The sequence below is a fragment of the Thermobia domestica genome, chromosome 7 (genome assembly GCF_964235325.1).
Source record: "Thermobia domestica chromosome 7, izTheDome1.hap1.1, whole genome shotgun sequence".
Lineage (NCBI taxonomy): Eukaryota > Metazoa > Arthropoda > Insecta > Zygentoma > Lepismatidae > Thermobia > Thermobia domestica.
In genome coordinates this window covers 265,557,152-265,629,240 of record NC_137460.1, presented here as the reverse complement: position 1 = coordinate 265,629,240, position 72,089 = coordinate 265,557,152, and the positions used below count along the sequence as shown (strand labels likewise).

At 34.6% G+C, this 72,089-nt stretch overlaps 2 protein-coding genes and 1 non-coding gene across 3 annotated transcripts; 2 read left to right on the top strand and 1 right to left on the bottom strand.

Annotated features, from left to right (window-relative positions):
* Positions 1–6,588: 6,588 nt before the first annotated feature.
* On the bottom strand, positions 6,589–7,233 carry LOC145689705 (sentrin-specific protease 1-like). The gene has a single exon (XM_081763901.1). It carries the CDS (start codon positions 7,231–7,233, stop codon positions 6,589–6,591), a length of 645 nt encoding a protein of 214 aa, XP_081620027.1.
* An 8,519-nt stretch (positions 7,234–15,752) lies between these two features.
* On the top strand, positions 15,753–62,889 carry LOC145690892 (uncharacterized). Its single transcript, XM_081766302.1, has 2 exons — positions 15,753–16,269; positions 55,149–62,889. The coding sequence occupies exons 1-2, from the start codon at positions 15,911–15,913 to the stop codon at positions 56,332–56,334; spliced, it is 1,545 nt and encodes a 514-aa protein (XP_081622428.1). The 5' UTR covers positions 15,753–15,910; the 3' UTR covers positions 56,335–62,889.
* A 7,633-nt stretch (positions 62,890–70,522) lies between these two features.
* Positions 70,523–70,594, top strand: TRNAQ-CUG (transfer RNA glutamine (anticodon CUG)). Its single transcript has one exon. It is a non-coding gene; the product is annotated as a tRNA-Gln (tRNA).
* Positions 70,595–72,089: the final 1,495 nt, after the last annotated feature.

The following is a 72,089-nucleotide window of genomic DNA, read 5'->3' as shown; positions in this document are numbered from 1 at the left end:
GGAGTGAGGTATAATGAGCAGCGAAACATATACAATCTATATATCAATCGATTCAGCTTGACAAAACAAATCGATCGATACCAAATTTAACTACTTCCGGTTAACTACTTCCGAATTACTGAGCCCAATTTCGTTTTCGGAGGGGGGGAGGTATAATCAGCAAGGAAACGTATACAACCTAAATATTAATCGTTTCAGATTGAAAAAAACTAATCGATCGATACCAAATTTAACTACTTCTGGTTTACTACTTCCGGTTTACTGAGCCGGATTTAGTTTCCGGGGGTAGGGTATAATCAGCAACTAAACATATACAATCTATATGTCAATGGATTCAGCTTGACAAAACAAATCAATCGATACCAAATTTAGCTACTTCCGGTTAACCACTTCCGGTTTACTGAGCCTAATTTAGTTTCCGGGAGTGGGTTATAATCAGCAACGAAAGATATACAATCTATATATCAATCGATTCAGCTTGAAAAACAAATCGATCGATACCAAATTTAACTACTACCGGTTAACCACTTCCGGTTTACAGAGCTTAATTTAGTTTCCGGGAGTGGGTTATAATCAGCAACGAAACATTTACAATCTATATATCAATCGATTCAACTTGGCAGCCAAATCGATCGATCGCAAATTTAACTACTTCCGGTTAACCACTTCCGGTTTACTGAACCTAATTCAGTTTCCGAGAATGAGTTATAATCAGCAACGAAACATATACAATCTAAATATCAATCTATTCAGCTTGACAAAACGAATCGATCGGTACCAAAATTAACTATTTCGGGTTAACGACTTCCGGTTTACTGAACCTAATTTAGTTTCCAGGTGTGGGGTATAATCAGCAACGAAACATATACAATCTATATGTCAATCGATTCAGCTTGACAAAACAAATTGACCGAAACCAAATTTAACTACTTCCGGTTAACCACTTCCGTTTTACTGAGGCCAATTTACTTCCCGGGAGTGGGGTATAATCAGCAACGAAACATATACAATCTAAATATCAATCGATTCAGCTTGACAAAACAAATCGATCGGTACCAAATTTAACTACTTCCGGTTAACGACTTCCGGTTTACTGAACCTAATTTAGTTTCCGGGGGTGAGTTATAATCAGCAACGAAACATATACAATCTAAATGTTAATCGATTCAGCTTGACAAAACAAATCGATCGATTCTGAATTTAGCTACTTCCGGTTCACTGAGCCATACTTAGTTTCCGGAGGTGGGGTATAATGAGCAACGAAACATATACAATCTATATATCAATCGATTCAGCTTGACAAAACAAATCGATCGATACGAAATTTAACTAGTTCCGGTTAGCCAGTTCCGGTTTACTGAGCCTAATTTAGTTTCCGGGGTGGGTTATAATTATCAACGAAACATATACAATCTATATATCAATCGATTTCGCTTGACAAAGCAAATTGATCGATACAAAACTTAACTACTTCTTGTTAACCACTTCCGGTTCCTGTGTCTAATTTACTTCCCCGCTGTGTGTTATAACCAGCAACGAATGATATAAAAGCTATATTTTAATCGATTCAACATGACGAAACAAATCGATTTAATCTGATTTCTACTATTTCCGGTTAACTACTTCCGGTGTCCTGAGCCTAATTTACTTCCCGGGGTCGGGTTATGATCAGCAACGAATCATATACAAAATATATATCTATCGATTCAACCGGACGAAATAGATTGAATGATACCGATTTTAACTACTTCCGGTTACCTTTAGTTTCTCGCCCTTTTTGTTTTCCTATTTATCTTATTTTTACTTTTTGTCAAAATTCCTTTTAAATAAACATGAATGTGGCAAACAATTAACTAAGTCAAATGCCTTCAAAGAAACCTTATTTGTGTGACAAAGATTCATCAATAATATGAGCACGTTCTTGGCAACGTCAACATTTAAAAATTATTTTAGGTATATTTGTTGTTTTATTGAAATTAGAAATTTGAACGAGCAGTGTTAATTGGCCCACTCAATTTTATTTTGTAAATAATCTTTAATGTTTTTGAAATAAACTAATGTTTATGTTTTTTAACTATTTTTCTCTTCAAGACAATCAATAAGAAAGAAAAAATTCTTGCTTTTGAATCGAAATCTAAAAGTAGAGAAAGCAGTGTGAAGACCAGAGGAAGTTTACCATTAAATGTATCCTCAAAATATATCTTTTTGTATTTCGAAAAGTGACTTTTTTCAATTCAAACAATCAACAACAAACGAGAAGTAAACCACCTTCATCAACTTTCTTTCGTAAATGTATACTTATGTTTCTCGAAGCAAATTACTTTTTTCAAAAGAATCAACTAGGTACCCATATTAAACGATTGATTTTAGACTTGATGAGAAGGCCACCATGTAAATTTATTTTGTAAATCTCTCTTTCTATTTCTGAAAGAAAAAGAAAAAAGATTTTCTCTTCAAAATAACCAATAACAAACAATTAGCTTCTGTTTTGATTCGAAATTTGAAAGTGAGACCAATGTGAAGTTTCATCACCCATATCTTTTATAAACAATTTTTATGTGTTTCGAAAATAACTATTTTTCCTCAAAATAATCAACAATCGCATATCAAACGATTGATTTTAGTTTTCAATCGACACTTATTAGTAGGGGGATTTGGATAAATTTGGCCACATCCCAACTTTCTTTTGTAAATATATCTTTTTCATTTTCGAAACAAGCCATTTTACTTGAAACGAAAAGCAAATGATTGGCTTTACTTTAAAATCAAAATTTGAAATTGTAGGGGAGGACAGTGCGAAGTTGTTAGTTTCCTCCCAACCTTATTAGATAAATATCTCATTACTTATTTTGAAACAAACGAGTTTTACTTTAAAACAATCAATAATTAACCACTGATTTTGGTTTCGAATCGAAATTTGATAGTGGGAACCAACTTCACACAGGTGACCCTAGTGATCGCAGGTGTAACAACCTAACCGAAGAAAAAAACATCGAAATTCTTGCTGTTCTCTGTTCATGTAATTGCTTTTTCATCTAGTTTCTGTTTTGTTCTTTAAAAAAAAAAAGGCCTGCTCACTAACTAACTAACTATGTGGCCTATCGACGTTCAGTCCTGCGTTCACAAAAACTCTCCATTCACTTCTGTCCTTAGACAACAGGATCCACTTTCTACTTTATATTCCTATTTCTGCTAGAACCATCTGAATATTGTCCTCCCATCTGCCCCTTGGTCTTCCTCTGATTGGATTTCCCGTTAAAACTTTGAAAGCGATCCTACTTACTAGGGATGATACCATACCGGGACCAAATACCTGGGGAAAACCTATATATCGTCTGAAAGCCTTTGCCATGAGAAGTATGAAACCGTTTTCAAATCACGAGCAAACCCGGAAACTGACCTTATATGGGGCCAGTTTGTTGGTGTTTGTGACCCTATATATGGTATATTCGACAGAAATAAAAATGAATATTACAATGCATCACACCTAAGCCCCTGAGCGCATCATATTCCTGTTTGGCTCACTACTAGAACGTGACTCGGGTAAGGGTTTCATAATATCTCTTTGCACCCAAACGTACCCATTTCGTCAGTGTTGCCAACGAATTGTAAATACAACGTGGCAAATGGTTTCTTTACCACTCGATGTATATCCATGAAAACGCGGCATAAACATCATTCGTCACTAGATAAAATATACTTCGGACATATTCCTCTTTCAAGGACTTCAGTTTATCAGTGTTGCCAACTAAGTATAAAAATACAAAATTGTGAAATTTTCTGTACGTTGAGACGTTTATACACCAAGCTTTGCAGAAACATCACACGAACTATAGCAAAAATTTGTTGAGTGTGTCCGTCTCCCAACAATTCTAGGTTGTTAGTGTTGCCAACAAGTATAAACATCTCAATGTTGAAAATAGCGTGACTGCCATTGAAATAATATATGAGAAATGTGACAGAAGCAGCATTGGACAATTGAAAACAGTGTATGTCCCTGTTTCCCAAGCACCCCAGTGTGGCAGTGTTGCCAACCAATGCGAATATTCAAGATTTTCTTATGAAGTCTACCGCATTGGCAAACATGGCCACATGGGTGCTTGTGGGTTCAGCGATCAGTTTCGAAAACACGGCACAACAGGCATGATTATCGTTTTATATATTATTTAAACTTCAAATTCTACGACAGAATGCTCGACGATAAAAAAGATTTTGAACTGAATAATAACACGAAATCTCTGCTTTCAGTCGAGGTATTATTTCTTCGTAGATATGGATTTGGTCTGTTAATATTGATCCTAGATATTTGAAAGTATCCACTTTGTCGAAAGAACTCTTTGATTTTTGACATTTACATAATTTGCAGTATTACGATCTAGGCGGATTTCCATGTATCTTTTTTTCACTGCATTTACTTCTAAACTCACGTCCCTGCAAGCGTTTAACAAAATTACCTGTGCGTTTCTTTCTACTCTTCTTCAATCATCACCTTCCAGATTTACATAATCGTCATATGCCTTAATCTGATTAATACATTCAGTTCTAGACCCTGATTGCTCTCTTTCAGTTTCCATATAGTAGCATATTGCAAAACGAAGTTAAATAATTATGACAACACATCTCATTGTTTTAGGCTATTTTCAGCGTGAAAGCTCATGGGAAAGTATTTTCCATAGGAAACTTTGCTTTTGAATTCATTTAAACATATTTTTAATTTTTTTAGTGTGCCAAATTCATTAAGATCATCGTAGGCTTTTTCCCTTCTAACCGAGTCGTAGGACTTTCTAAAATCAGTAAATGATTGATGAACTGGATTATAGTAATCCCGTTTCTTTTCGAGTATTTGTGAAATGGTAAATATCATGTCGATAGTTAATCAATTTCGACTAAATCCGCACTCATAAGCTCAAATAACTGCATCTGCTTATTCGATCAATCTTGCAAGCAGAATATTTAAGAAGATTTATAGGATGTTGACAGAAGAGAGATGCCTTGATAGTTATTACAGTCAGTTTTGTCAATTTTCGTACAGATTGGAACAATGATTGATTGTGGCCAGTGCCGGATTTACATATAAGCTAAACAAGTTATAGCTTAGGACCCCACTCGCTTGGGGGCCCAAAACATTTAAAGAAAAAACTGATTGCAGTGAAATTTCCAAATACCAAGAAAAAGAAAATAACATAAAACGCACATTCAACAACGCTTTTTTTTTATTACTATGTACAAGGCTTTTATGAAGCAAGTAATAGGGCTCTATTTCTCAGCACCACTTGTAATGAAACCCTGATATCCATCCCCACTTATAATGGAGACCCTGTTTCCCAGCCCTGCTTGTAATGGGCCCTTGTTTCTATTTAGATATTCATTTGGTCCATAAATTAGAATAAAACATATACTCGTATTCAAGTCAAAAACCGGCGATATTTTGTCGCTGAAGAAGAAAGCTTGACGTATAAAGGGCTCATTTTACTAGCTTAGTTCCCCATCAAACCTAAATCCGGCACTGATTGTGGTAATTCCACCTTGTTCCAGATAAGGAGATGAATGTGTAACCCTGCGATATCTGGTTCTACTATGTGACTTTCCCTTCCTCCGCAATCATTAGTGGCAATTGTTCCGTCGGCTTTCTTTAATACAAAAGCGCGAGGCTGACAGTCTTTGTTAAATTCGTAGATGAGCTTATACCTGTGTCGAATGTTTTTGTCTATATTGCTTTAACTTCTGCACTACTTTAAAGTAAATATTTAACTGTAAATTTTGCACCTTTTTTTAAAAAAATAAAATAACGCACTTTTTGCACACTGTGCACCTAAAAGAAATCCGGTCTCTAGTAATTATCCATACATTGCGTGTTACGATGCTACGCTCGTAATTTAACATCTAGATAAAATATGTTAAATGTGTTCTCGCGATAAATGGGCTGTGTTTCCGTTTTGTTGCTGATTTCTTGACAATTCTTCTCTGAAAAATTTGAAGTATATCCCTTTCTCTTTGATATGTTTTATTTTGGCTACATTCCTGAGATCTCTAGCAAGCTTGTTCTTCCTGAACTTCGCTGTAGGTAAGTTATGGTTGATTTGGTGTCTGTTGTTTTCCATATAAAGATAGAAATCTGTTAGATTAGTATTTGATGACGATTTGTACAAATCATAGGCTAAGGTTAGTCGTTTCGTCTGGCACGGATAATGGCTGTCTTTGCGGAATTTCTGGCATGTGCCTGACAAAATCTTAGATTTCTCTTCAACTATCTGACTAAGGTCAATTTCGTGCTCATTCAAAATAAACAATAAAACTTGACACTTGGAAGAAAAATATAGTAGATGGATTGGATTTCAGAGGTTAAAATATAACGAATTTTAATATATATGAGACAATTAGTTATATTGAAATAAATACCGTATATCGGTATTAAATTAGCATATAATCAACTGTTTCAATTCTAATTCAATTTATTTTCTACTTACATATAGCTCAGAAACAACTTTATTATTTATTACTACGTTGAAATTAAAATTCTCCCTTGGCAATTTGTATTGTCAATACTGGTGATAAATTAATCTTCAATAAACACGAAAGCTAATGTTACTAAGAATCTAAAGCAATTAGTTCCATTTGAATCATTTTCCTGTACAAACGCATGTGTTGCTGGTCAAAAGTAAATTTAAAGTTTTTAATAATGCACTCGGCGTAAAGGAGCACAAACATCCCACAGTCGTATCCATTTGTTTGTCTAGGAATATTTCGAATACGTGAATTAATTATATAACTTGCCATATCAATTGTATTTCCCAATTTTTCAACAATGAACTGTAGATAGTTTCTAACTGCAATGCAATATTTACTGCCAAGTCCACCTAAAGAGTCGTAGTACGAAATTGTTCTTTCCTCACTGTTAACAACAACTAATGCCCAATGGTTTCTATTTACATTTACCGGAAAGAAGACAAAACGCCGTGAAAGAAGATCACGTTCTAGAGTGAAATTTGTCCATACTCTTTCGTAGTTGTTAGGTCCGTAAGTGCCAGTTATCATGTCGATCACAGGACAAGCTTCAGCATATGTATTATCATCCGTCTCTTCACGATAGGAAAGAATAGTTTCAATTACATTATCATTCAACCAACTTTTGTCTTCTAACAACTTTAGGTCTCTGACAAAACATTGCGATCTATTACCATTGTATATTAAATACTCGTCATCTTTTGACGTATATTGACTTATTTTTATCATGTCTTCTTTAGTTATTTCAGGAACTGGAAACGGCCTTACACTTGAGATATCACTTTGATCACTTTCTTCAGTATCGCTTCCTACTGTAATATCTTCACTCACATCTTCTTCGTCTACATCGGAATAAGGCCTTTCAAGACTTAATCCCTTTCTTCCGAAACCAGCATATCGTCCAGAAAAATTCGAAAGTTAGTACCAGCATCTAACTTATTATCTACAAAAATTTGTCTTCGGTAAAGATATTCAGCTATGTAGTTGTCAACCATCTTGATGTTCTTAAATGCTTGCTGGGGAATGCTTTGCTTCAGATATCGCCACATACTCTCGCAAGTATTAGTAAATACTTCTTTTCTAACCCATTCGCCTTTCGAATGGTTAACGGTGTCGTGTTTATATTCTTTTTCATACAAACGTTGACTAATTTTAGAATAGACTGTAGCTTTATCAGAGTAAATTGTTGACCTCGGAGCAATGTACTTTACAATCAAAGGATCTAAGGTTTCGGTTTTTCTGTTTCTGACCCTAATAATGAAAGCTCTACCTTTTTGCTTAGGATTCTTCCTACGCTGCACTCCACCAAAGAAACAAATCTTTTGTTTCTGACTTTTTGAAAGCCTACCTCGGTTCCCTCCTTTGTTTCTTTTTCGTCTATATATGAAAGTCTCATCAATTTCAACAACTTCTCCATCTCCACCTATGGGACCATGAACTTCATAACTATTAAAAATACAAGCACTGGCCACATCACGACAAAAGTTCAACCAATCACACACAGTCGAAGATGAAAGTCCGTTATACTTAATGATCTCTGAGTTGGTGGATTTTACTACAAAACAAAACACAACTTTCAAAAACTGCAGAAAAGTAACATGTGATCCTTCAAATATAGTGTTCATAAGTGGATTGAACTTACGCTTGCACAGTTTACAATGGTAACGGAAGCCAAGTAATTTCGCAGGCTCGGACCATTCTATCATGTGACTGCTTGTGTTGCAATTGGGACATTCAGGCACTGAAGACGATCCTCTCCTAGGAATGATTCCAATCTCTTCACATATTATTTTTGCAAAGTTTTCTGTTGGAATTTTCCTTTCAAAGTTCATTAGGTGCAACCCCTCAAATACAGATTCCCAATGCCACACACTTCTTTCATTGCTTGACAGTCCTTTCTGTTTCAGTATCATAATGAAAAGACTTATTTTAGTACAATCGATCAAAATTTCTTTAACGAATTCACCAAATAAAAACACAGAAATGTGTGTAAACTCTTCTAAATATATGAACAAACAAAAACTATTATGCTGACAACTAGACAATTTTCGATCTCAGTGTGTCTACTCAGAACGCCAAATTTCAAATGACTTCTGTTACACGAGACGAGAAAAATAAAAGAAAAGAATTTGTGTTCAAAGTTCTTTACAAGTATATTGTTGAGGTGTCATATTTCTTTCTATCTACAACGTAGCAAGTATTAAAAGGGCGACGCAGTTATCGGCTTTCCAGTTATTATTAAAGGAATGGAGAACAATCGTGCCCCTGCTGAACTTTCGCGTTTCATATATTGTAATACCGTAAGTGCTGTTTTACTTCCTTTTTGCCAATAAGAATGCCATATCATATTGCAAACCTATGGGAAATTGTTCATCTAAATATTTAATATTAATTTTAAAGAATAATGAAAATTTTCAAGGTTATTTCAGATGACGAATTATAACAGGAAATGTTATTTTCTTTAGAAATAAAAACAATCTGTATTATTTTAAATCTTCCAGAGTAATGAGTGAATACTGACAAGGAGACTTACGGAAGTGTCACTCACCGATTTGAATGAAACTTGCATACTTGTAGAACATCGAAAAATAATCGACATGTATTTTTTTTATTTGGGCAAAGGTGCTGGTTTAAGAGTAAGGATCACCCTTTGAACGGTAGGGGTTGTCTCAAGCATAGACAGAAAACAATCATTTAATGTAGAAGAAAACATACTACCAGGGGGATTTAGAACAGCTTATGCAGATTCTGACGTCAAAATTACAAAATTCAAAATCCCGGGTCCAATACGGTGGTTACAATTACAAAAGGTCATCTTGGTTTGAAATGCTCTGTAGTAAGAGAGGAACAATAATAGTTGGCAGGGTTTCCGCAAGAAGTTGCTGACCGATTTGAAACTCTTTTCTCTACGTACTTTAACGGGATGCTTGATTAAAATGCGTCTCTGCACCTCTCATTATTAGAGATGCTTATTTAAAGTGAGTCCCCTTGCCCAGTGGTGGATCTAGAAGGCAAGAACTGGGGGGCCTGCCAGACCCTAGACTATGTTAACTATATCATGAGTTTACTATAAACTATATCATGAGTTTACTATATACATAATAGCTTAAATTATTTTCGACACTCTGAAAACTGGGGGGCAGGCCCTGGGAAAATGGCTCTGGGATACATCCGCCTCTCACTACGCCAGAACTTCATATGTCCTCAATTGTTATAATTATGAATTTATCAAGAAAGCATTTTACAACAAGCATATTCCGCAAAAGAAATGTGTAATGTATAATCATCGTTTACATCACGTACGCTTATGACAGAAATAACTGTAAACAAATCGTAAAATGCTGCAGAATCTTTGAAACAAAATGTTACGGGATTTTCAAACGCAGATGAATTTTCTTCCAAATAACCGCTTTTGTGAAACGCATACCTAACAAGGTTGGCAAATCTGGAAAGAAAACTATTATGAATCGGTGGTAGGTTCTTAAAGATATTATCACGGAGATGTAAATTTCTGTTACAGTTGTAGAGAAGGACAATGTCAGAAAAATGTCCCATGAAGTTTTTCCACGGCCTAAAGAAGAACAAATCAAAAGGTTGAATCCTATGTATAGAGACTGCAATATTTATGTATTTACATATTACATTTTTGGTTAATTTACGTACATAATAATATATTCGTATTTTGCATATTAAAGGAAAGGATACAAATATAGAATACAATTTACTAATTAAGTAATTACTCGTCACCAAAACTGAAAATATCAGCAAAATATACTTCAGAACGTCAAGTTGAATATTTACTACAACACTAAGAAGTTACAATCGTCACATGAATTAGCCTAAGATAGATAGCAATGATTTACTGATAACATGTGATTTTTTATGTTTAAGTAAATGGGTCTAAATATAGAATACTTGTAATTATATATTTACAAAACTCACCAAGCTAACAACATCCTCGTTCATATCCAAAGCATTCGACGTGGCATCGTAATTCACACATGTAACACATCACTCATTGCTTTCTATGATTATCTTGTGGGAATTATCCACCGCCAAAAAAAAAAAAAAAAAATGCATCATGACTATTGGGATAACTTCATCGTATGGCTGAGAAAAGTCTAAAGATGAGTCTTCGAAATTGATATTACATTCTTTTGATCGATTGGAAGAACTCTCCCTGTGTCGTTTTAAAAGTGTGTTACCTTATTCACGATATGTTGAGGTAGCTGTGCGCTCATTTGTACTTTTTTCCTTGTCCTATACGTGTATTGTTTATTATTTGCATTTTATTTTTCTATTTGTTGTCTGTTGGGCTTCTTTCCTTCTGCTGAAGAGCATTTTTACATTTTAAAGATGTCAAAACTGCAACTGTTTCTGTTTCTCTTCCTCTGCTGCCGAACTGTTTCTAGGATTTCGAACTGGTATTACTTGCTCAGGACTTATCAGCCATTTAGTTTTAGACCTCTTCTACCATATTCTTAGCGTTAGTCTTCGTGAATATATAATATATTCTTTCCATTAGCAATAAATATTTCACTAATTTTAATTAGCGGATTTTCCAACTCTGTAGGTAATACAGTTTTGCTTCCAAGTTTTGTTTTTCCAGCTCCCTGAAGTATAACGTCCGGATTTTTATTTGAAGCCTAAATAGAGAAGATTTGGGAACAATAATATTTCGCCTATAATATCGCCTTTCGTTCTATATAATATTTCGCCTTTTTAGATTTGTCATTTTCTTAGGCCTACTTCTGACCTCTAAGATGGCTACTTGCCCATTGTTTCAGATGACAGTCTTTCTCTTTGGATGTAGGCATATCTGTATGATACAAAAGAAAACGGAAAAAATAGAAGAAAATCGTGAGAGATACAATTATGGATTACTATTCCATGTTTATCACCCCATTGGTATTCCATATATGTATTCGCGGCACCTTGGAATGTCACATGTTGTAGCAACATACAAAACACTTCAACTCTTTTCTGCTTTGTACGAAAATGATCATCGACATTTGCCAAAATTCAGAATGCAAAATGACAACAATTGAACTTCATTAAGAATAAAATTTACTCCACTGAAAACTTACTTACAGAAAACTCACAAACCAAAGAAACTATCAACAGCTGTATCACACTGGTTCTTTCATCTGACACTTTCTACTCAGATATGGCGTAATATTTGTAGCTCTATAACTCTAAACGGGAAGTGGTAAACCGGAAGTAGTTAAATTTGGTACCGATCGATTTGTTTTTCCAAGCTGAATCGATTAATATATAGATTGTATGTGCTTCGTTTCTGATTATACCCCACCCCTGGAAACTAAACTAGGCACAGTAAACCGGAAGTTATTAACAAGATGTAGTTAAATTTGGTATCGATCGATTTGTTTTCTCAAGCTGAATTGATTGATATATAGATTGTATATGTTTAGTTGCTGATTATACCTCATCCCGGAAACTAAATTAAACTCAGTAAACCGGAAGTAGTTAAATTTGGTACAAATCGATTTGCTTTATCAAGCTGAATCGATTGATATATAGATTGTATTAAATATATGTTTTGTTGCTGATTATATGCCATCCCTGGAAAATAAATACGCTCAGTAAACCGGAAGTGGTTAACCGGAAGTAGTTAAATTTAGTACCGATCGATTTGCTTTCTCAAGCTGAATCGATTGATATATAGATTGTATATGTTTAGTTGCTGATTATACCCACCCCGGAAACTAAATTAAACTCAGTAAACCGGATGTAGTTAAATTTGGTACAAATCGATTTGTTTTTTCAAGCTGAATCGATTGGTATATAGTTTGTATATGTTTTGTTGTTGATTATACCCCATCCCTGGAAACTAAATTAGGCTCAGTAAACCGGAAGTGGTTAACCGGAATTAGTTAAATTTGGTACCGATCGATTTGCTTTTTCAAGCGGAATCGATTGATATATAGATTCTATATATTTCGTTGCTGATTATACCCCACCCACGGAAACTAAATAAGGCTCAGTAAACCGGAAGTAGCAAACCGGAAATAGTCAAATTTGGTATCGATCGATTTGCTTTGTCAAACTGAATCGATTGATATAGAGATTGTATATGTTTAGTTGCTAATTATACCCCACCCCTGGAAACTAAATTTGGCTCAGTAAACCGGAAGTCGTAAACCCGATGCAGTTAAATGTAGAATCGATCGATTTGTTTTGTCAGCCTGAATCGATTGATGTATAGATTGTATATGTTTCGTTGCTGATTATACCCCACCCCCGGAAACTAAATTGGGCTCAGTAAACTGGAAGAGGTTAAGCGGAAGTAGTTAAATTTGGTACCGATCGATATGTTTTGTGAAGCTGAATCGATTGATATTTGGTTTATATATGTTTCCTTGCTGATTATACCCCACCCCGCGAAGTAAATTGGGCTCAGTAAACCGGAAGTGGTTAACCAGAAGTAGATAAATTTGGTATCGATCGATTTATTTTGTGAAGCTGAATCCATTGATATATATATTGCATATGTTCCGTTGCTGATTATACCCCACTCCCGGAAACTAAATTGGGCTCAGTAAACCGGAAGTGGTTAACTGGAAGTAGTTAAATTTGGTACCGGTCGATTTGTTTTGTCAAGCTGAATCGATTGATATATAGATTGTATATGTTTTGTTGCTGATTATACGCCATCCCTGGAAACTAAATTAGGCTCAGTAAACCGGAAGTCATTAAACGGAAATAGTTAAATTTAGTATCGATCGATTTTATTGGTCAAGCTGAATCGATTGATATATAGATTGTATATGTTTCGTTGCTGATTATATCCCACCCGCTGAAATGAAATAAGGCTCAGTCAGTGGCGGCGATTGGACGTTAAAAGTGGGGGGGCAAGACATGATCTGAATATTTGGATATCAATGTTAATATACAAATTTCCCTGGTTGAAACTATATACATTAATAGACCATTTCAGAAAAGTGGGGGGCAACTGCCCCCCTTTGCCCCCCCTAATCGCCGCCCATGGGCTCAGTAAACCGGAAGTAGTTAAATTTGGTACCGATCGATTTGTCTTCTCAAGCTGAATCGATTGATATATACTTTGTATATGTTTCGTTGTTGATTATACCCCACTCCCCGGAAACTTAAAAAGGATCAGTAAACCGGAAGCCGTTAACCGAAAGCAGTTATATTTGGTATCGATCGATTTGTTTTGTCAAGCTGAATCGATTGACGTATATATTGTATATGTTTCGTTGCTATTTATATTTCACCTCCGGAAACTAAATTAGGCTCAGTAAACCGGAAGTAGTTAAATTTGGTACCGATCGATTTGTCTTCTCAAGCTGAATCGATTGATATATACTTTGTATATGTTTCGTTGTTGATTATACCCCACTCCCCGGAAACTTAAAAAGGATCAGTAAACCGGAAGCCGTTAACCGAAAGCAGTTATATTTGGTATCGATCGATTTGTTTTTTCAAGCTGAATCGATTGATATATAGATTGTATATGTTTCGTTGCTGATTATTATACCCCACTCCCGGAAACTAAATTAAGCTCAGTAAACCGGAAGTGGTTAACCGGAAGTAGTTAAATTTTGTACCGATCGATTTGTTTTGTCAAGCTGAATCGATTGATATATAGATTCTATGGGCCTTTTTCAGAGTCGTTTTGACGTGTGATTAGTGTCATACTAAAAACCTTGACTACTGTAGCAAACATTACTAGTCGAACTCTTTAGTATGGCTCTAATCAGGCATCAGAACGACTCTGCATAAGGCCCTATATGTTTCGTTGCTTATTATACCCCACTCCCGGAAACTAAATTAATCTCAGTAAACCGGAAGTGGTTAACCGGAAGTAGTTAAATTTGGTATCGATGGATTTGGTTTGTCAAGCTGAATCGATTGATATATAGATTATATATGTTTCGTTGCTTATTATACCCCACTCCCGGAAACAAAATTAAATCAGTAAACCGGAAGTGGTTAACCGGAAGTAGCTAAATTTGGTACCGATCGATTTGTTTTGTCAAGCTGAATCGAATGATATATAGATTGTATATGATTCGTTGCTGATTATATCCCACCCCCGGAAACTAAATTATTCCCCGATAAAGATGGATGGATAGCTTCTGAAACACGAGAATAGCGGTACGTTCGAGTGAGCTACACTGGCGACAAGAGATCTCACTTGAACGAAATCTGAACTAAAACAGTATACATCCGGGTTCCATTTGACTTTCCTCTGGCTGCTATAAAAAAACAAACAATTGCCGAGAGAGCGATCGTGACTAACAGTGATGCCAATTGAAGGGAAATTTCCCTTGGCGCAGGGAAATTTTGAGTAAATTTTGGAGAAAAGGGAAAAAGGAAAATTGCTTGTAATCTCTCAATATTGCAGGGAAATTTGAACCTCTCTTCAGTCATTTATAAATTGAATGGGCCTTATGCCGAGTCGTTTTGTAACGTGATTAGTGCCATATTAAAGAGTTCGACTAACTTATGTTTCCTGCAGTAGTCAGACCTTTAGAATGACGCTAATAATGCGTATGTGTATGTGTATGTGTGTGTGTGTGTAAGTTTACAAATTTTCTGGTGACTGTGCGCACAGAATTATAAATTCTTAAGAATTCCGCATCTCTAAACTTTGATTTAGTTTGTATTGTGCTTACGAACATTCCTCGTGTACAGCCAAAGACAGTAGCAGCTAGAGTTTTCTTTGTAACTGTTCGTATTCGTTTCAGTAAATATGGGAATGCTGTTCTTAAGTAAGTACATACCAAACATATATTTAATATTTTCTATGTATCTTAGGTTACATTAATATTAAAATCTATAATGATATCTAGGATAAAAATTAAATTTACATTATTTATTTTCTATTTTTGATGATTTATTTAGGTTGTCCGTCCTGATCGAGGTATTTATAGGGTTTTTCCTCAGTCACATCAGGCAAATGCAGAGATTGCACCTTTAACATAGGTCCTGACCTACACCTTTCCATATCCTTTTCCCTCCTCCATCGCGACGCCTTAGATACCTAAACAACAAATCAAGTTCAAATTCTGTATAAGCTCAAAGGAAGGCTGTCAGGTATCTGCTTGTATGTGGTTATAATGTTGGGGTGAGAAGGTGGAAGCGAAAACGATTAAAAATACGTTTACTAAATACAGTACTTGAACAGTTTGGATGAAGGGAAATTTTGTCCGGAAAAGGGAAATTCTAAAGCTTGTGAAGGGAAAACGGCTCTGAAGGAATTGGCATCACTGGTGACTAAGGAAATAAGCAACTACAGAAGAAGATTGGAAATATAAAGTTGATTTTGTGAACGATCTTGTAAATCTTTTCATTAACACTGGCAACATAAAATATACGGGAAGTATAAGAATAGTGTTAAATTCTTATTTTTCAATTCACAATGCCTGGTGAGCCGTCTGTTAAGTTGGAATTCTCGTGCAAAGAAGAAATTGCTTTTGACTTACCTCAGGAAGATCCACTCGAAGGGAAAGGGTGGACATACGAACTGATGACTGACAGGAAAGAGTTAATATTATCTACAACGGAAGGAGAGGAAACAATGGACAAGGATACAGCTATATGTTCTTTGGATGTGGAACTAAACGTTGATAGAGTGAAATCAGAATTAGCAGTAGATCCTGAATTTGAAAGGGATATAGAAACGCCTAGAAAAATAGTGGTTCAGGAGACTTGCGCATCGTACTCTAATGACTCCCAACAATTAACAACAAAAAGTTTAAATTCATTTCGCCCAGAAAGGTAATGTTCAATTTTTCATATACTAATTTGCTCAGATTGATAATACGGTTACATGCGTTCGGAAAGTTTGTTAAAAGCAATACTTCAGGAGAAATATTTAGGTATGGGGGATATCTCGAACGTAAGTTGGTAATCTACAATTTGGAAATTGCATGGCACAGATAAACAAGCTGTATACCAAATAAAAATAAGATCGGTACGACTCATACAAATCTTATATAGTTCATATCTTGATGAACTAATTATTTCTTTATTATTGATTACACATTTCTCCCTAATTCTTGCACGTATTTAAAATATGCGTGCTCGACAATATTGTTTTATTTATATAGAGACTTATGTAAAATAAGAAATCGTGAGAATGGTATTTATCCTAATATTTTCCAAATTTAATCGTGGAATGTATTATATTGGAACAAAAACTATGGACGTTTGTGTATTTACTTAGAATTTAGCTCAAAGGTGTCTAGCCTCATTTTTCCGGAGGGATTCCAAAGACATTAGCAAAATACAAGATATAAAATATTTTAACCATCAATGGATGTTCATTAATTGTAGAGGTCCATACATCAAACCATTACATAGCTGCAATCATTTCTTTCAAGGAAGTCGACTTTTTAGATTCTCAGGAATTATTTCTAGAGTATGGACCTAAATTTCTCAATATATAATCACTTTAGAAGCTTAGTGAACGTACATAATATGTGAATTATTGTACAAAGAACGCTATCCAGCATGTGCTAGATGGCCGGTAAAAATAAGATTGATATGCAGATTAGGGCATTACGCAGATTGTTGGTAAACGAGGATAGCGCAAAATTCTGTAATTAGGATAAACTTACATGTCTTACGTGTTGATTGTGTTCCTGTACGTTCCTAAGTATTTTATAGGTAACATCCTGAAATGCTTTCTTTGCTTGTATATTTGTGTTTCAAAATAACACAATATAATAGGGACGTAATTCCCTAATTATATGGATTACTTCCTTCCCAAACGTTTTTCTAGTTTCGTGTCATGTTTGCCACATTCAGTTTTCGCTTACAGTGGTAACTAGCTACCATAACACGGGGTTACTTTGCACATCGGGCATTACTTCCCACAAAATATGAAAAGCGATTCAGTACTCTGTTAGAAAAACCATGAACTGTAAACAGATTGGTGGTAGTTCATATTTTTCTCATTGGGTGTCTGTGTACAATCATATGGTACTTTGTTACTGTGGCGTCACATATTCCGTCTGCTTGTATCTGTGTATTGCGGTGAGCGGGTAATTGAATTTTGGTTTCATGGCGACGATCGTGACAACTATTCTACAATCAACTTTACTGAATAAATAACTTACTTCTTTTCATTTTTAGTAGTTAAGTTTAACAAATTTGGATTTGTGCTTTTTACAATTTAGAAATTTATAAAAAAAATCCCTAGGTGGAGACTACAAAGAAAGTTTCAATTCGTTCTATTTCAAGCCCTTTTCACTTCAATTTTTTTTTTTTTTTTTTTTTTTATGGCGCTGCTCTGAGTTTATCCTAGAAGTATGTATTTGACATCCAGCTATTCCTAGTAGAAGAGGCAAGTAGCTCGCGAGTATTTTTTTCTTTTTAAATGAAGAAGAAAGTATTAATGTCCGTACTGACAAACAATGAAAGAAATTTTGATTCGTAGCATTAAACTTGTTTCAAACTTCGTGATGAGAACGGCTCCTACTCTGCGGATGGTATAATTTGAGACCGTTTCATTTCTTTTAGGCGAGTGAAATAAATTGAGATGTTATTTGAGAATATAAAGGAATACAAGAATATCCCAGGTACAAACCATAAAAAATTTCCCAACCATTCTATTTGAAACATGTTTCGAACTTTAACAGCTATCGCCAGTTATTTTGCTTCTAACTGCAGTAAATGTAATTTGAGATAACGTCTTTCTTATTAGGTGACCGAAATAAATTTTGTTACTCTGCTTTTAGATTTTAGATAGAAGTGAGAATGGCCATAGATACAAGTCCCGCAGGATTTTTTATTTATTTTTTTTTTTTATTTAAGAACAATTTTGGAATAGAAGATTAAGAATAGATTTATCAATACAAAATAACTATGCAAAGTATCTGTTTTGACAAAATAGAATCTTAATATATTTAAAAAATTTGCCCGACGTCGGTTTCTTCTTTTTGGGTTCCCTTTAAAGGGGGGTGGTCATTATAACTACAAATCGATTTCTAAGTAACGTTAGTTTCAATTTTTGTTATGGAGCAGCAGCATTTGATCAGATAATGTTCTCGTTGTACTGTTGAAAAGGGTATCTTATAAACGACTTTTCGTTCTTCTACATAGAACTGTAGAACTTCTATATAGATCATCATTATTATTTAAATTTATTTCAGAGCGATGTTAAATCAAATTTCATTGTGGGTTAATGAGATGTACACATAAAATGCCAGCGAAGCGTTATTTATTTATTGATAAATTAGCCCTGTACAGTCCAGATTAAGAATATCATAAATACGATATTATTAAGTACATCCCGCCTTTAGAACAAAATTTCTTATTATGATAGAAAACTACATCGTATAAGCTGCATTTCATTCTTGAATTTAGGTTTACATTAGTAAAGTACGATGATGGTTGAGTCCAAGTTTTTATGAGACAAAGATTTTAACTGCTTTAAGAAAGATTATTTTAAACTTTTATTATCTTTATTACACGGGAGAATATATTCTGTGATCCAATCGAAAGTGCAGGAACGTGTGAGTACAACGAACGAAGACAGACGAAAAGGTTATGGAGCTAATGGTTTATAGTTTACTTGTGTATCAGTTTTCTGATATATGTTTTGTTTCCACGTATTTTTGCCTTTCTTGAATTTACACTTTTCTCAATTTTTAAGATCTTTTCACACCATTTTAGATTGAATTCCACCAAGATATGAGTTTTCTATTATTAGTGTAACCTCTTTAGTCAATGGAGAGAAGGAGGTGGATCATGGGTCGGAGTTGATGACGATGGGCTTTGGTCGGTCGAAGTTGGTCGCAATGGTTCTGAGTAGTTCATAGTTGGTGGTAGGCCAGAGTGGATCACGATGGATGATGGGTCAGAGTGGGTCATTTGGGTGTTGGGTGATAGTAGGTCATGGTGAGTCGTGGATCAAATTTTCATTGACCCACACCGTCTCTGGTTAAAATTGCACTAAAAAGAAGAGGCACCGAAGATGTATGTCGGCTATTATGCTCAAATTTTGCACATAGATAGTACCCCACCAGAAAGCAATAAATCTGAAATGGTTCACGGTACCACCTCCTAGAACTCGAGATGTAGGGGTTTGTCTCATTGCCTAAATTAAGACCTCAATGATTTATCCTTCAACAAGCAACCTTTTTATTTTCGTTTCCGTGGGGAAGTCAGATGAACACGTGCCTAGTAATCGTAATATTGATAGTTCGCGTACACCCCGGGGTATTTGTTTAGTGTTTTTTTGACTCGCCTAAATATAAACAAATCACAGATATAGCCAATTTAACATATTTTGGGAGATTAATTTTGTGGTTCGTTGGCGTTCCATCGCGTCTCTGCCAATGGTAGTAAAGTTTTCAAAATGGAACTGGGGCCACAGCTGATCGTCACTGCGGGACCACCAATTTTTTTGGCGACAGGTCAATAGTTGAGCATCTGTAGTCCACCGACGCTTACAGCTTAGAGTAATGAAGGATGTATTTGCCTTGTAGACTTCATGACTACCGAGTTATTATTATTATTATTATTATTATTATTATTATTATTATTATTGTAGTAATAGTAGTATAATTGATAATAGAATAATTATATTGTCTATGTATTGTCTCGGTAGGACTACAGACAGGATTTTGCTCGTTTTGGTTCGACTCGACTCTAATCCGAGTTGAGTTGGAGGAAATTTTTCGCGCCGAGTCCTAGAGTAGACCTCAAAGATGTCTGTTTCGAGTCGAATCGAGTTTCAAAGAAAATTCGCTCGTGCCCATTCCAACTAATGAGAGCTAATCGGAGTTAAGCGAAATCGAAAGTCACAATATTTCTCTAAGCGACTCCGAAAACTATGAATTCGACACTAATATCGATCATTTTTTATCATTCTTTTATATGTATCCCCCTCCCATTCGCCATAGGTAACCCAACAACACTCTTTTTCAGACTATAAGAAATGTGGTTAAAATTACTCTAGGCCAGTGGTTCTCAATCTAATTCCTATCACGATCCCCTTTTATCGCATCCTCTTGCCAGCGACACTTTTATAATTTGTGTTTTATAATAAGCTTGTATGGGATTTTTAACATACCTATTTCTATAATAGTAGAATCCATTTCTTGTTTATGGTGAACAGAGCCGTGGCATGGAAAATCAGCCCCCGGGGCGAGAGTATGTGACGATGTCTCCGTACATATGAGTGAGGTCAACAGACTAACTGCGAAGCGCCACCATGGTTGGCACTAAGCTCAATACAATTTTCAAAAGTAAAACCTGCATTTCCTTGATTTTGAGCACATTTTATTACTTTTTCCTTCTATTTTATATATGTGCACGTGCACCTTCCTAACATGAGTAACACACTTCCTCCGAAATTTGTGCCCCCTTTTTTCGGCGCCCGGCATTGACAGTGGATTCAGTAACTGTAATATCTATATTCCCAACGTCGAAGGTGTTGGTTCAAGATGGACGTGAAACTCCTTCATTGAAGAGGTCATTGACGTATCTGATCTAAGCCCACAACTTCTTGACCAAATAATCGAGTGATCATGCGACAAGTCTTTGCAACTGATTTTCTGTAACGAAGACTTGGACAAGTTCTGCCTGATGAGGAGAAAAGAATATCCTGGTCTGGTATCTGCTGCTTTAAAAGTAATAATTCCATTTGCTATTTCGTACGTGTGGGAAAGTGGGTGTGTTTGTTTTATTTCATGGTAAACATTAAAACAAAGACAAGAGATCACTTATCAGTTTAAAATGGTTTGATAATGTTCGTCACGAAGATTGAACCGGGCATTGCTGTACTAGTGAAATTACAACATGCTTAGGTATCTCATTAGGTTTCAATTTTAATTGTATTTCAATGTGCAGGTTTTGTTCCTTGTGTGTTTTTCTAGCATTTCTATATACAATTCTCATTAGTTTCATATCATACCCCTTTAATTTAAATTCATTTTTAAACAACTCTGCACCCTTTGAAAATATTCAGTTGACTTATTTTTTATTGTGCTTTACAGTAGGCCTATGTATAAAAATAAAAGTATGCCTATCAGAACAAAATTCAAAATAATAATTAAAAATAATTTCCGGTATTAGATTCTAACTATATTTATCTCTTCCGCTTATCTTCGCGACACCCTAGGGGCCGCGACTCCCAGGTTGAGAAAGCCTGCTCTAGGCATACATGAGTTATGTTGGAACATACATACATACACTTTTATGTGTATAAATACAGATAAGAGAGGGTTGAGAGAGAGCGATTAAGGTATTACCGCTCTCAATCTCTTCACTTTACTTTTGCGATTCGTAAATTTCTTACGTAACAGTTTGGGGCTAGCTAGCTATTTTGTCTTGAACCACGATCCGATTTTCGATATGCTCTACCTAAATACTGTAATGCGAATATTGAGAAGTTACCTGCGTATGAAAATAGCTGCAAATAAATACATTATTATTTATTTATTGCTATTACACGATTTTCTTAATTTGTATTTAACATTCACATATAACATACCGACGCTCTGTCAATACCTCAGATGTTATATTTTAAAGATTAGAATTACTAATGTCGTGAAATGATATGAATATATATATTCAACTGGTATATATATACAACTGATGAATTGTAATGTAACTATTTTACATAATTTTCATGTATTGAGGAAAGTAGAATATCATAAAAGAATCTCACCTGAACGGGTATCGAACTCACGATTTAAACGCTCGGGGTGTACCACTGAGCTAACATTACCGCTTTTCGGAATCTGCTTCTGAAATATAACAGCTCATACGTAAATGCTCATTTCCGTATGGAAATCACAATGACGAAACAAGAGTGTGAATACATAGTTTCGAAATATTGTATCATTAAGTATTTCAATCAATGTTCTTTTTTTTTCTACACTTAATACCATTTCATCATGTCTTATTATATTTAACAGAAGGAAAAACATATCTCTACATTCTTTCCCGATTGCTAAGGTTGGCTTGGAGGTTCGACCCAGCAGCTTTAGTTTACTGTTTTCCGAAGATATTCGAAGTTGGACTTCGAAAGTGTTCGTCTCAAAACAGCTATCATCATATCGCTCAATCTGTTTGCTATATGGTATATGTTTTTATACGTATAAAGTCAGTATAACAATTTGTTCTTTAAACAGCTTTTCGTATGTATTAATATTCCTTTATAAAACTGTTTTTAATATTATTATTGCGGCGCACCATTTTCAGATTTCTTTTGCGAGTCGTTGACCAAGTCGTTCCCCACAATAGGCGTATCGTGCAAGTAACCAATCACACGTCAGGTACTAGCTTTTACCTATTGCTTCCTGCTCACAGCTCAGAACATTCGTAACTATGGATAGACGTACAGCAGTAATTGCTTTATGGGAGTTGGAAGGCTATTCTGCAACTGCAGCTAGCAGGCGAGTAGGTGTCCCGGCCTCTTCAGGAAGGCGATGGATTCGGAAATATCCTGCTACAGGTCAGACTTGTAATTTACGATCTCCTGGTCGTCCGCATGTATCAACCGAAGCCGAAGATGCGAGATTAGTAAACGAAGCCCGGTTAGACCCACTAAGGACGTCTAGACAACTAAGTGAAGCTTCTCTCTTTCCTGGTAGTAAGCATACAGCTGTGCGAAGGCTTCGTCATGCTGGGTTACGCGGCTGTATTGCTGCCGTGAAAGAAAAAACTCTCAGACTACCACAAAATTTACCGTCTCGCATTTGCACAGGCGAATGTGGGTCGCAATTGGGAAAACGTAGTTTTCTCAGATGAATCCATATTCACAACATCAAATGAGGGACGCCGTTTTATGTATCGTCCGAGAGGCACCCGATATGACCCTGGATATGTAGCTGCTTGGAATCGCAGTGGCCATGTATCTATTTCGTGTTGGGAATGGATTTCCAGTCGCGGAGCAGGACAGCTTCACAGAATTGAAGGACATCTGGACAGTGCTCAGTACTTAGACATTATGAGTAATATCATGGTGCCATCTGTTCGAGTATTTCAGCCTGATGGTGTAATTCAGTTCCAGCAAGACCAGCTGTCAATACATACCCGTGTGGTTCAGGAATGGTTCGCAGGGCAGCCTGAGATTGATTTAATTGACTGGCCGCCTCTTGGAGCAGACTTCAATCCCATAGAAAATATGTGGGCAGAAGTGAAGCGTACTCTATAGACAGTTGGTCTGAGGCAGATCCACCAAGAACTCAGGATGACCTGTGGCATCTTGTTTCCGGAGCATGGCTGGAGGTAGGGGAAGGAGATAGATTTGTCACCCATTTAATAGATTCCATGCCCAGAAGAATGGAGCGTGTAATAAATTCAGAAGGGTCTTGGACACAATATTAATGTCCCCGCCTTAACTCCCGAAAACAGCCCTTTTCAGGGCTACCTAAACGCTTCTGAAAATATTTCTAGAAGTAAACCACTGCTTGTATCCGATTTCAGTGCAATTGTACTAACAAAAAAAAAGAAACGATAAATCGCTGCAGGCTTTGAACTCAAGACCTCTTCATTACCAAGCCCGTACTCTACCAGTGAGCTAACATGAACAGGCAACCCAAACACGATTTTCAATTTCTGGTATTCGATGACAATGAAGCTCATATACTTTGCAAGTGGTGTATTCAACTTTGGATATTCCGCAACACACACACACACATAAACAAAGCGAGAGAGAGAGAGATCAATATACAAAAGCATATTCAACGTATTCGAATGAGACTCTAAGTAACGACATTCCGTTCTAAAGAGAATTTGTGTTTCTTCCCGTGACGTTAAGGGGATCGGGAAAAATTATGTGTCTTCAAGCAGGATCCGACTTTTAATACTTTGCTTATACACTTTCTATATGCGTAGGAATATACTGTATTTCACGAATGTAAAAACATGCTGTAATGAAAATATTGAGAAGTTACATCTGTATGACAAATAGCTGCAAATAAATACACTACATAATTTATTTATTGCTATTGAACGATTTTCATAACTTGTATTTAACATTCTCATATATAATACCGACCTACTGTGAACACCTACCTATCTCAGATGTTATATTTTAAACATAATAATTACTATGTTTTTCAATGATTATGTGATATATATATAACTCAGGTATTTTAATGTAATTATTTTATATAATTTTCTTGCATTGCGAAAATACAATTTCATAAAAAAATCACTGAGCCAGATGGGAATCGAACTCGTAACCTTAAGATTTGAAATCCGACAGCTTACCAGTGAGCTAACACAAGGATTTACGGAAACATGCTTCTAGCGAAACATGTATAACGATTCTCAAGATAATTATGACATTCATATCCATTACAAACGCTGTTTTTGTTCTACTTTGACTTTTATTTTAGTACTCAGGCGATAATTATGTTCTATGTCTTAAATTTGAGCATTCTTTTACATATGGAAAGATTCCTCCATCTAAATGTTCCATTACGTATGTAGAGCTAAATGTCAAACAAGAATGTGCTGACATTAAAACAAGGTTTCGAAATATTGTATCATTTTGTATTTCAATCATTGTTGCTTTTTTTCTACACTTGCTAACAAGTCTTATTATATTTAAAAGAAGAAAAACACGTCTGCAAACTTTTTCCCGATTGCAAAGGCTGGCTTGGAGGTTCGAGCCTGGTTTACTTTTTTCCAAAGATACCCGAAGCTGGACTTTGAAAATTTGTGCCTCTAAACACCAATAAATAATGCGCTCAACCTTTTTCAGACAAAGGTTGTATGCCTTATGTTATACATACCTCTTTAAAATGTACAAGTTCCTCCTTACTATCCCTCTTACACATGTAAAAAGAAAGTTGTACATAAGCTTTTCTTGAAACTCAATATTATAAGATAAGGATTAAGAGCGAAGCTCGGGCAAGGCAACTTTCAATCGTTTATGTTAATGCAGTATAAAAGGGATATACTAAATAAAGTGAATAAAGATGTCTTAAATAATAAATTCTGTCATGATAATGCAGAATTGAAAAGATTTCTGATATAAGATACGGATGTCCTTCCTTCTTGCCATGTAAACAGATCAATGTAATAAAAGTTAAATGCTATATATATATATATATGATGCACTGCCACTATATATATAGTGACAGTGCATCAATAGTAATTAAGTTGTCTGAAACCAAAGTGAACTATCATAACTCCATTTTCGAGCTGTCAACAAGTATGTGTAAAACTGGAAACCCAGGATGTCAAATACCACAAAAAAGGTTGATTGCCACATAGTCCAAGACCCATAATATACCCCCGTAAAAAAATCGAGGTCCAGAGAATTTGATTTTTGATTTATGTTCTCGGATCATTATTGAATTAATTTAGCTTGGGTAGCCATTTCTAATCCGGGCCAATTAGGTTCTGAACGTCATTTTAACCCTTTCGATACGGTGTGCTTTTTGATGTTTTCGTCGACGAAGTTATGCAGGTGCTGCAGCTTCCCTAATTATCCTATTGAAATTTTCTATAGTGCGTTGTGTCGGCTAAAGAAAAGGTTTTCAGATGATGGTATATTTGTTTCAATCTAGATAATAAGAGGGAAATTATAGAGGGAAAAATGGGATTTTTTCTAAAATGTTCACCTAAAGTCGGGAATTAAAATTTTTCATGGCTGGAAACACTGCCACTAGGTAGATGCAACTCATCTTAAAATAAACTTTGGTACACCACTAATATATCCTAGAAGTATGATGATATCTAACAAGCTAAGCATGTAATTTTTAAAAAAAATTATCATTCGGCAAAGAGTGTCTAAATTCATGAATAGAAATAATGAATACAATAAGATAAAATACATAGAAATAATGAATACAAGTAGATAAAATACATAAGTTTGCCTATGGGTACACAATTTTAAATTCAAATTATAAAGAATACTCATTATAAGTAATGAATACGTGTACATAAATTTCTTTCATTTACATTTGTATGAAATACGTCTGACATTTTTCTTAAGCTATATTAATTCAATAATGATGTAAAATTACAAATCCAAAATGAAATTTTGTGAAACACGATTCTTTTTACAGGTGTATATCATGGAGCCTGTATTTAATTATATCCATTTGCAATTACGCGTTTTACAGTCACTTGCATTACATTTGCAGCTTGATGAACATTTCAGAAGAGCGTATCGGCAGGAGCATCTTTTCGTAGCGCAAGTTTTGCAGTTGCATGTTCGTGTAAGTTCACTGGGTAGAGGCTTTAAAAATTTAATAGGTTTAAGAACACCATCAACGTTTTCCCATCCAAACTTACAGGGGTCTTTTGGAACATACGAACGATTCAAAACATTTACACATCTTCTGAGTAAATAAAATGCTCTTTTAATGTGTCCATGCACGGACGATGACGTTGGTGGAAGGTCACTTAGTGAAACTGATCTCTTAAACTCACTGTAGCGAAGTTTATCAAAAGTGTCAACATCACACTTTGTTTTCCACACTCGCACAAGATACTTTTCGACGTCTTTGAAGTCACATTCGTCGTCATTTTCAGCAAATTCTTTTAGAAACTTCACTGGTTCAGCTCTTAAAGCTCCACGCTTAGTTCCTATTTTGCTCATAATGTCATCACCTGTGAGAATATGGGCCTTGATGAGAACATTGCAAATCTCTGAGTTGAGTCTATGGTACAAAATATGAAGAGGGATAAAGCGTCTTTTTTCACCTGTTCCATAACGTATCCATAATTCTTCCAATCCTTGACTTATGAAAAGTGAAACAAATCGAAGTAACAGAATAATTACATCTGTGTCATTCGATAGAACAATTATTCGCTTCAAACCTTTTCGAACTGCCCACTCTACATGTGGAATGACACGAAGGTCAGCTTCCTCCAATTTGTGGTTCAGTTCTTCCACAATATGGCCTGCACCGTTTGAATATATTTGTGCCGGCATCAATTCCTCATTAACAATCATTCCACTAGCAATAATTGGGAATTCTGAGTTTGCTGAAGCATCAGCAATATTTCGCCGCATTAGCATCTCCAGATTAAGCTTGTTTGATGTAGATGACCATAATTTATCATGTTGCAAAGGTAGAGGTGTAGAATTTGTTATGCATGCAAGTTCGATCCACCCAGTTGTAGACATTCGCCTGATTCTCTCACATTCTTTGAGTGAAAGTTCAAGATAACTGTCAAATATGATATGCAGTTCTTGCAGAGTGCATACTGATTTTGATATTTGTAGAACTCTCTGAACAGCCTCTCCAAAGTTTTTCATGGATGACAGCTTGACCATTCGCAATTGGGACATAAAATTCATAATAACAGCAGTGTTTAGTGCAGAGACTGATTTGAAATAAAAATCGTCAGGTGAAAGATATTTTTCTAATTCTTTAACGAGTGTGTGTTTTACTGGTTTTGTCGCAGCATCTCCATCAAATAAGGCGTTTGTTGGAAGAAGGTCATGAGACAGAATGTTCTTGATAGATTCCTCCCTTTCTTTTGCCACATCTATCTCTCTGTGGGCTTGGGAAAGAATTTTATTTGAGATCACCAGTGGAGATTTTCTGGTTGCTGGTTCTGTTACACTGTTTCAATTAAAGCGTGGAAGGTTAGCTTTATTGATTACGTCAAACAACGATTTTACTTTCAATACAAACCTCTCCTGCTTCAGCTGTGTATATAATTCTGACCCATGTGAAAAGATATCTAATAGACGTGTTTTTACATCATTATTCAGATGTTGTTTTTTAACAAAGTTATGCAGCCGCACAGGCTCAATCATTTCAAACGGAATTCCTCGTTACTGCATAAAATGAACAAGGCTCTCAACATTTCTATTGAAACGTTCTCCTCTCTTTCCCATTAGCTCATGGTGAGGAACAATTTCACGGTGGTCCACTAATTTAGAATTGGTCACCTCTCTGAAAACGTTACAAATAGAAAGGACTTCGTGGTAAACTAGCTGCCATTGAGCAACATAGTCACTTTTACGTGTTTGACCGACAATTCCCTTGAAGCTTTTCTGTGATCTCTGAATGGTTTGTTCTAATATCAGGAGCTACAGCATTGAATCGTCCTTCTCTGTCTTTGATCACGAAGTGTTCTTGAACAAATTTGTTGTGAAGGTACTTGTTTTCTACTTCTAGTTTTTTTTATTTTTTCCAAATACCAGGACCCATATCTCATATAGTTTATACAATCGAATTCACGAAACACAGGAATGAGTGACTCCACAGTCTTCACGTGCAGCTCCCAGTCACCTTTTCTATCAGCATGTACTAAGTCCTTCACTAGACCGATTAAATTCACAACATTTCTCCAGTACTTGCAAAGCTCTGACTTAACCTCGCACTCTTTGATAAACTCTTCAAACTTGGCTCTTAAGGTTTGTGATATTGAACGAAGTGTAGTGAATGTTGCCTGGCTTTGCATTGTGTCCTTCAAATGAAGTGCGTCCTGTGCCTTGCCATCCAACGCAATGTTTCTAAAGCCTCAGAGATGGTGAGCATACCCTGTAAAGATCGAACATAATGAGTTCCGCTCAATACAGATTGCACAGTTTTGGTTCCAAAGATTTCAGTCTCAATGAGTGCATCTTCTATGCCACATCCACTTAGATAACTTCCTACACACCGCAGGGCAACCTTTGTCATGTAAAAAATGCCCATCATTGGATAAAGATCACTAAATTCTTCTGGATTGCTCATACAGATCTCAGCGACAATACGGAAGACACCTTCGTCACAGAATATTGGGAGGATTGGTTGATCTTCAAGCTGAGCACGCACATTTTGGAAATTTTTTAGAGCTGTATATACTGTTGAGTAGTTTGTAACAGGAGATGGTATTACTGGTAAAAAGCCAACCTTTTTCAATGAGACGGTACTCTGTGAGATTAGAGCATGAATTCCAGCCCATGGAGGAACAGGTTTGTGCTGATCTTTCAGTCCACACCGAATAAGAGTAATAACAAATTCAGTTTCCTTGGTTTTACAGACTGCAGTATCGGGCACTACATGATGCATATCCTCAGCTACTTTGAAACTTTCTGGTAAAGTGGGACGTGTTTTTGGCTTGTAGTAGTTTTGCACACACTGACAAGGCAATTGTGTTGTAAGTTTACAACTTCGTTTCTGTATATTTAATGCTGACACTGATTGCTTCCCTGCATCTAACTCATTTACACGGTCTTGAAAAAGCACCATTGCCGTGTCATGTGTGCCATATGTGCCAGACAAAGAAGAGCTGTCTTCAAAATCAACATTATCATAGGCCGCAATTGTAAATGCTTTGTTAGTAAAGTGACTGGGGAGTGGTGTGCTATTAATTTCACATGATTTCACAGCGTAAGCTGCTAACAAGTTCCTGCTCCGTATTATGTCGTTATAACTTGTTGATACACCTATCCTATTCATTGAAGTGATAAGCTCTTTACTTTTGCACTTGTCATAGATCGCGTGAGCGGTCATCATGTGTAGTGGAGTTTTCTTTTTTCCGTGATGTAGGTCATAAAACATAATTTGATAAATACAGTACATTTGTACAGCCAGTCGATTCATGGGATTGTTCTGCTCTTCTTCGCTTATATTTTCAAACCCATCATCAGTGTTGTTGTCATCTGTTCCTAAGTCAAGGGAATTTGCTTGTAATAGTTTTCCTTTACTGATATTAACCCTAGAAAGGTAAACTACGTAAATTTTACGTGTACGTGTTGGAAACACTGATGTGACGTAACAGAAACTGTGTGTAGAAATACAAACCTCAAGATATGCTATCGCTGGTTAGTTGGCTTGATGTTCAGACGATAATTACTTCTGTACATGTTATGTTCTCTGTACCAAACGATTGAGTGTAGAACCTTATACGTAAATTTGGCGTATGTTTACCTTTGAACGTAAAATCTTATACGTAAGTTTAGCGTGTGTTTACCTTTAGCGTTAGTTTTCTTGCACGCATTTTTTACGTATGTTTACCATCAATGGACTATTGTCATTCGTAAATATTTAATTATTATTACAAAAATGGACGAGTGTGGTGCAATAAATAGCGAGGAAGCTATTTTACGGATATTAGAGGAACCTTAGATTCAGAAATGGAGAAAGATAACGCTGAAATTGATGTGAGATCAGAAGAAGAAGCAGATGACTCCGACAAAGATCCAGATTACTACCCCAGTGAAATTGATATTGAACAACATTTCGTGTCAGGAATTCGAACTGTTGAATATGAAATCTCAAATCCAATCATAGAAGCGGAAAGTTTCCACATGTAGTAAAAACGAAAATAGCAGTCTCGCCACGCATTCAAGAGAGGAATCTGGATAAAATCAGACAGAGAGGGCAGTAAATTTTGAGATGAGAAGGTAAATGAACTTTCATTTGAAGAAAAGCAAGTGAAAATTAGTGGTGTTAGTGAATTGCTAGGAAAGAATGGTCCGTGGAGCACAAATCCAATGACAGATTCAAGTGGGAAGATCCCAAGAAACACTGCTATAACTGCAATAAGACAGTATGTGGTGAACATCAGATCAAAATGTGTTATAACTGTGTGAGATTTGCGAACCAATCTGACATATAATGTGAAAGAACTATTCAATATGAATTCAATATTTCCTAATAACAAAAATAATCAGTGATATATCTAGACTTTCTCAGAGTTGTTCTTAAGTGTTAATAATGTTTATTTTGCCTTTTTTCTATGTACTTCTAAAAGATTTAGGATAATAGCAGCGCCGTAACTTAGATTTTTTCTGGGGGGCAGGGGGCAAGCATTAATATGTGTATTTGGGCCCCCTAGAAAAAGTTGTTTTTCTAATTCTTGTGCCCCCTCTCTTTCCATTTTCTCTTACTCTTTATGGGCCCCCGGAACCTGTGTGCCCTCCCACACGGCAAGATCTGCGGTGCCGTTACTTACGCCCCTGGGCCCGTTCCATACATAAAAGTTAATTAAGGTGATAATATTGACAAATCTCAAAGCCATACGAATAAATATTATTTCTAGGGCCTCTAATAGTAAATATTTGTTTACTGAAATGGGCTCACGACTCATTTTTGTTTTATTTACCTTTTGTGTGTTGTTTTGTTTATGTAATGTAGCGAACCTGTTTGATGCTTCATTTATAATTTCATGTTCGTACCGTATATGAAGTTAAAAATATTTTTCTTAAAATGGGGCCTCTCAAACCGCGGGGAGCTTCCCTAGGTTGCAGTTGTCACCCCTGCCCCCACAAATTACGGCCCTGGATAATAGTAGTGCTGTAATACTATCTAAACAATAAAACTTCAATTTTGGAACCTTGAACAAATCAACAATAAGAGTTTCTATATGAATCGTATATTTATAGATCATTATTTAGTGTGTACGTAAATATTACGTATGTTTACCTTTAATGGGTTGATAGTGAAGTTTGCCTTTCTAGGGTTAAACAAAACGGAAAAAAAATGTCAAGAAAACGTCTGGCATTCTTGTTGACTCCCATGATTTGCGGAGCTCTGAGGCATCACAAAATTTGTCCGTAAGTCCAAAATCTATGTTTTGCAGGACTTCTCTTAAAATTCTTCCTGCTGATTTCACTGCATCCTGCGATCTTATTTTGGCTGCAAGATCTTCAGGAGTCAGATCTGCTGAGAATACCATAAGTGGTTCATTTTTTTTTTTTTTTTTGTCAGACGGACAGAAACGAATTTTGTCACCGTACACTCTCACTAGAAACAATTTAATCTCATTGTTAAAAACACATACTGTTTCATCAATGTTGGTCATTAATTCCCTGATATCACTGAGTGTGAATCCGTACCCAGCACTCAAGAGTGGTTCTAAAACCTCATTTGCTTTTTCAAAAACCGCGAACTTATCAGAACGCTGAAAGCGATGCTTCTGTTCCTGGGAGCTCACGGCACGTTCGTACCTCCGAACATATGCACGCATACAGTTTCCGTGGCCATACAAATCTGCAGCAAACACGTGAACCTCACTATTAAGATAAGCAACACGACTGAAAACTTCATCTTGGAAGAAACTAGCTGCAGATAGAAACGCGTTTGCTCTTTGAGACTCACACACCCTGTATTTTACTCTTTCATCATTCCCTTTCGCCCTTATTCTTGCTAAACCACAGATAATACACGGAAGGTCCTCTGGTTTGTGATGAGATGTTGGAGGTGGGCGAGGGGTTGCCATAGATCTTCTAAGTTGATGGACACTGGATTTGGCCGAAGCTGCCTTCTCGGAACACTCAGAATCTTGTTGTGGTACACTGGTTTCTGCTAGTTGTTGATGAATTCTTTCCAGGCTTTTCTTCATTGTGTATGACTTGTAGCACTTGTTGTTACAGTGATAAAATATTGGCTCCTGTTCACCAATCAATTTCAATCTTTTGTGGACTTCATCTTGTCTTATTTCAGCTGCGTCTCGAATTCGCTTCTGCCCAGCCGTGGTAGATGTCAGTCTTTCGTCTGTATCACTTTGGCATATAACACATTTGTCTTTGTGGAGTGGGTTCACAGAGTCTATAGCTAACAAAAGTTTATCAGGAGATCTCAATCCGCTGCTATCATCTTTATCACTCATGTTTATGTCACCAAGTCAATAGAATACCTGCAACACACAAAAGATAGAATATGAATATTTTTAAAAGATAGAATGATATATATTTTAAATTACATGTTTAGCTTGTTAGATATCAACATGATACTTCTAGGATATATTAGTGGTGTACCAAAGTTTATTTTAAGATGAATTGTATCTATCTAGTGGCAGTGTTTCCAGCCATGAAAAAATTTAATTCCCGACTTTAGGTGAACATTTTAGAAAAAAATCCCATTTTTCCCTCTATAATTTCCCTCTTATTATCTAGATTGAAACAAATATACCATCATCTGAAAACCTTTTCTTTAGCCGACACAACGCACTATAGAAAATTTCAATAGGATAATTAGGGAAGCTGCAGCATCTGCATAACTTCGTCGACGAAAACATCAAAAAGCACACCGTATCGAAAGGGTTAAAATGACGTTCAGAACCTAATTGGCCCGGATTAGAAATGTCTACCCAAGCTAAATTAGTTCAATAATGATCCGAGAACACAAATCAAAAATCAAATTCTCTGGACCTCGATTTTTTTACGGGGGTATACTATGGGTCCAGGACTAACATTGTTACATCACCTTTTCTTGTGAGTTTATCCACCACTGTTTCCAAAGTGATAATTTATCACAAATTATGAAAAATTACAAAGTTTAATTTGGTTTCTGATAGTTTGAAAATGCATTTTGTTCACTGTTCAGACAGCTGAATTGAGGTCTCCATAATAAAAGGGATCCAAGTTATACGTGACGTTTCCAATAAGTTTTATTTTATTCGGAAAACACTCTCCGGATCACAATATGCAAACTTCAAGAACCACATCGCATTCCACTCTACCAATGAGCGAATTGTGTCGTGGTTATCCTCCCAGCTATATACAGTATTTCACTATAGAGAGTCAAATTCCTAGGCATAAATTTACCTACTTCAAAAGTCACTTCCCCTGTCCTCCAAGGTTTTCACCTTATGTTTGATGTAGATGTATTATTGAGTGTTACGGAATAAAATTATGTGGTTTTGAAACTTACAATTTTGAGCGTTTAAACGGTCTGCGAGGATAGTTTGTAATAATACTCCACATACAACTGTGGATCAGCCAGTTAAATAAAAAATTCGCATATGCTATAACGTCCCTATTTTACATTCAGTGCCCCTTATTAATGGTTTTAAGTCCACGCCCCTCACAGCTTCTCATTATGATCCTGGTAGAAATAGGAACACTGTTGATATTAGAGAAATCCAGATGCCAGACTAATCCAGAGGCATGTGATAAAATAGAAAATTAATTTGAGAACTTAGCTCAATATATAGTAAAGAATATCGCGAAAAGAAAAAACAACGAAAACAAGAGAAAAAGCATACATTATTTTAGCACAAATTATAAATCTTTATAAACGAAGCCGAAAACTTGTTATAAGCAAAATTAACTTCTCTCGAAATAACCTGAAACAGGTGAACATCACTTCCGTTTTGTTAATGTTCGTTATAATACATGTTTGTAATTCCAGATATTGTTTGGCAATAGACCAAATAGAAAAGAGAAACAAACATAACAAAATGATATTCGGAAGAATGAAAAGAAAGCCAAGAACAAACTTTTAGATGATATCCCTGTTGATTGCCAGCAGTTTCTTCTTGTTTCACTTCCAGTTTACTCGCGCTTTATCCTATCGATTTTATGACAATACTGATGAGAATTAATCGCGAATGTTACACCCAAATAGTAACATCATATTTAACTGAAGACAAAGAAGAGAAAGCAGCTTTTTGATTCACTCCCAGCTCTTTTAGGATTTCCATTTTTGTAAGGTATATGCTATTAGAGTAGTTTTTAAATTCAGAAAATATTTTAGAAAACAGAAGGAAACGAAGGAGAAAGGGATTGAGTTTAAACATCAGAGACGATGCAATATTCAAAATGCATAATCGTAACCTACAGAGTTATAACTAACCAGAAAAGAGAGGCAACGAAAATAGACAATTACAAGGAAGAAAAAGGCATGAGGCAAGTGTCCTAGACAACATTGTAAGTTGTCTACAAAGAAACGGAGAATGCAGGCTATAATCTTAAAAGAAAACAATAGTACAAATTAAAGAAATCTAGGTTTGATAATGGTAATTGTTGTAAAGGGTGATTAATAAGCTTAGAAACGACACTCAAGCTTGTATTCTATAAGCTTTGGGTCATCAGCCAGTTCTAATCGAACAAACGTCAATTTCATTTGAAATGAAAATCTAACTTTAATTTTTAAGGCTTCACTCGTGAACTTCCTGATTTTGTATGGAATTACTCAGCGTTTACAGCTTCAAATGCAAAAAAAAAAAGAAAGAAAAAGAAAAAACATGGACCTGTCCAAAAAGGCAGTATGAAGTATGGGAAAATCTATCAATACACACAAGTACTGACAAAATAATAGAAAACTCATATCTTGGTGGAATTCAAACGAAAATAGTGTGAAAATAATCTTAAAAATTGAGAAAAGTGTAAATAAGAGAAAGGGAAAAATACGTGGAAACACAAAATATATCAGAAAACTGATACACAAGTAAACTATAAACCATTAGCTTCATAACATTTTCGTCTGTCTTCGTTCGTTGTACTCTCCTGTTTCTGCACTTTCGATTGGATCATAGAATATATTCCCCAGTGTAAGAAATATAATAAAAGTGGAAAATAATTTTTCTTAAAGCAGTTTAAATCTTTGTCTCATAAAAACTTGGACTCAACCATCATCGTGCTCTACTAATGTAAACCTACATTCAAGAATAAAATGCAGCTTATACGGTGCAGTTTTCTATCCTACTAAGAAATTTTGTTCGAAAATCGGGATGTACTTAATAAATTCGTATTTATGATATTCTTAATCTGGACTCTAAAAGGCTAATTTATAAATAAATAAATAACGCTTCGCTGGCATTTTATGAGTACATCTCAGTAACCCACAATAAAATTTGACTTAACATCGCTCTGAAATGAAGTTAATTAATAATGATGATGTCAGCCTACAGGAGTTGTATATAGAAGAACGAAAAGTCGTTTATAAAATACCCTTTCTAAAAGTACAACGAAAACATTATCTGATAAAATGCTGCTGCCCCATAACAGAAATTGAAACTAACGTTACTCAGAAATCAATTTACAGTTATAATGACCACCCCCTTTTAAAGGGAACCCAAAAAGAAGAAGCTGACGTCGGGCACATTTTTTAAATATAATAAGATTCTATTTTGTCAAAAAAAGATACTTTGCATATATATTTTGTATTGATAAATCTATTCTTAATCTTCTATCCTAAAGCTGTTCTTAAATTTAAAAAAATACAAAATCCTGCGAGACCTTTATCTATGCCCATTCTCACTTATGTCTAAAACCTAAAAGCAGAATAACAAAATTTACTTCACTCACCTAATAAGAAGGACGTGATCTCAAATTACGTTTCTCTCCAGCTAGAAGCAAAGTAACTGGCAATAGCTCTTAAAGTTCCAAACATGTTTCAGATAGAATGGTAGGGAAATTTTTCGTGGTTTTTACCTGGGATATTCTTACATTATTTTATATTCTCAAATAAGATCTCAATTCATTTCACTCGCCTAAAAGAAATGAAACGGTCTCAAATTATACCATCCGCAGAGTAGGAGGCGTTCTGATCACGAAGTTTGAAACAAGTTTAATACTACGATCAAAATTCTTTTGATTGTTTGTCAGCACAGACATTAATACTTCCTTCTTCATAAAAAAAATACTAACGAGTTACTTGCCTCTTCTACCAGGAATAGCAGGATGTCAAATATATACTTCTACGATAGGCTCAGAGCAGCGCTAACAAAAATTCGAATTGGAAACCGATTGAAATAGAACGAATTGGAACTTCCTTTGTAGTTTCAAGCTAAGGATATTCTTACAAATTTCTAAATTGTATAAAGCACAAACTCCTTATTTGTTAAACTTAACTACTAAAAATGAAAAGAAATAAGTTTTTTATTCCGTAACGTTGGTTGTAGAATAGTTGCAAGTAAAAGGTACAAATCCGATTCAAGTTAGGAAAATATTTCCAATCCTTATTCTTCAAATATAATCGAACTTTTGTTTGGGAATAACTGTTTTTCCGCTTCTGAACACAAAGGATATAATTTGAATTTGACTTACCCGTAATAAGTGAGGGAAACACATTTGTTACTATGTGATACAATATAAAATATACAATTATGTTCGTAGATAACAGAAACTAATATTATCCATCTCTTCTACTATTTACGTACTCTAAATTTTGGCCACTCATTTACGCGCTCTCAGGAACTAACGTGGAAGTGTTTCACTTCAGATCACGTTATCGCTATCCGATGAGTGAAATAATTAGTTATTTTCTACAACCTATTAAAGGATAAGAATATATGGTAAGGTAATATGGTCAACCACTTGCTCTTTCGTTACTTTTTGATTATTGCTACTGCTCCTATGTTTGTTCTCTCAACATCGAGCTTATCATAACCTGCTGTAATGCTATTCGCAAAAATCTAAATATGTAGCCTACTAGATTTGCAATTCTGCTTTTACGAAAGTTTTCAAACAAGGTCTCTCGTGTGTTACTAGCATCGTGAATCATTGTTCATTTTTGTTTTTTACGCTAAAAGTAAAAAGGGCATGCGAAGATAAATACTACACTCTGAGTACCGAAAAATTGAAAAAATATGTTATATATCACATTATAAAATACAGGGAGCTGAACTGTTTGAAATAAATATTTAATATGTTGAGCGTGTTCATTTAAGTGGCATTTTATTACGTTGTGTTCATTCAAATGGGTATCATAAAGACGGTAACAGGATTAAAATTGTACGTCAAATATTATAATCTGAGTGGTCTCTCTTGTTAGAGAAAGGACATTTGGCACACTAGCCCTTTTACTTTTAAATAAGTGTCGCGTGCAGCAGTGTTTTCGGAAAGAAACATTCAAGAAAGAGAAGACGAACAATCTGCATACTATACTTCAGTACAAAAAATTTGACATCAACCTAATCTGGTATTAGCTACAGAAATGGCTGAATCGATTGATATTCAATTGTACATGTCTGCAGTTAGCCAGACATGGAATTCATTTAGAAAACTTTTTTTTTCTTACGTTACTGTCACTAGAATGAAGATCCTACGAGTAAAAGAACAGATGTAAATTTTACGCTAAAAATGATGGGTGTGTTTTGCTTAGGAGGTTTCTTTACGCTATACAAGTGAGCAAGTGATCTACAACTTACGAGTTGAAAACGGGCGATTTCCGCAGATTCCGCCTTAATATGCATTTATGACTAACAGACAATGTTTTGTATATGGTACCAGATTATATCTGTGTTAATTTTATATAGAAGCACTTCGAAAAGTGTAATCTGAGTTGTGAATAAAACAAGGATTTTTTTGTTAATGGTCGTAATATCAAAATTATTAGTGTTTCATGTTTTAAGTGCATGTTTCTTATTTTCGTATTAAACTGAGACATTTATATTTTTGTACTTTGAAATAGTTGCTTTTAACTCATATCAATATGGAGGCTAGTGTTTTAGAACAATTTCAAGCAATGTTGACAGAGGAATTAGAGAAACAATTAGAAGCCATTGCTCAGAAAATGGAATTGAATATTGGACGTCCAGGACATAAAATAGATGAATCTTTAAGTGAATTCCAACAGTCTGTAACAGAATCGATTTGGGAGCGTAGGAAATAGCGAATTGAATGCCAAAGCTGACACTTTACGTAATAATATCAAAGAAAGCCAATAACTCATTAACTGAGGTAGGCTGTGAATTAGTTAACGCGGCCAATCATATTGATTCAATAACTGCCGAGTTTAAAAATAGTGTAGTGGAATGAAAGAAACGTCTCACTGAGAATTGTGAATACATGCGAACGGCACAGGTTGTGTGTTTTCAAGCCACTAAAATACAACAGTGCAAGGAAGTGCAAGGCGAAAAAGAAACCGCAAATATTCTTGAATTCGAGCCGGCCCACGTTGTGGAAGATATGTGCCAAATAAACCAGAAAGTTGATTTCAGTCAAGAAAAAAATATGCAGTGTAGAGATAGCGAAATAGGAAGAATCGTTATGTGTAACTGTAGACAATTATGTTTCTAATGTAATTGTTTAGCCGGCAAGTGATGCCTATGTTTCACACATGATGAACGGTGGAGCTGAGGTTGCGCGTACCCATCCTCTCGAAGAAGCCAGGGAAGGCTTGAGAATTTATTTATTTATTTATTATTTATTTATACAAGTAACAATACAGACATAGTGGACACACACACTGCACACACAAATAATATATCTATTTTTAGGCCGGAAATTCTCCGGTACTCCAGAGACTTAGTATCAGGCCTATACAAAAAACTTAGTTTACATACCAGCCTATATGGCCGGATGGCCTCCGGTATTCCACGAGGCCAAAAAAAAAATACATTAAAACATATACTATGAAATACACACACCACAACTATAAAATTATTTTATTTTTTCTTTTACATTTATTAGCACTAGACTGGTAATTCCGGACCTCCTTGAGGTTCCAGTCCTTGGCAGAGTTTCTTTAATATTTATCAGTATTATATTATAAATCATTTTTATAGCTGTTACTTTTTTTTACTACAATTTTAATTAACTATCATTTAATTTATTATTAATTTTACGTTATCTTTCAACAAGAAGACACATACATAATACAACCTGACATAATATGATTATGATAGATGGCTCTTCACAGAAGCTTTCGCTTGTGAGTGAGAAACCATCTTCATAAAGTATATATAAGTGAAATTTTATCATTTTTTCCTCTTTTTTCTCTTTTTCTTCCTTCTCTCCTCCATTTTTTCTTTTCCCTTCCCCTTCTCTATTTTCCTTTTTTTTAAAATAAATAAATAAATAAAAAATAAACCCCAGTAGTTGTAGATAAGCATATTTCAAGTGACTTTAGTCGATTATTTACTAATTTAATACATTAATTTAATACGTTAATTTAATACGTTAACGCTCTTAAGTCATCATTCTTTATTTCCTTTAACCAATTAGTTATTAGTATTTTTAATCTATGCATTTTTCCTTCTTCCGTAATTTCTTTTGGAGTATTATTATAAAGTTTCGGAGCCAAATAATATGTTTGATTTTGTGATATACCCTTATTTACTTTTATTGTTTCAAGATCTTTTTGAGTTACTTTTCTTGTTCCATACCCATGAGAAATTTTATTCCATTCATTTTCATGTTTTTTTACATAGAGTAGGACTGCTTTTATATATAATTTTTCAACAGTTAAGACTGAAAATTCTCTATACAGGTTTTCTAGACTGTCTTCTTTGTTTTTATTTAAACATATTCTTATAATATTATTTTGCTGAACTTTTAAAGGTCTTATATGCGTCTCATAGGCAGATCCCCAACTTAAGATACCATACTGTAATATATTTTGTTAGTGCATAATATACCATACGTAAAACTTTTAATTCTAAACACCCTCTTAATTGTACAAATTTATGCAGCAATTTTCTTAATGTCTTGGCTACATGTTGAATATGCGATGTCCACTTTAAATGTTTATCAATTTTCACTCCTAAATAATTTTGTTCAGTTACTTTATTTATTGTATTACAGTTACAGTCTAAAGTATTAATACAGTTATGATATTTTAAGACAAAATTTTGTGGCTGTCCGGTTATTGTTGGTGAGAAAGCAATATAATTGGTTTTCGTTAAGTTTAGTACCAAGGAATTTTGTTCAAGCCATTGTTTTACTTTCTTTACTGTTATTTCCGCTTTTTTATAAGTTTCTTCCCACTTTTTCCCTGTTATTGTTATAGTGGTGTCGTCTGCAAAAGATTGAATGTAGCCATCAATGCCTATATTGTACAAATCATTTATATAAATTATAAATAAAATTGGACCTAATACTGATCCTTGTGGCACTCCATAGCTAACCTGTGATAATTCACTCATAACATTTCCAATTTTAACAGCTTGCAATCTATTACTTAAATAACTAGTAAACCATGAGAGTACTACACCTCTTACTCCATAATGTTCTAGCTTAGTTAACAATATATTATGAGATATTGTATCGAATGCTTTGGTTAAATCCAAAAATATTGTTATTACTTTTTCATTATGATCCATGTAATTTGTTATTATTTCCGTTAGTTTATAAAGTGCATCAGATGTACTTCTCTCTTTTCTGAAACCAAACTGATTTAATGCAAGTATGTTATTAGTTTCAAGAAAGGAAACTAATCTCTTTTTAATACATTTTTCTAATATTTTAGCACAGTTACTAAGTAGCGATATTGGTCTATAGTTATTGAGATCCTTTCTTGACCCTTTTTTATATACTGGTTTCACGAGTGCTAGTTTAAATTGATTAGGGAAAATACCTGTTTCTAAACTCATATTATATATATGCAACAGTGGTTTAGTTATTTCTTCTTTCACATTTTTCAATATTTTAGCAGTTATTTCATCTAGTCCTGGAGCCGATTTTGCTTTTAGTTGGTTTATATAAAATGAGATTTCTTGTTCAGTAATAGGCGTAAAAAACATACTGTGTTTAGCTTTGTTTCCTAGATTTTCATTTATTTTGGATAAATTTACATTTTTTACTAACCTTTCACCTATATTGCAGAAATATTTGTTGAATGTGTCAACTACTAGTTTAGGATATTGCTGAAAGTTAATGTTACCCGTAGCCGTTTGTATTACTGTAATGTCCATGCTTTTGTTTTCTTTTTTGTCAATAATGTTTGATATTACATTCCATAATTTACCTGTATTGTTTTCACAATTAACAATCTGCTTTTTATAGTACTCATTTTTTACCATTTTTATCAGTTGAGTTACCTTATTTCTATATTTTTTATAGTGTTCTTTTATTTCTAGATTATCTTTATTTTTTATTACAAGTTTGCTTAATTTGTCTCTTTCTCGTATATGTAATATCAATTCATCAGTTATCCATGGCTTTAACTTACGATATTTTGGGATAGTTTTTTCAATTACTATTTGTGAAGTTTTAATACATTTTTGTAATGTCGAAATGAAAGCTGAAGTAGCTAAATTTACATCCAAACTTTGGTACACATTCAACCAACTACACTTCTGTATTCCATTTTTTAGTCTTTGGTAATCTATAATAGTTCGAGGTTTGTTTGTTATTGATTTATCGGCAATTTCCATATTTAAGTTAACACTAGTAATATAATGATCTGTAATTGCCGTATGCAATATTGCTGCAGTGACATTTTGATTATATTTTTGCCTTAAAAAGATATGATCTATACATGTTTTAGTTGTTTCAGTTACTCTTGTATAATTATTTACACATGAAATATACCCGTTTTTATAAAGTATGTTTAAGTAGTTTTCTACATTTTCGTCGTACCTATTACTTAATATGTCAAAATTTATGTCTCCAATAACCAACCCATTTGTTTTGACATTTTTAAGTTCATTTTCGAAGGAGCGTAAGAATTCTCCTTCATTACCACTTGGCGTTCTATAAATACACATTAAATTATAGTTTCTTTGCCATATGAAATATTTTAACTTAGACCAGAAGCATCATTTAATTCTAATTCTTTAATATTCTCAATACTAATATTATTATTTATGAATACCATTACACCATCTGCTTTATTTAGAGATCGTTTTGTGAAGAAACAATGATAATTTTTTAAATTTATTTCATATTGATTATGCCATGTTTCGGAGAGAACTAATACATGTAAATTAAATTCTAAATTTTGTAATAAAATTAAAAGCTCATCCCAATTTTTACGAACACTTCTAATATTAAGATTCAAGATGTTGATACCAATTTTATCTTTAAACACATTATTAAATAAAGTAACAGTTTCGCATACATTAGTTTCGATATTTTGTTGAGTATTTATATCTTCAATTATAGAACTTGTTTCAAGCATTTATTTAACCCTTCCTACAATTCTTACTACGTGTTTTTGCTTAAAATTACGTCAATTTGTCAACATCTTCTAGGCTACGTAATATAAAAACATCTTTATCTCCCTCTCTTTTACGCAACTTTATGCTACCTGTACTATCTACCCACAGGAAGGCATAATTCTTTTCGCTTTTAATTTTCCTGGCTTTTCCAAATACCTTTCTGCGGTTTAGAGTTAGACTTTGACATAGATGGGTTCATTATGGTTATATCCTAAGTGGGTACAATTGAGATTCCTCTTTACTTTACGTTTCTGGAGGAAATTTTCTTTAACCTCTCTCCGAACAAACTTAACCATTATTGTTCCTGATGTTTGATGAGGAGCTTTCTTTACTCTATGGCATACATCTATCATTTCTCTTTCAATGTTTATGTCTAAAGCACGGCCCAACTGTTGTACAACTTCATATGTACCTTCGTTCGTTTTTTCTGGTACACCCTGTATTTCTAACGTATTTCGTCTTCCATACTGGTCGAGCTCATCTAATCTCATCTCAGTGTCTAGTAGCTGCTTTTTGAGAGCGATGTTTTCTTCCTTCAGCTGTTCAATAGTAGCGAGGCACGCAGAAATGCTTTCTGATTGTTTTTTGATGATGTCTGCATTTTCATCCAGTTTCTGATGCGCCAGGTCAAGAGATTTTCCAAGTTCACGCTCAAGGTCGGTGTTGTTTTTTTTAATCACGGAGATATCATCTTTTAATTCTTTTAATAGTTTATAAATGTTTTCGATAGATGGTAGCACTTCATTCTGTTCTGAATTGGTAATACGCCTAGCTTTTATGCAACCTTTACACTTCCAAGGCAAATTTGATTGTTTCATATATTCCACGTCACTTTCTTTTAACTATGAACATTTTAGGTGGGTCCAGTTTAGACACTCAATGCACTGAATTTTGGAGGTAATGTCTTGTCTCAGAACAGGTTTGGAACACTCAATGCAGGAGCTCATGATGTTTGTTTATATCTTATGATCGTACTCCTATTCAGGTATTTGATGTTTACGTGTCAGTCAATTTATAATTTTTGCAACAGATAGTAAAGTCAGCGATATTATTTAACAAAATGTATCTAGTTAAATGTAAGAGTACTTACCGAATTCGTTATTCTTGTATCACTTCACTCACGTAAACAGTATCACTTAAATTTAAACTAAATATTAGGAGCACATTATAATGTGTCTTTACACATCTATATCAGTGTTGCCAGTGGATGTGCGGTAATTGTTGGTTTTGTGTGGTAACGAATTTACAGTGTTGTCGTTTTTGTCTCGCAGGCAAATGGTTTTGCGTGACTTAACAAATTCAAATTGGTCTTCGTAGCCGTGTATGTCGAACGTGAGTTGCATTCTAGTGCTGCAAATCCTTTCCGACTTCATCAAATTTGAGTATTGTACGAGGAAACGACTTCAAATTCACAGTTTAGAGTGTAGGCGCGCGAAGAAAATTGTGTTTTACGTAGTGAAGGTCTCGTACATAATCAATCGGTCGGAAATGTTTACCATAAACAAGCGTAAAAGTAACACTTTCAATAAAGCACGATGTCGAAAATATGTTTCCGATATAGAGCCGAAATGTAACACCAAGGTTAAGAAGAAAAATAAGATAGCCAATGATACCCAGTTGAATTTTGGTAATACATCAGTTAACATAAACTCTATTTGGAGGAGCACTATTAGCAGAATTAAAATGAGCAGACTTAGTCATATCAGTACATCAGATGCAACATTTATTAATTTTCAGTTGCCGAAATGTGCGAACATTCAAGCTAGTACTTCACTATTGCGAAATTGTAAAGAGCGAAAATATAAGTGTAGGGCTACTCAGATGTAGAACAGTTGATTCCTCGTGATGATAACTATATTCGTCGACCTCCGTGTACAGCGTACTCCCAGCGGGCGTGCAGTAGGAAATAAGTTGAGAATAATAGAAAAGTACTTTGGTAAGCGTAATTCGGAACGAACTCAACTTGGTGCAACACCGGATCTGTACTTATTAACACAAATGTGTAAAATACCAAACTGCTGGAAAAAGCTTGAAAATTGCTCCTCCCTATACGAGCCTTGGTTAATAAAGTTTAAAATTAACATTGTTCTATTTCTTTTAAATTCCAAAAAGTGAGCCTCACGTCGGTGATATCCGGAGGAACAACAAATAGTCGGAGCGAACAAATAGATTCAATTGTGAAGAGAACCGCGGCCGCCCGAGGGTTAATGGTCTTTGTTAAGTATCACTGAAGAAATCACTATATTGTGGAACATCCTGTATATAGGTTCAATTCACTGGAAGATCACCATGGAAATCGGTACATTGGTACATCACTGTACATAGTGGATCACTTTTCACTTGTTAACTATAAGGTTATTCAACCTATGTGATGATAAGCCAACTGTTGCTAAAGCCACCTGTTATATTTATAATCCCTCATTTAAGCCAGCATTATACCACCATTAATAAAAATGCTCATATTACTCCTTTAAATTTGCAGTTTATAAGTTCTTTTCTTTCATTCACTTATTTATTTATTTATCTATTTATTTTTCAACTGTGGGTTTCTCACCATGAATGGATGTATGAATTGATTTTCCAATCTTTTTCACTGAACATATAACATATTTGAAATCATAGTAAACACTTGAAACTAAATGAATATACAGGTAGACATTAACACAAAAATACTTAATTACTAAACAATAACAGAAAATGTGTATATTTCGGGAGTGTTGCCTAACAACGGTGTAAACGCTAAAGCCGAAATTCCTAATATGTGTATCTAGTGTAGTATAATGTGTGTATATGCACCTTTTTTTACAACAAACTTATTCAATACCCAAACCTTTTTATTCAAAAATATTTTGTAATATTCAACTACTAAATATAAACACATAATGTAGCATAAAAATCATAATATAAATTAATATATATATATTCATACCCAAAAAACCTTAATAAAGCAAGACAATTTTCAAAACAAGCATCTCGTAAAATAGTTATAACATTACTTGTATACTGATTATTTAAAATACTGCATTACAACTTACTAAATATTAAAAATTCTAAAGGAATGCAAGAACATTTAAAGTCTCAAGTTTCAATAATCATATTGCTCATACGGCAAAACGAAAGACTCATTAAAATGTTTCAAATAAATTTAGAATCACAGGTCAACTCACAAAACAATTTCTCTTGTCTTGCTGTTATTTAAACACATATAAATGAAAACTTACATTTTTTTTTTAATTATCAGTAGTACTCGCAAACAAACTTCTATTTTTACCAAATCATCAACTATAACAGGTACATAGCCATCAAGACTAATGCACGGACCTTTACAACATTAGCGAACACGCGATTTTTAGCTGATACAATCATTACTTAATCTTCTTTTCAACAAACATATTATTGACTACGGCAAAGAAAAACTCTACTAGCACATTTATGGGCATTGATCACAAACACACATCACAAGAGGGATATTCTATCCACCTTCAAAATACTAAAGATGCACAACAAACGGTTCCTACTCATCTATCATTCACAAGCTAGGCATTCGGGAAGCAAGAAGGAGTAACTATCTACGGAGTGAGCCGCCCTCTAATGGCCTTTGGCATCACGTTAAAATACGCATACATTATAACAGTAAATTCATGTAAGGATGCCACTCTAAATCAGACTTTTGGCATCTTGAAAATAGCCCTAAATCATTTAGAATACTCAATTGCCATTTAGTTGAACTCAAACGTACACAGCTCTAAAATACATTATATGCAATCACTTTGTTCGCTTGACGAACGTTATCAATTTTCACGTGCCTAGTTGGCTCATGCATTACTCCCTCAACATACCATGAACAACGGGACCTACCCATCACTAGATTCCACAACGAATCAAAAAATTTTCTTATGTCGTTTTTTTAATATCAGAATTCTCAAATTCAATTTAAAATCCGTTACATAGTATTACTGTTGTGTGAATATCATTCGAACCGTAACTAGTGGAAGATTTACGTGGTTTGTAATTTTCAGGCTAAGGCCACCCAAAATTGCATGATTTCTTCTTTTTTTTAAAAAAAAAAAAGGAAAATACTTAATTAGACTCAAACAATGACTTTAATATGTTCTTATTGTTTGAATCACTTTTTGGAACTGTTTCTGCGTGAGTCACTTGCTGAAAGTGTTCGTGCCTTTTGAGTGACGTCCTTTTTGAAAGATTGGTGGTAGTTCATATTTTTCTCACTATATGTCTCTGTACAGTCATATGGTAGTTTGTTACTGTAACGTCACATGTTCTTTCTGTTTGTATGCGTGGAATGCGGTGAGCTGGTAATTGAATTTTCGTATCACAGTAACAATCGAGTTAACAAGTGCGATTGCGAAACCGTAACATGAATTTAATACAAAGAATTTGAACTTGCCCTTTTTAAATAAGTTTGTATTAGATTCGGATATTAACTCATATCATAACTCATAACTCATATACTAGGTTGAATAACTTAGTACTGTTAGGATCTCTAAACTTTTCGTATATTATTTCATGATCTGGATATTTTTCTTCTGCCTTATTAAAAGGCTTATATAGACTTCTCTTTTGGCATCTGATAGCATAATAAGAGAAAGGATCATTAAGTTTGTTCTTCTTGTATATGATTAGGCAATTATCTTCTGAATCTTCGACTGTATATGGTGCTGCTATTTTTTTAAGCACTTGTTCTTAAGACACAACTTTTCCATCTATATTTCTATATCTTGCATTTGTGTTTGGAGTAATTCGTTGTTAACTCTATATTGCTTAAAGTCTTGGATGAAATAGTCTTCGATAATATCATAAGACTTATTGTAAAAATCTTTAGATAACAAAAAGGCAACAGCTAGAAATATTTCTTGTGTACATAAGTTCCTCATATGATTGAGGTTGCTTCTTTGTCTTCTCCTTTTATTAGGTATGTGGGAGAGCAATTCCTATAATTAGAGAGTTGGTTAATTCTAGCTCATAGTATCTTATTAACTCTTGTGACTTTATTTTTTAACCAATTATCAAACCTCTTACCACCATCTTAACACAACTTAGTAGCATTGAAGTATCCTGTACTCTTATCCATAATCAGTTTAAAATCTCCAAAAATAGCATACCAATAATTGTCTTTAATCTGTTCGTAACAAATAACCTTTAAACTATCCATAGTACTCGTATTTGTTGTTTAGAAAATATTTTTTGTGACTTTATTTTTTAACCAATTATCAAACCTCTTACCACCATCTTAACACAACTTAGTAGCATTGAAGTATCCTGTACTCTTATCCATAATCAGTTTAAAATCTCCAAAAATAGCATACCAATAATTGTCTTTAATCTGTTCGTAACAAATAACCTTTAAACTATCCATAGTACTCGTATTTATTGTTTAGAAAATATTTTTTTAACATTATTTCGTTACCAGCTAGTTGTACTCTATAAGGCGAGTTTTTGAAGTGGCCCGAATTCGGTCCACTTAGTTTGTTATTGTAATATTCTAATATTTCATTTGAACCTTTATTTTCTAACGTTTTTTAAATCTTCTACCTCCCATTGCACACAATTTAGTAGTATTGAAGTAACCTGTGTTCTTATCTATAATCAGTTTAAAATTACCAAAGATACCATTCCAATAGTTATCTTTAGTCTGTTCGTAACATATCTCATTCAAACTTTGATCCATACTAACCTATTATGGTTATTATTCCATAAAAATAATATTTAAATTTATACTACAACATTTCTTTTATGTATTCAGCTATTATGTGAATCATCAAATACTGACAATTTAACGTATGCTTTGTCACCTTTCTTTCTCAACACCTCTACTAAGTATTCATCTTTATGTTTCGTCTTTAATAGTTCTGGTTCTTAAAATCTACCTTGCACATCTTCTTCTTCTAAAGCTTTAATTCTATACGTAGGTGCATTAGATGGTATAACTTCGCTAATAACAAATACTTCTGTTGACCAATTAGGTGTATATCCTTTTTCAAATAACCCTTTCTATTTACTTATTTGCTCATTCTTTTTATTAACTTCTATAGGCTTGCTCTATGCATACGATTATTATACTTGTTAACTAGTGTTGGTAATATTTCTATCCATTTATAATTTCCTTGTGTTGTAAATTTTTCCACATGTTTTGTTTAAGACTTCTATTGAATCTCTCAACAACAGAAGCTTTCTTACCCCTATAGGTTGAGTAATGATGAATCTAATTTTCCTCCATCACCTTAAATTCTTTATTGTAAAACTCTTTGCCTTGGTCAGTTTGTAAGTTACTAGGTTTTCTCGTTCTTAATATGGATTCAAATGCTTCTGTAACATTTTTACCGCTCTTATCTTTAACAGGAACAGCAAAAGCATATTTCGAAAACACATGTATAATCGTTAGCAAATACTTATATCCTTTGTTTAACTTGGATATACCTTTTAACATGCCACTATGCTTTTCCACAAGATTTGCTTGCCATAAATCATTTATACCTTTAACAATAATATTTAACATAGGATAATTCTTTCCGGAAGGTTTGTGAATTTCTTCTATAATGTCTTCTCTAATATCTTTACCTCGTTCTAGTCAATCATTCTTTTTAACGAATTATGATTTAGTAACACCACATACAGAACCAATACCTTTCTTACTATATCTTCCATTCTTTATTTTTTCTATTCTAATAGTGTTTTTCTACGTATCTGTTGATTTCTTACACTTAACACAATACATCCTGTTTATTATATAGAAATTTAAAATTCATCATTACCTAATACTACTCTCCAAACATTATCATTATCACTTGATTCGTTTTCGTATTCATCTTCAACCTCTCTTTCTATATACATAATAAGCATTAATGATTTGCCTTGTATCAAATCAGAATCTTTGGGTGGTCTAATTGTTAACTGATTATTTATATTAAAGTGTAATGGAAAACTTTCAACTAGAATGTAATTTAATAATGTGTCTATAAGTTACGAATTGAGACTTAATTCTATATGCATTAACCTATTTCTATAAAGCAATTTGTAGGCAGCAGCTAAATTATATACAAAAATGACTGGTTTCTCAACATCATCTTTTGCCAATCGACATGGTAATAATACAGTTTCTTTTCGTGTGAACTCTTCGTTTACTTATTCAAGCTGCTCTAATGTTACAACATCTTGTTTATCGATAGCATTAGATACATTAGCCAATCTTTTATTCTTAAAATCAACCCAGGATGTAAAATTTGACGTAAAAACTTTTTTTTTACTTTTAATGTTAGATGTAAGTTTTAGGTGTAAGTATTTTATGATTTTAAATGTCATAAAAGCCTATGCGCAAAGCACCCTGCCCAATCTCACCCTACTTAATCTGTGCTAGTGAAAGATATTTCCAAAATGGGTTGGCCTAGAGTTTGGCCCAGGAGTTAGGTTATTACACTACTGTCCTTTACCCAAAGAAAGGGTGTTACTTCGAAAGGGTGTTGTGATAAAGACAAATCCTACTTAAGTTCTGTTCGATTTTCACATTATCCAGTAGCTGATACCTTTTTCCTATCTTTTCTCTGCATAGTATCTCATAACTCAATTCATCCGTATATAGGGTTAAAAGAATTTATTTTTATTTCCGTAACTTCAGTATGTTGATTTACGTTGCTGTAGAACGTAATATTGCGGTCTCAAATATTCAGTAATAATACTATTATTATTATTATTATTATTAATAATAATAATATAGATAACAATTTCCGTATGGGGACACATTGTATTAAAACCTGTAAAATCGCCCGTAGCGTTAGCCAGAAGTAAAAAAAAATAGTCTGGATTGGAGAGAAGTGTCAGGACCAACAGGACATACCCTCCCCATACGTTTCTACAACTAGCTAAATGTTATAACGGAAAGTTTCCCTACAACTAGCTAAATATTATAACGGAAAGTTTCCCTAGAAGTAGTTAAATGTTATAACGGAAAGTTTCGAGGCAAATTTCGTGTAGAAAATATGGATTCTGAACTCACAAGAGCCGTAAGAAAATTTGTTTTTAAGTAATGGCATTGCCGGCTAAGGTACAGAACACGTCGATGATGAGAATGAAAGAAATATTGAAATAAAGAAAGTAAGAAGAATCAGAACACGGAGAAAACCTATACACACGTTGTTTGTTCAGCACAATGCGTACTAGGCGGGAGCTGGGTGGAACAGGTTGTACCATTAAATTTACAACACTTCAATAATAATAATAATAATAATAATAATAATAATAATAATAATAATAATAATAATGCTATTAAAAGTTTTATAGTTGCACTAAAGTTTGGCAAAACTTACTTAAACGTAGGGGTTTCGAGGAAGGGGTTCCGTACCTTCATGAGACACCTCTACAGCTACTTTAATTTAAACGAAAGCTTTCTGCTAATATTTCGTGTAGAAAATATTCTACTTTACGTTTCCAGGAAAATAACTGTAATAGAAAGACCTGAATATAATTGAACACTAAAGCTTGTAATAAACTAACGTGTGGAGTTTGCAGATGTAATTATAAAAGCTTTGCTACAAAATATATACACAGACCATAATTCAATGAGCTCTGAAGTACAAAGTAAGAAAATAATATATAAGATTCAGTCTATATAGCAATTGTTGCTTAAAGAGTGGCATACACTATTTCTAGAATCGAGATAAGACGAGAAATGTTTACGATACTTTTCGTCTCGTCTCGATTCTCATCTCCAAAGCATGACGATAAAGTGAGTTAGCTTTGTCCTGTCTGGAATTAAAATGTTAAGTCTCATCCCGATTTTGTTTGGTTTGTTTTTAGAATCGAGATGAGAAATTCGTCTTTTCATGGGCAACGTTACACAAAACCAATTTCTTTTGGCTAATATCAGGTTTCTGTTTGTAATGGTATGACCTGAGCGATAATAAATTTTTAATTTTTAAATATTTTTCTAGATAATATTTATTATCACTAGTATTATTTCTGAAAATTTGATAGTTCAAGTGTTGAAACAAACGAGTATTTATTTATTTATTTATTTATTTATTTATTTATGACTTCTTTTACGTGGCGAAGTTAAGGCTCTGCAGCCTTCTCCGAGCTCTTAACCACGTGCATACATTATATATATTTAAAAAAACACCAATATATAGAAAATATTAAGAATTACAAAAGAAAAGTATTGAGCCACATAAAAAACAATATACTACTTAAGTAAAAAAATGGTTAAGCACTTCAAAAACAAAAATTGAAAAATAATATACAATAGGGGAAACAAAATAACATGGAGAAACCAATAATTGCGTATTGCATATAGCGGTACTAGAAGTATGAATAAGGTGTACAAATTAACATAGGTTACCTATTGGTTGTGTGTTCATATGTGGGTTATTAATAATCTGGTAAGACGAAGATGCTTCATGTGCTACCAGTGTCCTTATCTTTACTTAAGAGAAGGGAATATACAGATTTTTTAAATTTGGCAACTGTGGAAACGTTGTGCATTAATTGAAATAAACTGTTCCAGAGGCGTGTAGTACTTACTGTGAAGGATTTTGAGTATGAATTAGAATTGTGACTGGGGATGGAGAGCAAGAAATTATCTTTTGATCTTGTGCTTCTAGTATAAAAATCTGATAAATATAAAAATCTACGGGCTAGATACGATGGGTCTGACGTAGTAAGTGTTTTGTACAATAGGGTAAGATTATGTAAATTTCTTCTTCCGACTAACGTCAGCCATGACAGTTTTTTTAATAAAAAGATGTGAGATGTTCCCTGTACTTTATATTGAAAATAAATCTAATGCAGGCATTTTGCACTCTTTGCAAGCGCTTTGGTTGATTTTCTGTTAGATCAGAATAGACTGAGTCGCAATAGTCAAGATGTGGGAAAACCAGTACCTTGACAAGTTTGATCTTCAATGATATTGGTAAGAAATTTTTTAGTCGATTTAACGTATGTAGGGCACCAAATGCTCTCTTACAAACTCCATTTATTGGATCTGACCAGGAGAGATTTTGATTTATTATGAGTCCCAAATTTTTGGCAGCTGTAGAGAATGGAATAACAGTATTGGACAATATTATATTTGGGAGCTGATAGATATTAATAGAAAAAAGAATTCTTGGGGAGCGAATTAAGATGTACTGCGATTTTGTTGCATTTAATTTTAACCCATGAGCCGTAGACCAGTCGCTGATTCTGTTTAACTCAGTATTTATTTTTTCAATCGCATTATTAATATCTTGTTGGGGAAAAGAAGCATATAACTGAAAATCGTCAGCGTAAATATGGTATTTACAATAGGTGGGAATTTTTGGGAGATCATTAATGTAAAGGGCAAAGAGTAGGGAATCTAGTACGCTACCCTGCGGCACTCCACTGTTGATACAACGTCATGTCGATATGTGATCCTGATTGATCACTACTCTTTGTTTACGTTCGTAAAGGTAAGAATGAAACCATTTAACCACTGATTCAGAAAAATTAAACAATAATGACAATTTCTGAAGTAATATGTCAAAATCAATCCTTTGAATCGCCTTACTATAGTCACGTAGAGTAAGGAGCGTCAGTTTTCTGTTATCAGTAGCCAATCTCTTATCCTCCGTTAAGTTTACTAGTGCAGTGCATGTGCTATGATTACTTCGAAAACCAGATTGAAATGTATCCAATAAATTATTTGTTGTTAGATATTCCCGAATTTGATCATTTACAATATATTCGAAAACTTTTGAAAGCTCGGGAAGGACACTGATAGGACGATAGTCTGCAATATTATCAGCGTTGTTCTTTTTTAGAAGTGGGGGTACCTTAGCGATTTTCCATACTGTGGGAAAAGTACCTGTGGCAAGAGAGTAATTAAAAATGTCAGTGATAGGATTAAGTACATGCGGTAGGATTTTCCTGATCATGGTTATTGAAGTATCATCTCTACCAGTGGCTTTAGATTTAATTTTTTGGATCGCTTTTAATATATGTGCAGGCTGTACGTGAGAAAACGAAAACAGAGTTAATTTCCGAAGCTACAATATTATTCATTGTTTGCAGTTTCATGGAGGCTGGTATCATACAGCTTTGACACAAAAAAGTGTTCAATTCATCTGGCGTATAATTAACTGCGTTCTTGGCTATGTTTCTCCCAACACCTAATACTTTAGCCATTTCCGAAGAACTGCTCCATTATTTTGGAATTCGAGTATTTAATAGTCAAAGCGCCGGTTTACTTTCCTTACATTTTGAGTGCAACGGTTTCTTAATATCCTATTGTTTTCGAATTTTGTATTAGGATTTCTTGTGCTATCAGTGGAAGGATCACTATTTTCAACATGTCTCATGTATGCTCTATAAGCTTTATTTCTCCGCGCCATTTACGAACTTAATTCATCGGTTTAGCATGGTGATGGGGGTCGCGAAACACGTTTCTTAAGTACAGGGGCGTGTCTATCATACAAATTTAATATTAAAGAATTATTATAGAAGTATTCAAATATTTAAATTTAATAAAGCGTGTGTTATCGCTGATCAATCGCCATCAGCATTCCTAAAGTAAAAAAAAAAAATGCTCGACGTGTATTCGATCGAAGAACCTCCAGATTACTGGCCAAGCGCCTAGACCACTGAACTACAATCACTACGCCGTAAATGATTCGTCTTTAGTCTGGTTACTTTAAGTTTCTCTGCCTCACCTTGGAAAGTTGTATATTATTTTTTTCTTCGTTTCAAAATGTCTTTCGTATTCCTCTTCTGATGATAAAGTGAATGATTTTCGGTAGAGTTTATATTAATAAGTTCAGTTGTTCTTAAAACTTTGGTACGCAAGTTTTTTTTTTCTCCACATGAAACTACAGATAAGACAGATTTAATTCTCGTACTGTGCATTTGTTTCAAAGCAGCCACGGTATAAATGATGGCTCAATTTAATATAGTGAAACAAACTACAGTCTCTTATTTTGCGAATAGAAAAATATGGAAACTACTCAGTTGTACTCCATTTCATATTTGTACAATATTTCAAGTAATAAAGCAAATTGAGTGTAATTTTATCATCAAATATAGAGAATGATTGCTTTTTGGTTGCTACTTAATCATTATCTACATTCACATTTCCTTGTTTGCTGAATTTGTTACAGGCGCGATAACGTATTACCTTTCCACGGAGAAGACGATACGTGTATTACTTTAAAGGAAGCAATTTCTCATTCAGATGAGGAATCTCATACTTCGATGCAGTTTGGCAAGGGGTTTCATCCATCACTTTTGTCAAAGCATATTCTAGCACAGGAGAGTGAAAAGCGTCATACCTACCGAAAGAGAGAAAAACACCTTAGTCAAATTTCAACTTTGTCAAGCAATAACTTAGTGCATACAGGTGAAAAATCCAACATCTGCGGAGTATGTGCAATGGAATTTAGTTTATGTTCATGTTTGGCTACGCACATGTTAAATCGTTCAGGAGCAACGTTACACACATGCCAAGAGTGTGGTAATGTATTTAATCAACGGTCAACTTTGGCGACACACATGTTAATCCACTCAGGAGAAAAAGATCGCATATGCCAAGAGTGTGGTTTGTCATTTACTAGACGTTCAAGTTTGGCTACACACATGTTAATCCACACAGCAGCAAAAGATTACACATGCCTAGAGTGTGGTAAGGTATTTAGTCTACGTTTATATTTGGCTAGACACTTGTTAATCCACACAGGAGAAAAACGTCACACATGCCAAGAGTGTGGCCAGGCATTTAAAAGACGCTCAGATTTGGCTGCACACATGTTAAAGCACACAGGAGAAAATCCTTACACGTGCCAAGAGTGTGGTAAAAGATTTAGGTTACGTTCACATTTGGCTACACACATGTTAATCCACACAGGTGAAAAACATCACACATGCCAAGAGTGTGGTAAGTCATTTAATCAACGTTCAAGTTTCGCTACACACTTGTTAATCCATACAGGAGAAAAACGTCATACATGCCAAGAGTGTGGTAAGTCATTTAATCAAATATCAAGTTTGGCTAACCACATGTTAATCCACACAGGAGAAAAACGTCACACATGCCAAGAGTGTGGTAAGGCATTTAAACGACGTTCAACTTTGACTAGACACACGTTAATCCACACAGGTGAAAAAAATCACTTATGCCAAGAGTGTGGTAAGGCATTTAATGAACGTTCAAATTTGGCTAAACACCTGTCAATCCACACAGAAGAAAAAAGTTACACGTGCCAAGAATGTGGTAAGGGATTTAGTCTACGTTCACATTTAGGTACACACATGTTAATCCACACAGGAGAAAAACGTCACACATGCTAAGAGTGTGGTTACAAATTTTGACTACGTTCACATTTGGCTACACATGTTAATCCACAAAAGATATAAAGCTCTTTTGCCAAAGTGTGGTAAAGCGTTTATATGACGTTCAGAGTTGGCTACACACATGTTAATCCACACCCGAGCCAAATTCTCACACGTGCCAAGACCCTGGAATAGAATTTATTCAACGTCCATACTTGTTAAGCCAGACAGGACGAAAATCACACACACAAATAAATATTCAAAATGATTTAGTCTATGCTCAATCCTTGCAAGCCATTTCAATACACAAGTGACAAACAAGAGATATGCATAAAACGTAGCCTGGCATTTACTCAAGATTTACATATAGCAAGTTAAATGTTAATCCACACAGAACAAGAATCTTACACGCGCGGAAAGTGTAGAAATACATTTACTGGCAGCTCCCGTTAGGCAAATCGCATGGTAAAACACATAGTTCAATTACCACAGATATGAGAAGGAAGTTCAATAGGATTTTTTTTAGAATCAGTTTGGCAAGACACGTAACTAGACATGGCATATAGAAAAGAATTTGTCGCTCTCACAAGTTAAGTTTTGGCAGAACTATTATGTGCACGATTAATACACTGCTAAAGAGGACTACGACAGAATTAAATTTTAAAGGAGTCAGACCACATTAATCCCTTCAAATGTACGTGTCCTTTGGAATGGAATGTTAGTTGTGAAGGACAAATTAAGTCCGTATTTTGGGGGCAGATGTTACGGGAAATTGGTTCCGCATCTACTCTACGAATGGCTCTTCTGCTTTGCCGCCACAGCGATTGCTGCATAGTGTAAAGGTGGCTGACGCCGATGAAGATTCAAGTGACGATTTCACAAAGGAACATTTATCTAGAGATAAAAATTCCAAATATAGTCCGTGAGAGTTCTCGTATGTAAGGGAGTTAAGGGCAACAAGTTTAAGTGACATCTATAGTGAGGGTGCACCTTCCTCATCAGCTACAAGTGTAGATCCAACGGAAAAACATGTCAATTCGAACACTAGGACTTTCCGGACCATCTGCATTTTAGCTGCATTTTGCTGGCCGACGCATAGTTGCGCAGTTCCATTTTCACCGCATATATATATATTTCCCGTTTCCACGACATTCTTTCATGTTCTTTGATAGAAACTTTTAGGCAAATTGAAGATAAGCGATCATAAAGTCAAGTCTTTGTCCCTTCCACATGGGTTAAACTGATCAGGAAAACTACGTTAAAATCGTATTAAGGTTGTATGTGTGAAAAAATGAGTCACTAATTATATTGAACACGATTGCATTCCAGTTGTTGTCGTCTTTGATTTCAAAGCGTGATTAATAGCATTTTTATCCAAAGTGTTAATAAATTTACCGGAATTCGTGATGTTTGAGCGAAAAGATGGTCTGTATCAAAATTTCGACACCAATATCTTCTACTCTTTGTCGCCCACAGTCGTTTCTCAAGCGCGGGATGATGATATAAAGTGAATGTGAATGTGGGTTGTTAAAAATGAAGTTCGAAGCTATGTTTCGTATTCCTTACTTATTCTCTTGTATACTTAGAAGTTTCTGAGTGTACTGACTTACCAACTTTCACTCGTTTTATAAGAAAAGTTGTTAAATCAGGTTTTAAACTTTATTCAAAAACGTTCTGTTTATCTTATAAGTATCTGGTACTGTAAGACAACGTCACACCTGTCAAAACGAACCAGCATACAAAATTTTACACCATTGTATTAATATATCGGTATTTCAACACATTTCTACAAAATTTAAAGCGTGATCCTGTAAAATCAACCAATAATGAGTTAGCAACTTCTGATTTGAGCGCGTCATATAGTTTGCGTTCAAGTTTGGCAAGACAAATTTTAATATCCACAAGTGGAAAACTTCACATATACTTAGAGTTTGGAATAGTACTTGGTCTATACTCAAGTTTGGCAGGACATTTTAATACACAGTGAAACTCTCACACTCATGACAACACACAAGCGAAAAGAAGATTTATATGGAGCTCACGTTCTACAATGCACATGTTAAAACGCACAGAAGAAAACATATTATTAAATACTAAGGAAAAAACTAAATCGTTCTACGTGTGTAGAAAGCGCTTAATTAAAGTTTATATTTCCCAACAGATATATAAATACAGATGGGCATGAACTGCTCATGTCAAGACTATGAAGAACGGTATAATCGAAGTTCAATTTTGGGGAAACATGCTATCTCATACAGGTAAAAGATGGCTGTGCATAATTGTGAAAAGCGTTTACCTGAAGTCCATATTTTGTTAGTGGAAAGACATTGTAAGATATGTGAAACTAGTTAGTAAAAAATCATGTTTGTACATAAAAAGTATATTCAATTTACACACGTGATAAAATACACAAATGCGAAACATCTTAGTAGTCAAAAGTGCGATAAAATTCCTTCAATATTACGTATCAATCTCACGTACTACCAATTCACGTTTCCGCTCGCGACGACGACAATTCGGCCGTGATTAATTATTCACATTTTTCAGCATTGTGCATGATGCAAAAAGTATATTTTGGAGCATTTAAATTAAGAAAATTAACACAAATCATTGTTGACCAAAAGTATAAGTTTAATTTAACTACAACACAGCTAAATATGAGTGGAAACACTGAACAAAACACAAAATAACAGATTCGAACCAAACCAATATACATGTCACTGAGCTTGTTGTTATAATGCTGATATTTATTGCAGAGAGCAGTAATGATTGAGTGCTTTTTGCATATGTTTTTCCACAATATGTAGACTCAAGGCGGGTTCAAAGTTAATCAACATCCACTTCACTGCTCTCTTTCTGAGATTGCTGGCATGTATTGCAAGTAGTGATAATTTTTGACTGCATTCTGAACATGTTTTTTTCCACAATCATTACATTCAAGGCGAGTTCTGTTGCTTTCCCATGACCCGCAGATGTAGCAAATATCTCTTCGGATTGGTTACACTGCTTCATCATCGGTAGTTAGTTTTCTGCATTGTGCCAAGCACACCAGTAATTTTTTTGCAAAGTTGATATTTTACGAGGAGCTTTCAGGTTTTCGTTTATTAATTCTAATGCTAACACGTATAGATATCGGTTTGTATTATTTTTTATGTTAGGGCAGTTAAAAATGAAACAGCGGATGAAAAATAATGAAACTTTTATTTACAGTTTTATGTAAATGCGAAACAAAAAATCACGTTTTGGCTCCCTCTGACGGCAGATTGGCCGTCCACCCTCCACTACCAACTTTGGGATTGTACTGAAAGGGAAGTAATGCATTTGATAATTTTCTCGCAGAGGATTGATACGTTTAGAGTAGCGAGATATTACTTTTGTATGACACATTACTTTCAAATCCACATTTAAAATGGAAGAGAATCGGGCTGTTTTCCAAGAACAGGGAAAGCAGGTTTTCCTGAAACATCTATTAAAAATGAGCGAAAATGGAAAAAAATAATATATAATTTCGAACAGAGAAAGGTCCAGCTTATATTGTCCTGGCCAGAGGCTCCCAGGCCGGAGTGAAAATAAGAGTAACTCATCCTCTGGAGGAGTGATACATATATGAGATGAAATGGACGAGTAAACGGATTGAACAGGGAGGTACGTCAATTATGCAGTTGAGAATTTATTTCAAAAGAATTCATTAAAATTTTCTGTTCTTCCCTCAATTTGTGCACCTGATATAACATTGTACTTTAAAAGACGTATGCTAGAAGTTTTAGACCTAGATCTGATAAGATACCAAAATTGTTTAGTTTTGTTGATGCTGGTGTCTGTTCTTTTTTTTTTTTTTTTTTTTTTTTTTTAGATATAATCTAGGTGTTTGCTGCATCTCAATAGCTTTTTTATATTAAGTCGTATATCAGAAATTATTTTAAGATATGTATTCGTTTGGAAATGCACACCACAGTTCCCAAAGCTTTTTTTATTTCGTAATTTGTAGCGACTCTGTTCGCCGTGCCTCATTGGAAATTTCATTGTTTTTACTTTTTTGAACAGTACAAAGTATTTATTGTTGCATTAAAAACACGAGGGAAAGAATCCAGTGCGTCTTCTATTGTTCAACCTAGTAAAAGTGTCCACTGTATCACCTGTTGCACTTTGCAAATTTCACCCAAAGGGCCCTTCCTTCAGTCAGGTACAAACTTTCTTTTTGATTTGGATTGCTGGCTTCTGGGGTTGGGAGTAAGATAGGGAACGGGCAACTCGCGGTCTGGGAGAAGGAACTCTTTAAATGAGATGACGGATTCTATCGAAAAAATAGACATGGCATAATTTAAGCTGCTATTTTTACGCGCGTTATGAAAATCGTACAATCCCAAGTCGAGTGCTTGAGTAGAATGTTCGACAAAGGAATGTCTTTTGTGTGATGTTATCCCATGTTTACTGTAGATCCATATGTAAGTTCAAGTTATAGTCACCAAAATGAGCAATTTTGTCATCTTGTGACAACATTTGGAAATGATTCGTGGCATGTTTCAATTAAACTTTGAGGACTGTTCGTATATGGTCTGCAGAAACACCGGACGAAGTTTGTTTTGGATAGACCTACTTGGGCTCAAATAATTTCACACTCACGTACGAGATCATTCTGTGCTCTGCTGCCCTATTTATTTTAATACTACAAACAATCCGCCCCTGTGGTCTTGAGGTCGTTTATCTATGTAGAGAATTGGTTGAGAAAAGGCATTCCACTGTTCCTTACCAATACTTTCAGACACGTTTAAATTACCACTAAACAGCCATATTCCAGCAACTAACTAATATTCATACCACAGTCCGTAAAATTGATCATAATGCATTGTACATTTAGATAGTATAGTTTAAACGTGGTTTTGTTCACTGCACTTTTGATCAGCATTCTTCTGTACATCACCACATTAACCGCAGAATATGGAGCACCTGACGGCACACTTCTCTAGCGTGGGATCACGTTGTTCTAGTCACTCTCACTCTTTACTTGCCATCTCGGTTGAACATTGTAAATTACATTAATTGAGTGTTCTCTAGCAATAAGTGATAACGGTATTTCACTGCATTTCCAGCTGAAGATACTGTCAAACGCAGACTCTAGGAGTAAACTTACTACTGGGTTCACAATGGAAATGAAAAAGCACAGAAATAGCACAAATATTTTTCCCAAAGAAGGAGCACGAACTCTAACTTTTCTACGGTTTGATGCCATTTTTTGAACTTTAAGCATAGACTATTCTAAGTACATACTAAGATTACGTATTGCAAAATTTAACACACAAATTTACGGTGCGGATAGCCGCATCATCCATAATTTGTCAAAATCTTTTGATCCTCTAACCAAAAGTTTTCCAAAGAGCTTTCCTTGTTCGATTAACTAGTCCTACTCTGGAGCTATACCAACGCATAACTTTCCCCATATTGCAGTACTATATCGAAAAACTAAAACTCACCTATATCAACAAACGCTTCCAAACTCAGCACCCTTTATTCATGCAATATATAGTACCTCAGTTTGGACCCCACACCAAATCGCTATCAGCATACCCCCTTGTCCCTAATGTTTACGCCCTGTTAGTACACTTTACCCTCGTGACATTCATTGTTATTGACCCTATAGTGGTAACATGAAAGAAAATTTCATGAATGATAACACTTTGCCTCCTGGACCCAGGACCATTTTTGCCTGATAAGATGTGAACTAGGATTTAAATTTCTATTATAGTTACAATATTAAATACAAACACCAGATAGTGGATACGCTTTAAGCGAAACTGTACATTCACTTTATTGAAGCAATATCTTTCTTGTTATAATTAAGCTCGATACCTATGTGACTCTTTTATTGCCTAAATACCAGCACTCAAAATAAAATATTAATTAACTAGAAAGAAGTAAACAAGGATTTCTTCTAATAGGGGTGTATACACATAAGGAAACTCATTATGTTCACTGTTGACTCATTACGTTCCATATCGAAAAGACGAGACGCACGAGAAACTAATCAATTTCTTTATATTCATAAACTATTAGCATTTGGCAACCACACTCTTCAAAACGTTCATCTTTTGCACAACCATGAATATTACACGTTCAGAACGCAGCTCGCAACATTCTTGACTTCGATTTTCATGCCACTTACAATGGTTTGTATGTGCAATTTCATGTATCTCCACTCGAAGCAAATATTTAACTTCATAGTGATCATATATACCTAGGTATTTGACTATGACTTTTATTTCTATTTCTCAACATTCTCTTCTACTTACTTCATATACTCATATCTGGACAATTATTATACGAGGAACAATTTCACATTTTGCTTATCAATAAAACGCGTCTCACTTCCAAATTTAATTGCAAATTTACCGGCTATCAACTCATTCGACATGATAAGAAGCTTCCGGCCTGACGCGCCACCAGCGGCGTGACAATAGTATTTTATCCTTACACATGGTATAGTATTGACTCTCCATCTAATATTCCAGAACATCTAATCATAACTATTTATTACAGATCTTCATGTGTCACAATGACAGTCATCTAGTTCGACCAGGTCGTCCTATTCCCCTCCCATTCCAATATATTTCTAATAATTTCCGGCATTACCAGCTCTTCCAATATTAACATCCATAGCCGCTCAGACCGAGAGAGACAGCTTATAACAATTTTATCCCTGCCTCCACTACATGCTTCATTAACCCATTACCAAAACCAATCCGTTCCTGATCTAACACTACTCCTGACATAGTGATCACATGATCTCTTGCCCACAGTATTTTCATGTACATTCTAGATCCTCTGGGTAGTTAACATGTGCCCATTACACTCACTCAAAAAGTTTCCACTACTTCTTCCTTCGTCTGAGCACCTCCTCGGCTAATACTTCGCTACTAATCTTACTAAACTCATACACTGTCAGCGGCCTATCCTCCTTTTACTAAAAATGAATTTAACCCTTTGAATACCAAAACTGGGTCAATTTGGCCCAGATGATCTTTTATAAAAAATATGAAAAAGAAGTAGTGGGCTAATATTTTTAGTATTCTTCCATTAGCAACCATTTTTACTTTTGGAAATCATTTCAGTAGAATTCATATATAAAAAAGGAAAATACCCCCAAAAATGGCAGAAAGTGTAGCTAGGTCATTTTCACCCAGCCTTGGATACCTCGCGGCACGGCCCACAAAAATATCATTTTATTATTATTATTATTATTTTGCTGATTGAAATGAAACCTGGAATAATCACTTCCCCGTTCTACCGAGCTTTGATTGGGGTAAGAGTAATAGTAAATATTATTTTATCAAACTCCTTTTTTCCCACTCTTTCCCACGTCCACACACCACTACATATTTCCTTCTCAGCAATTGTTATATTTTGGTTTAGTTCCCTAAAATATATGGTTTTCTTTTTAGCAAGCCACGTGATTCTTCACCCCTTAAAACTATGTAATCTGTCACAAGCTTGTTTGCAAAGCGCATTGCACCAGCAAACCACTCTGCAAGGACTGTCAGGTGTAATCAAAATACAATCTGTGACAGAGTTTATTCCTAACAAAGCGTATTTCTATGCATAAATTCCAATGTTACAGTACTATATATCAGGTCCCACACAGCAATGAAATATTTTCAAAACGTTTCTAAAACGTACCATCATTTTCCTTCAGAAAATGTATCCTACTTCCTTTAAGGAAATATATTCCATATGTTGTTGAAAACATTTTCCAAATAATACTAAAAATATTTTCGCAAAATACACAAAAACGTTGTAGAAATATTTTATACGCCGTTAGAAAAGTTTTCCAAAAAAAGTTTTCTGTATCATTTCCACACATTACTGAAAATGTATTTGAAACGTTCAGATGTCCACAGTCGAGGTGTCTTAATTGTGCTCTTCGTTGTATGTTTTACACAACACTAAAACAGCTATTGTAGTGCGTAGAATAAATGACAGAGCACAAGGAAGACATCCCAGTTATCAACATGTGAGTGGTTCATGTCGTCCTTGTGTTGAAAGTCATGATGAAATACCTCGAGTATAAAGAAATCAGGTCTACTAAGCTAAAGTACATAATTACAAAAGGAAAGAAAATGCAAGAATGGACTAAGATTTGAACCTGTAATTTCAACTTACCGTGTCAATGCATTAACCACTAGGCTACTCACTGTTTCCGAATAGTCATTCATTCTACCACTCCTGAAGTCAGTACTCAAGCAACCAGTGTCTATACTACAGAACCCCACTGGTGGTAAGATTTATACATGATAAATGGGGAAAATAACCTATTTTATACCATGTAAATATTTAATGCGATATACAATCGATTATTTCTTTGAGTTATCGTATATAATAGAGAAATTATCCTTAAAATGATCTAAATTCCACCATCCTACATTACTTATGATTACAGAACAAACCGAAAGCCAAATAAAGGAAAACCTTTAAAAGACAATACATAAAATAAAATCCTGTAGATTTATTGAGAATAATTACAGTAATAATTTATTAAATTTTACATTAAGTATACATTTGTAGTACACAATATATTTAATGTGAATACATAAACTAAAAGTCTATATTAATTTATGTCTACTAATTGCATACCGTACATTATAATAGTTTGAAATGTATATACACCTCATCAGTGTATCAATTTTAACAAGTTTTATTTAACATTAAAAAAAACACTTACTTTGTAAGAAAAGTTTGAACAGAGTTGCATCTTACAAACTCTTTCCCACACCCTAGTGTTGTAGATCAGAAGATGACTGTACCAATCACCGAAAACCAAGCAGCAGAATCATGCGTTTACTTACGTCCCCCCTCCCCTCAACACACACAAAATAAGTTAAACTATTTCTTGAAAAGTTCTCTGTCACCTTCATTAAGAATATATTTAACGATATGAAGTAGGTATATTTTACATTACTTTAGAATCTGAAGTGTGATTTAACTGCCATAAGTTAAAACAGCAGAATATGCACGCAAATTAGCTTAAATGAGTACCATACACATCACACGAAGCGAGCTACGCCAATAAAAAAAATCACAGTCAATAAGAATTAATTAGATCTTCAGTCTATATTTTTAAATTGGTGTTATATTGACGCTATGAATTTTGGGCTTCCTATACTAAATGTCTCTATGCCAAACTCTCTATATATAAAACGTTTTTCGTCGATCTGCAAATCAAGCAAACCGCGCGCTAATGATGGGAGGCTGATGATAGTTCATCACATAGGAAGACACTTTGAAATGCTAGGTGAGTCACAACACTTTCTTCCTTTTTCTGGGATTCATCCTTACTTACGGTCAAATTTGGTACCGCCTATGTAGTACCTGTGTGCGGCGTACCTTGAAATCATCTCGGTTTGTAGCCTCCAAGCACAGTGGACTCCTCAAATAAAGCAATTGTTGTAAAATTACTATTTGTAGCATGTATGGCAAAATTTAAAAACGAAAGATATCTCAGAATCAAGGTTAAGTCAAACGAAGCGTTTTATGCGTTTTTTTTTATCTTACCTCAGGCTATCCAAAATACTAAAACATTGTTTCCTATACTTTTGGAAGTTATATACTAAATATCTTAATAACTATCACTCAAATTTGGTACGCTGAATAAAGTTATAGTGTAGATATAAAATTGAAACTATGATCCAACTTAAAATAATGATATTACAGAACACAATAAAATTAACTTAGGATGAAAATGGAAACTGTAGATGCATGAGTATTACTGAGCGAAGGAAGGAAAGTAACTCAGCTGGGTTACGAGTTTGACAGAGTTCATACACAGAAATCGTTCGGTGGTTTATATTTCCTCCTTCGACTTAAAAGATAAAGAAGATAAGCTCGCTTTAAAAAGAGTTAAAAAGAAAAGAAAACTTTTAAAAGATTTAATTTATTCTGAATTTTTGTTCAGTATTTGTAAATAAATAATGTAGAAAACCGAAACAGAGCTTGCCCGCTGGACTCTGGCGCCCAAATCCCAACTCCGCTATATGCATGCCTGCCATAAAGTAATACAGATATAAACTTTTCTTAAAAAGTGCAGATTAAGCCTAGCTTAATATTTACATTTTTTTAACGATACCTACAGTATGGCGCTAAATTCGTCGTACAAAAGCAGAGGAGTGTTTCCTGAGAGTAAAACAAACAAAAAAGTTCCAATAAACTTAAGGGGAAAAGCCCATCGTTCACGTGTTATAGGCTGCCGAAAACATGAAAAAATCAATTCTAAAGGTTCATAGCTCCAAAACTATTGGATCTACCAAAATCGGGTCAAGACTTTACTTAGGAACTAATGTGTGCTCTATCCAAAAATACATGTTTTAGAAACCTAAGGTACTCACGGAACAAATTTTATGGAGGTAGTTGGAGAGTACTTTATATCATAGGCCCGTAGTCAAACTCCCTCTATAAACATTGTTGTGGAAGCACCTCAGGATTCTGAAACACGCATTTTTGGATAGGGAACATATTAGGTTCTAAGTGAAGTCTTGACCAGACCAAGGTAGGTCCCAAAGTTTTGGAGCTATGAACCTTTAAATTTCATTTCTTCATGATTTCAGCAGCCTATAACACATAAACGATGGGGTTTTCGCCCTATGTTTATTGGAAATTTTTTTTTTACTCTCAAGAATCACCCTCTGCTTTTCTACACCGAATTTAGCGCCATACTGTATAAATTAATAAGGTAGAAGTATATGTGGTCCTTCTCACTATGCTCACTTATATATATTTATATATATATATATATATATATATATATATATATATATATATATATATATATATATATATCTTAAAGACTAGTGCTAAATAACACCAGCCCTCTGCTCCTATACCACTCTGTGATACCGGAGCTGGTCGTTTGGGCGCGAGACGTTTGGACGCAAAGCCGTATATCTAAATAGGTTAATCTACTTAAATGGGTTATAATGTACTTCAAAAATAGAAACCGGATGATTACGTACTAAAAGCCTTAAAAATAGGCATTAATATCACTAAAACTCAAAAAATAACTGCACAACCTAAAATTAAGAAGTTCGGAAAGGTTAAATTTGATCCACATTTTCTTTAAAATGCCATGGCAAACAGTCACTGAAAGTCTCAGTTGCAACAAATGCTTAATTTAGTTTTAATATTTTTTTGTATAATGCAGAAAAAAATGGGTCTAATTATTTTATTTTTAGAATGATATATCCTAATTTCAGGAAAATCGGAGACAATGACCTACAGAATTTTTTTTCAGCATGAATTTATATTGGGCTGAAATAAAATTTGCTGCAGGCATCCTACAACACCCCAAAGTAAACTTCTGTGAAATTATCTTTACAATATCTCTAACGTAAAGGATATTCATAACTTCACAGCCATTCATAACACTGCATTACTGGATGCAACACAGATAATTGGAAAGGAAACAACAGTGAAATCTAATATACCTATTGAATAATTTACTTTGTCTTATGTTACAATTACCATGACATTAACATTCCATGACGGAATTATGGGCAAATCCAGCATTATTCTGCAATGTCAACAGTTTCAAAATTCTGTACGGCGAATTCTTTCATCAGCTTGAATCTATTTTATTCTTTCAGTTCAGTTGAATTTGAGTTTAACGTCCCGTGAACAGCGAGGCTATACAAAACGTAAACCTACTGATTAACGTGGAATCCGAACCACGACGAGAGCTCTCGTCGGGAGTTTTCTTCTTTTCTTGGGCGGATCGTCTTGTCGAAGCATTGCCTCGTGTCCTGCTTCTCTTTTTTCCTTCGAAATGCATCAATAAAGCGCCAAATCAACCAATGTCGTTTCTTTACGTTCGATATATTATAAGAACAGAAGTTTGTTTACTTTGGGGTGCCATTGGCTGCCTACAGTAAATTTTATTTTACACATTCTTCCTATTTAAATGTATAGTTAGTGTCTATTTCTATGAAAATTTATTAATATTATAGTGTTTCAACTTTCTATCAATATAATGGAGTCTCAAGTATATGGTTTAATGGGCATATCGAATAATAATAATAAAACATTCAATAAATACTCACTTCCTAAACTACCCAATACTAAGCATAAAGAACACCATTTTCATTCCAAAACCAGCTCGTATTCATCTTTTCTGATCTCTCGGAACAGGTCAGTACTTAATAAACGTTTCTTATGTTTTATGTCATGTGTTTTAATAATCTATTATAGAAAAAGAAAATGCAAAAAATTAAAATATGTACAGTATTTTACAAATTTTAAGTCACATCTTTATAGTAACTAAAAATTAATGAGAAACGTACATTGTTTTTAACTTAAATTAGATATCTGGTGCCTTTCATTTCAATTGAGGCAAAAATAAATAAATAAAAAATAAAATTGTACCATCACCATCTCAGATATTGTTCAAACTTTTTCTTAATAGGAACTAGACTTGTTTTGAAGGGATCCGTATTTTTTTCGGAAAAAAATTCCCACCATGTAATGGGCCATCAAGGACGGGGAGTACAATTCATGAATTGTAGAAAACGTGGAAAATGGTCAAATTCGGAGCCTCACAATTCAGCAATGGAGACATGTAGAGTTATAATTCTTGTTGTGGTATGCACATAGGGATATGAATAAACTATATTTTATTATAGTTTGGTTTGCGTATCTTTTTGTACATAAATTAAAAATTAAATGAAATTTTTGAGTTTTACGTCCCACGATTATGCCGCGTTATGCTAAAGGAGACGGTGATGATGAGTAATGAATGAAATGGTGGAATGAAGAAAGTGGGAGGAAACGGGAGAACCCCGAGAAAACCCACGCACACGGTGTTTGTCCACCACAAAGTTCACTTGGCGGGAGCAGGGTTTGAACCCGAGACCCCTAGCACCAGAGGTGAACGCTCTACCACTGAGCCACCGCGGCCCCGTACATAAATTAATAAATGAACGCAAGTTCAGGTGAAAAGTCGAAGTTTATATTTTCTTTCGAGCACTTCCGGTTCGAATTTTAAATTCCGTTTTCAAGGTTGGTAAGACCTAGTTACCCGCTACCCCCCCCCCTCCAGAAAAAAGTATCGCTTCTGTGTGCAACCGTTTTATCGCAAAAAATTCGAGAAATCGTCAAATTTTCAAAAATCGTCATTTTCTCGAAAACATCATAATTTAAAATTATTAAATTTTGTCAGATGGTTCAAGTGTACATGAATAATAAACACCAAATAGCATTCTCGACCAACGCTTCGTGAATGAACTACAGCCTTTTTAAGTTAGCGAACTTTCGTTAACTTTGAAGTCACAGTTGGCAACAATGAAAACAATGAAAGTGTAAAAAAATGTTACCGCAAAGCATCGTGTAAAATTTCAAGATACAAATTCTATTTTACTGTATGTGGACTTCGCTTAAATTGGACTGTTATTCTGAAAAAGGGAAGTTCAGAATGATCACTGGAGAAACGAGCAAATGTCCTTCTTTACGGGAGTGATATATTATTATGAAACAACTGACAGTTTTGCCGTAATAAGCGATGACAAAACACACGATTCGGCTCGTATTCATAGCCATGAATAAGATTCTAAAAATACTCAAAGAAAAGCGATAATATACGTTAAACAAAAAGATTCGAACACGTGAAAATAAGTGTCTACAGTTTAATAAACCGTTTCAGTGATTTCTGATGGTGCTGCATTCCACTTTAAAATTGCTTTCAGATGTCCAAGATGCAGACAGGTCCGATAAAGCAGTGGCTTTTCAGTGAAATCGGCCGTGGTAAGGGTCTCTGCGACGTATTGGGGAGAGGGGGGATAAGAATGTGGCAACCCGGGAAAACGAAAAACAAATCCACAGTATTAAACCTGCAGAAAAAATCGTGAGTATAGTGCAAGTACCAACTCCGGGTATTACTCTCGTCTTGTTGCCAAAAACCGAATTCGACAATTAAAAAAAAGTGGGAAAGTGTGCGACCGGTAACTAGTATTTACCGAAGTCATCTTTGGCTTTTATGGCAGTAACGGGTCACCATGGACTAACTTCATGCTTTCCCCAAAATCGAGCTTCTGCAATTGAAAGTGTAAATTTAAGAAATCTGCAAAAATGAACTTTTGTTACATGCGTATATGATAACCAGTGATGGATAGCAAAAATATTATCAATAAATCATAAATTACATCAAATTGCAGTGTTCTTTGTGTTTCCAGGAGGCGCGGTAGCTCAGTGGTAGAGCGTTTACCTCTGGTGCTTAGGGTCCTTGGTTCGAACCCAGCTCGCGCCGTGTGGACTTTGTGGTGAACAAACACCGTGCTGGTGGGTATTTCGGAGTTCTCCCGTTTCCTCCCACTTTCTTCATTCTACCATTTCGCTCATTTTTCATAATCACTGTCTTCTTTAGCCTAACCAGCATAAACGTGGGACGTAAAACTCCCAAGATTTCATTTCATTTTTTTTCTTTGTTTCCACATGTACCTTCAAGAGGTACAGGTTTCCAGAAGAGAATAAGAGAAGAGAATATAAGTGTTTTGTGACTATCGACAACGTGCTACGTGTTGTGAGTGCACCAACACCTATTGGAGCATCTGCCATGGTGACATGCTATTAGCGAAGAAGACACTAAGGAAATAATTACTTTAGAGTGGAAAAAATCAGTGAAACTTTGTTTCCGAAAACCATTTTAAGTAAGTTTAAAATTTGTTTCGTAATCGTAATTTTCACCTCAGGTTACATCGGTTTAAGAAAACGGAGTAGGGGGGAGGCTCATCTTATTATTTCAGAGAGCCTTTTTGATCAAAATAATAAAAAGGAGCCAGGAAAAACTTTTATTCTTTATTTAATGAATGTGAACCACAAACATCATCAAATTGTTGCACTTTCATTGTTTTCAGTGTTGCCAACGGTGATATTGAAGTTAATGAAACTTCGCTAACTTCAAGAGGCTGTAGTTCATTCATGAAACATTGGTCGACAATGCTATTTGGTGTGTTTATTATTCATGTAAAGTTGGACAATTTGACAATATTTCAGGATTTTCAATTATGGTGATTTCGAGAAAGGTGATTTTTGAAAATTTGACGGTTTCTCGAATTTTTGCGACAAAACGGTTGCAGACACAAGCAATACAATTTTTTTTCGAAAAGCGGGTAACTAGGTCTTACCAACCGTAAAAGAGAATTTTAAAATTCGAACCGAAAGTGCTCGACGAAAAATTGGACTTTTCAAATAAGCTTACGTTCATTTGTTAATTTATGTACCAAAAGATACGCATGCGCAAACCAAACTATAATAAAATATATTTTATTTATATCCCTATGTACACTCATGTCCAAAATGATTGTCGCATATCTATAACTGTCTTCTTGTAAGAATATAATTTGATAATGATTTTGCAGGGTACTATTGATTCTGATACTACATGTATAATCGGGAAATGTATATTCGTAGTAAATTTCAGAAGAAAAGAATTACAAACACGAAAATTAGAATGAGTAAAACAAAATGATGCGAAATGGACAAGAAAATTTATTTTCGTTTTATTGTTCTTATTTACTGCTCTTTTGACATGAAATTTGCCACATACATCGTCTTTCCCGATTATACACATACTACATTATAAGAAATAGCGGACGAATTCGTTATCAAATTCTATTCTTACAACAACATATTTATAGACATGCGACAATAATTTTTGTCATGAGTGTACATACCACAACAAGAATTATAACTATATGTCTCCATAGCTGAATGGTGAGGCTACGAAGTTGACCATTTTCCAC

Coding starts and splice junctions, on each gene's coding strand:
- LOC145689705 (XM_081763901.1), bottom strand. CDS start 7,233: ATGATAAAAATAAGTCAATATACGTCAAAAGATGACGAGTATTTAATA.
- LOC145690892 (XM_081766302.1), top strand. CDS start 15,911: ATGCCTGGTGAGCCGTCTGTTAAGTTGGAATTCTCGTGCAAAGAAGAA. Junction 16,270..55,148: donor AATTCATTTCGCCCAGAAAG/GTAATGTTCAAT, acceptor AATTTGTTACAG/GCGCGATAACGTATTACCTT.